Source organism: Vicugna pacos, chromosome 16 (assembly GCF_048564905.1).
Source record: "Vicugna pacos chromosome 16, VicPac4, whole genome shotgun sequence".
Classification (NCBI taxonomy): Eukaryota; Metazoa; Chordata; class Mammalia; order Artiodactyla; family Camelidae; genus Vicugna; species Vicugna pacos.
In genome coordinates, this window is record NC_133002.1 from 238,694 (window position 1) to 310,782 (window position 72,089).

General features: G+C 40.9%; 1 long non-coding RNA gene and 1 other non-coding gene across 3 annotated transcripts; one reads left to right on the top strand and one right to left on the bottom strand.

Annotated features, from left to right (window-relative positions):
- Positions 1 to 7,588: 7,588 nt before the first annotated feature.
- Positions 7,589 to 37,271, bottom strand: LOC140686267 (uncharacterized). 2 transcript variants are annotated; one of them, XR_012059972.1, is made up of 6 exons: positions 37,139 to 37,271; positions 34,729 to 35,036; positions 32,803 to 32,923; positions 17,392 to 17,495; positions 14,082 to 14,151; positions 7,589 to 7,837 (listed from the first exon to the last, which is right to left on the bottom strand). It is a non-coding gene; the product is annotated as an uncharacterized lncRNA (long non-coding RNA). The 2 variants fall into 2 exon arrangements; XR_012059971.1 differs by lacking the exon at positions 34,729 to 35,036.
- A 13,405-nt stretch (positions 37,272 to 50,676) lies between these two features.
- TRNAA-GGC (transfer RNA alanine (anticodon GGC)) lies at positions 50,677 to 50,749 on the top strand. Its single transcript has one exon. It is a non-coding gene; the product is annotated as a tRNA-Ala (tRNA).
- Positions 50,750 to 72,089: the final 21,340 nt, after the last annotated feature.

A 72,089-nucleotide genomic window follows, 5' to 3' on the forward strand; every position in this document is an offset into this window, starting at 1 on the left:
ATCCACAGAAGTGGAGATGTTGTAAAGAATTGGACTCACATCAGTTGACACCATTTTGGTGCATTTGGCATTATAGTACCGGATCTGAAAAGCTTTGGAGTTTCAATTTTTGAAGAAGGGGTGTGTTTTGCAGCTCTCTGGAAGTAGTCAACAAATGGCAGCCAAGGTATTGCAGTGGCCGTTTGAGTCATCTGTTACTAGGAATATTTTGCCATTGTTTTCAGAAAAGAAGTAATTATTATGTATTAACCTGTGACTGATTCAGGAATGCCATTGGTCATTACAATAAAAAGTTCCACTGCTATGACCCTTTGTTAACCTTAGAAGTGTGGTTTATCATTCTTGTTATATAATTAAGCTTAAACTTTATAGAACAGAGAATGGCATGGAAAAGAAGACAAAATTTCTAAATGTGCAATCATCTTTAATAATCTGGGGCTCTCTGACACCAAGCCACTTTCTGTCTGAGCAAATGACAAGTTAATTTAGAAAAATATAGAGCCATCAAAAAGATCTTCTCATGACAAATTTTCAGTTCAGTTGAAAAAAAAGTCAATTTAACAGTAGCAAATTTTTTTTGTTCTTAATAATAGAAATTGGTTCCTGTTAGCCTAAGCAAGAAGGAAGAATTTAATATGATGGTAGAGGAGGGTGACCTGGGAGCCAATGGCAAAAATGCAGCTGTGACTCAAAAGGGACTAAGAAGGCCAAGGGAAGCCCAGAAAACAGGCTTTCTCTCTGTTTTGTTTCCATGTCTTTCAGCAAATTCTTTTCATTTGGCTGTCTTTGCAAGCCATCGCTGCTATTTCTACTCATAAGCTAATGGCTGTGCCCCAGTTCTCATGTTTATGTAGTTTTCACATAGGGGAACCCAGACCCACATTGAGAGTTCATTCTTAGTCACAGAGCTCTGATTGGCTGAGTTTGGTTCTGATGCTCAGCCACTGCCAATCAAATGAGTCCCAAGCAGTGGTGCTATGTAACTAAAACATGGCTTAGCAAATCAGAGTGGAGAGCAGGGTACACACCACAAAGGTCTCTCCTGTTACCATGTAAACTAGGTCTCTGCGTGAACCAGCCCTTAGGAATTCAAGGACTATGTCGAATTCAAAGCAGTGACTTTTCTATCCAGTGAGGAATAATTTTAGACTAGATCGTTGAGTGTGTCATTTAGTCAACAAATTTAAAAAATCAGCCTGAATGAACCAAAATGTTCATGTGAGTTTTCTGTAAACCAAAGAATATGATGGATTCCAAAGCTAAGTGAAAGTGTTTTGGATTATTCTTGATACCACACCCTTAATTTGTAGGGATAATTGAGATGCAACCAAGCTTTCAGTCTTGCTGACGATGCCTAAGATCTAGCTTAAATTAAACTACCACATTTCCTGCTGTAATTGATGGTCAGATCTTTGGAGACGGTAGGGTTTTCAAATGCCTGCATATAATTATATAAATCAACCTAAGGGATGCATGAGTAGAGAAAGAGGAAATCCTTGTCATGTCTTTTGTATTCCTCTAAGACCTGAAAAACTTGCAAGATCATCCAGTTAACGATCCCCTTATTTTACAGACAAAGTGAAGCACAGAGAGGGGAACTGACTGGCCTATTATCCAATGACATTTGAGGGGCAGATCCAGTATTAAAATCCTAGTTTCCAGTCTACTTTTTATTATGTCTTACTATTAATTGTAGGACTCAAAAACATTTGATAGCACTGCTAGGGTGATATACTTTCACCAGTTTTTAAGTTAATTTTTCCAACATCTGGATTTTACTTATTCAGCCTAATCATTTTTTCAGACCTTGAGTATAAATGCTCTGGATAATTTTCTGGCTAATTCCATTAACTTGTAACAATAACTCAGCAGCACAGATGATTAAATAGTAGAGAAAAATTTTTTTTTTTAAATTTTTGCTGTCCATTATTTCAATAGAGAATTACGTTTTCTTAATTGCAGAAGGAATACGAGCAAACATACACTTTGTAAATTGGAGCAAATTTGCTTTTTACTACAAATTGTTAAGAAATCTGTAAGGACAAATGTCCATAATTATATGTTTGTGTTTTGGAACCATGAGAATTCATGACCCATGATGTCTTTTGTCTTTGTTTACTCTACTCCATGAAGACAGGCTCAAGAACTGGGATTTAGATTAAAAAATTAAGGACTGGTTCATCTATTTACCTGTGCACAATGTTCTTTCTCCTTTTATTGTTCACCGTGAACAAAGAGGAAATATGACTAAAGAGATTTTACTGATCCAGAGACGGCCATGTTAAATTCTAATATGCATTCTCAAGTCCAAATAATTTGAGGAATGAAGCATGATGATAAACAGGAAATTGAAAAAAAAAAAAAAAGGTAAGTGCAATGTGCCAATCTCTCTTGGCCAAGTGGCATGGGGTTGGAGTTCTGAATTCCTGGATTGTAATTTTTTTTCCTAAAAATAAAAGGGTTTCCTGGGAAGAATAAACACGTTGATCATCATAATTTTTTTAAAACATTTTAATTAAAATTATTATCAAAGAAAAGCTAAGAAGCATAGTATAAAAAATCAAATAGAACTGCAGTGGTCCTGCTCCCTAACACTGAGTCATGTTCCTCAGGAGCAGAAACTTTCAACTCTTAGCTGATTCATCTGAATTTTATCTCCATATTACTAAATATGTTGGAAAAATATCAATTTTTTTTTTCAATTTTAGGTATAATTTTACCAATGGACTCTGTGCACAGCTTTCCCAACCCCTGTCCTCCAGAGTTACAGCTGTGACAGTGTTTGCATAGTCATCATATTATTAGCATGGAATTTTGGCTTATCCAGAAATTACAACACTAGGAAGGTGGAGGTAATAGTCTATGCATGTGTATAAGTGAGGGATGTTATACATACACCTTTCTTTCACCTTTTCTTTCATCATCAGCAAATGAAATAATATGAAATTAAAAAAAAACCTAAAAAAAAAAAAGGAAAGGAACAGGGCTGCTGGCCAGCCTCTGCTCTTTGGTGGATAAATTTTTTTTAAATTAAAATGTATATTGTTTATCAAAGAAATACACAATTACATGTTTTTTTTTTTGAATAAGAGTTTGTTTTTCCCAGCATTAATCATTGCCTTAAATTTTTTTTTTGGTTCATCAAAGTATTTTTATTTATTTATTTTTTAAATTTATGTTTGTTTGTTTGTTTGTTTGTTTTTGAGTTATAGCATTGTCTTATTTTTGATTTGCCTGTTTTCCACGTATCTATCACTAACTCATTCTAAAATGCTCTACTGGAGTTGTGTGCAACTCCTCAGTACAGTCAACATTTTAGTTAGCCTATCAGCTCTATTTTTTTCTTGAAGTCGCCCGTGTTGGAAGTTTCTAACTTCTTGTGCCAATCTTGATATATCTCTGGGCTCAATGAACAGCTAACATCCTGGGATTTCCCTTTACCTTCATTCTGGAAACTTCTCCTTGTGACAGATCCTCTGTTTCCTGGATCCTTTTTCGTGGGCTACTTTCTCATTTTGTAGGGTCTGTTCTCTAGGTGCTTGTTGAGAAAGTGCACTTGACAGTTAAGTTTCTTGAGACAGTGTTTCACGTTTGAAAACATTTTTATTCAACCCTCTTGTGTGATTAGTTGTGTGTGTGTGTAAAATTCTATGTGGAAATTCATTCATTTGAATTTTGAAGACATTACTTCCTTGTTTTCTAGCTTCAAGTGTTTCTGTAGAGAACACTAACTATATGATTCACAATCTTTTACTTATACTCTATTTTTTACTATCTGAACTTGGATTTTACATTGATGTGTGTTAGTGTGAATCTTTAAAAAAATTCATTGTGCTGAACACTCACTGAGATATTTTAAGCTGGAGATTTATATCCTTCGGCACCAGGGCTTTCTTCCTCCTACTTGTTTCTCTGATAAATTTCTATCCTCCAAGGTAATTTAGACCTCAGTGGATGGAGGTATGGCTTGTTGGCTTCATTTGAGGGAGACTGGGCATTAACCTGGCTGATTCGTTAGGAGAATTCCCAAAAAGTCTTGTTCCTCTCAGTTTCTCCAGACAGGGATCCTCTAATCTCCTGCTTGGTTGTTATAAGACTGGCTGCCAATATTGGGGACTGTGGGGAATTTATAACAAGAAATACATATTTGGTCTTCATAGTCTGTTCCTGGCAAAGAGCTCCTAAAACCCTTGGAATTTCCTAAGTGATGAGAGTAATAATGATGTCTTGTTTTATGTTAATGAAGTGACTTTCAGAAAGTACTTAAGGATGAGGGCTGATGCCAGGAGAAGCAACAATGTCGTTAGAGGATTGGCACTTTCAGTCTACCGACCTCTAGGGAGGGAAGAGGGGTTGGAGGTTGAATTTTATGACCAATGGCCAAGGATTTAATCAACTATACTCATGTAATGAAGACTCCATTAAAACCCTTAAAGATCAGATGCTTCCAGGTTGGTGAACGTGTGGAGATTTGGGGAGAGTGCCATGCTCCCAGAGGGCATAGAAGTTCTGCATCCCTTCCCCATACCTTCCCTATGCATCTCTTCCATCTGGCTGTTCCCAAGTATATCATTTTATAATAAACTAGTAATCTAAAAAGTAAAATGTTTCCCTGAGTTCTGTGAGTCACTCTAGCAAACTGATCAAACCCAAGGAGGGGTTCATTGGAACCTCCAATTTATAGCCAACTGATCAGAAGCAGCGGTGACAACCTGGATTTGAAATTGGCATCTAAAATTGCTGTGGGGGTGGCAGGGGCGGGGGGCAGTAGGAATGAGCCCTTAACCCTTGGGATCTTAGGCAATCTTCAAGTAGATGGTGTCAGAATTGAGCTGACTTGTAGGACACCCAGCCGGTGGCACAGAATTGCTTGGTGGTGAGGGAAACCCCTTTGCCATCAGAATTGCTCTCAGAGTCTTAGGAGATGAGTGGAAGAAGAGAATAAGAAAATTTGGTTAAGTTTCTGGTTAAATTCTCTGGTTAAATTTCTTCAGACAATAAACTTCCTGTCTTTCACTAGAATGAAAGAGGGCTCGTTAACTGGATTGCTGAATGGTGGAGGGGTTTAAGGAGTATTATGCCTCCTTCAGTCCTAACACTTGCCTTGACTTTCTGAGAAACCTGATGTTACAATTTTCTGAGTCTATCTGGGGTTCTGTAGAAAGAGTGGCTTGCATCTTGTTGGCATCCTGTTTTGTAACCTACACTGCTATTATTCTTATCTATATTCCTTTCTATGGAATGTGTCTTTTTTTCCCCTTCTTGCTGTGTTTGTGACTTTCTCTTATCACTGTTTCTAAGCATTTTGATTATGATATACCTTGGCCTCTTTTTCTTTATATTTCTTGTGCTTTGGGTTCATTAATTTCCTTGAATCTGTGGGTTTATAGTGATCATCACATTTGGAAAACTTTCTGGCTATTTTTTCTTTCAAATATTTTTTTCTATTTCTCTCCCTCTCTCTTCCCTTCAGAGACTCCAATTACATGTTGTTAGGCCTCTCAAAGTTGTCCACAATTCACTAATGCCCTGTTTATTTTTCTTTTTTGTCTGTCTTTTTTCTTTGTGCTCTGTTTTGAATCGTTTCTATTGTTTTATCTTCAAGTTCACTATTATTTTCTTTTGCAATGTACACTCTGTTATTAATCCCATGCAGTATGCTTTTAATCTCAGACATGATAGTTTTTATCTATAGAAGATCAACTATGTCTTTCAGAAATATCTCCCATCTCTTCACATGGTTTATCTTACTTCTATTATCTTGAACATATGGATATATTAACAATAACTTTTAATGTCATTGTCTACTTTTTACCATCTTTGTCTTTTCTGGGTCTGTTTCTATTGATTCATTTTTCTCCTCTGTATGGGTTGTATTTTCCTGCTGCTTCTTTGTGTGCCTGGTAATTTTTGACTGGGTACCAGACATTGTAAAATTGTTGGGTACTGGATGTTTTTATATTCTAATAAATATTCCTTAGCTTTGCTCTGGGAAGCAGTTACATTGCTTGCAAGTAATTTGATCCTTTTGAGGCTTACTTTGAAGCTTTTGGAGGTAGGAGTGGAGCAGCCTGTGACCTAGGGCTAATTCTTCTCCATGACTGAGATATTATCTTTGTGAATGTTCTACCTGATTGACCATGAATGATGAGGTTTTCCATTCTGACTAGTGAGAACACAAAGTGCTCTTGGATATGTGAATCCAGTGATTGTTACCTCTGCTTCTCTGGATTGTTCCTTCCACAGCCTCATGTGGTTTCTTCACATGCATGTGCTGGTCGGTACTCAGCTGGAAATTTACAAAGGAGCTTTTGAACATTTCTGGAATTCAATCTATCAGTGCAGATATTGTCTCTCAAGGAATTTGCCTTATAAACTCTGGGAATCTTTATGCCCTTGGACACACAGCTCTTTCTCCTCAATTCAGGAAGATGCCTGAGCTCAACTTGGGTTTCATCTCCCTGCACTGGTACCTGGAAGATCTCTCTAGATAGTAAACCAGGACAGTTGCACTTACCTTGATAGTTTGCTGTCTTTAAAGGAATCTCTGTCCGGTATTGCGTGATGTCTAGTGCCTGAAAACCATCATATATATGAAATTGTCCCAGTTTACTATCTAGAGATGAATGGATAAAGAAACTGTGGTATATTTATACAATGGAATACTATTCAGCCATAAAAAGAATAAAATGATGCCATTTGTAGCTACATGGGTGGACCTAGAGATCATCACTCTAAGTAAGACAGAAAGAGAAAGAAAAATGACATATGATGTCACTCACATGTGGAATCTAAAAAAAGAAAAAAAGAGGACACTAATGAACTCATCTACAAAACAGAAACAGACTTGCAGACATTGTAAACAATCTTATGGCTATGGGGGAATGGAGCGGGGAAGGGATAAATTTGGGATTTCGAGATTTGCAAATAGTAACTACTACAGTTTGTCAAATAAGTGAGTGTTGAATGAAAGAGCTAAAAAGAGGAAGGCAATGGTGTAATGAAATTCTATAACCTGGACCACCTCTCAGGATGTAGTCCTTGGAACCTCCTACATCAGAAACATTTCAGGGGATTTTTTAACATGTTGATTTTAATCCCTTCCCCAGATCCACTGATATTGAATTTCTGAGGGTGAGGCCTGGCAATTAAAAAATTTAAAAACCTCCCCATATAATTTATACACACCCTGGATTTAGGTACAGTAAAGATTGAAGAGAATTAGTCATGTAAATGAAACTGAATGATGGGTGTGTGTGAGTGTGTGAGTGTGTGTGTGAGAGTGTGTGTATGTGTGTACAAACTCTAGGTGGGAAGGAGCTATTTTAAGATGTGTTTTTAGCCTGGGAGTGACATGATTAGGTCTATGTTTTTAAAAAGATCGCTTTGGCTCTAAGTGAGGTAGTTTTACTTCAAAAGTTCTGCCTTATAGCTGAGAGTTTCCATATATAGAGAAGAGATCACAGGCTTTGCAATCAAATGGATGAGACACAGCCCCTTATTAGTTGTACGACAGAGAAAAAGTACATAACTCTCTTAACCTTACTTCCCTCATGTAAAAATGTGGATAACAATACTTTTTGCATGGAGTTTTCTGAAGAACTGACTGGAATTCTTGTAAAGTACCTGGTGTATAATGTACCTGGGAATAACACTGGTTTCTTACAACCCTCATCCTCAAAATAGTTTTGCCCTTTGAAAGAAAATCAGGGAAAGACATCACATGCTGGCATCCTCAGGGCTGATGTTGACGGGTTGTGAAATTGCCTTCAGACTTGAGACGTTCTGCACAATGTTGAGGGAGACTGTGGGTAGGCGCCAGCTCCTAGAGACAGCACTAGGAAAAAGAAGAAAGTAGTATGATCAGTTCTTGCTGGAAAAGACATGAATAATTTATGCACAGACAGCCTGTCGTCAGGGACTGGAACTGGAAGCCAACTATTCAACAAGATCTTTGTCAAAGACCAGCCCAAATCACTTTAGTTCCAGTAATAAAGTTTTCCAAGTATTTCGTTAGACTTCTCTCTTCCCTGGTGATTTTTGCTCTTGATTACATAGGATTAAAAATGTCAAGAACATTTTGTACCTTGTTTTTCTTCCTCCCTCCCTTCCTTCCTTTCTTCTTTTTTTTTCCTTTCTTCCTAACTTACATCTTAAACAATTAGCCTCTAATAAGGGTTGGATGTGTTTTACATTTTCCTATTATTTGAACTGAGTGACGGTTTGAGCAGAATCTGTGTTCCCAAGCCAGCCAGCATCGTGTTCCTCCCTCCCACACACACCCTTCTCTGCGTCCAATCATCTCTCATTAAGTGTCTCATTAAGTTTCACATTGCCTGAGTGTAACCCCTTTCCCTTTGGAAGCTGTCCTTAATGTTCATAGCAACCTACGTTCAGCTGGTTAGAATCACTGGGGAGACACACAGGGTAAACCTTCATTTGCTGAGACATTCTTTCATCCTATTAAATGGAAATAAACAGAGCACATACACACATGCATTCACACTCACACAATCTTGAGCGCCTACTATGTGCCTGGCAATACTGATAGTGAGCACACATCAGTGAATAAAACAACCAGAATCCCTGCAGTCATGGGGGAGATAAACACACACACCCAAGTGTGTGTATAATAATAAATAGTGATAAGTTCTATAAAGGAAATAAACAGGACACATTCATAGAGAGTAACTTCCTTCATAAAAGGAAGAAGCTTATTTAGCATGAGCCTCGAAGCATCTCTGAAGATACGAGTTTGCAGGTGAAGACAGGTTGGCCATGCAAAGAGCAAAGGGCCATGCAATCAGGACAGATGGAACAGCATGAGGGAAGGTCCTGAGACGAGAGCATTTTTGTGTGTGTTAGGAGTTGAAAGGAGATCAATGTGCTTGGCATCAAGCATCAGAGGAAAGACTGGTCCCAGATGATGTGGCAAAGTAATGAGAATCAGGACTGGATCTGAGGGCTTTGGGTAAGAAGTGTGAGTTCTATTTTGAGTGTGATGGGAAGACATTGGGATGGTTTGTGAAAAGACATGAAACAAACTGATTTTTATTTTAGAAAGATTTACTCTGGCTTAACTGTGGAACACAGATTGGAGATCAAGAGAGGATGTTGGAAGCCCGGGATGGAGGCTGTCACTATGACCAAGTAAGAGATGGTAGTGGCTTGAAAAGGATGGTGGAATTGCAACCAAAAAAACAAAAAAAAAGTGGATGTAGGATTAATATGCCAAGTTGCATTTCTATAAACTAACAACAAAAGAGCATAAGAGAGGATTAGGGAAGCAACCTCACTGACCATCACATTGAAGAGAATAGAATGTCTAGGAATGAACCTACCTAAGGAGGCAAAGGACCTATACTCTGAAGTTTATAGGACACTGATGAGGGGGGTTGAATATGATTCAAACAGATGGAGAGATGTACTATGTAGTTGGGTAGGAAAACTCAATATTGTTAAAATGGCCATATTACTCAAGGGAATGTACAAATTCAATGCAATCCCTATCAAATTACTGATGGCATTTTTCACAGAACTGGAACAAAATTTTTTAAATTTGTATGTAAACACAGAGAACCCCAAATAGCCACAGTAGTCTTGAGAAAGAATGAAGCTGGAGGAATCACACTCTATGACTTCAGACTATATGACAAAGCTGCAGTAGTCAAAAGAGTGTGGTACTGGCACAAAACCTAGATAAGGTAAGGACCTGGAAAGTCGTAAAACTGATACATGAACCAGTTGCCAAAACACAGCCTCCTTACTAAGCTTACTGAATTGAGACTGGAGGACAGAGTTTTGGATGAAGTAGAAGAGGCAGCTTTATTTCTTTGCTGGACAAAGGAGGTCAAGTGGGCTAATACTTCCAAGACTAGGAGCCTGCTGAGGAGGGGAGGTGTGGGCAGGGGGTGGTTTATAGCAAAAGTTCAAGGAACAGGCCTAGTTTCCATAGAGATCACAGACAGGGCAACATATTGTTGCACCTACACCTCCACCTCCTCCTCCTCCACCTCCTCCTTCTCCTCCTCCTCCACCTCCTCCTTCTCCTCCTCCTCCACCTACTCCTCCTCCACCTCCTCCTCCTCCAACTCCTCCTCCTCCAAGTCCTCTTCCAACTCCTCCTCCACATCCTCCTCCTTCACCTCCTCCACTTCCTACTCCCCCTCCTGCTCCAAGTCCTCTTCCAACTCCTGCTCCACCTCCTCCTCCACCTCCTCCTCCTCCACCTCCTCCACCGCCTCCACCTCGTCCACCGCCTCCTCCTCCACCTCCTAAACCTCCTCCACCTCCACCTCCTCCAAGTCCTCTTCCAACTCCTCCTCCTCCTCCTCCACCTTCTCCTCCTCCTCCTCCACCTCCTCCTCCTCCACCTCCTCCTCCACCTCCTCCTCCTCCTCCTCTTCCTCCTCCTCAACCTCCTCCAACTCCTCCTCCTCCAAGTCCCCTTCCAACTCCTCCTCCACCTCCACCTCCTCCTCCTCCTCCTCTTCCTCCTCCTCCTGAACCTCCTCCACTTCCACCTCCTTCAAGTCCACTTCCACCTCCTTCAAGTCCTCTTCCACCTCCACCTCCTCCTCCTCCTCATCCACCTCCTCCACCTCCTCCTCCACCTCCTCCTCCACCTCCTCCTCCTCCTCCTCGTCCTCCAACTCCACCTCCTCTTCCTCCTCCTCCACCTCCTCTTCCTCCTCCTCCACCTCCTCTTCCTCCTACTCCTCCTCCACCTCCTCCTCCTCCACCTCCTCCTCCTCCTCCTCCTCCTCCTCCTCCACCTCCTCCTCCTCCACCTCCTCCACCTCCTCCTCCTCCACCTCCTCCTCCTCCACCTCCTCCTCCTCCACCTCCTCCTCCTCCTCCACCTCCTCCTCCAACTCCTCGTCCTCCAACTCCACCTCCTCTTCCTCCTCCTCCACCTCCTACTCCTCCTCCACCTCCTCCTCCTCCACCTCCTCCTCCTCCACTTCCTCCTCCTCCTCCACTTCCTCCTCCTCCTCCAGCTCCTCCTCCTCCTCCACCTCCTCGTCCTCCACCTCTTTCTCCTCCTCCTCCACCTCCTCCTCCTCCAACTCCTCCTCCAACTCCTCCTCCTCCAACTCCTCCTCCTCCTCCACCTCCTCCTCCACCTCCTCCTCCACCTCCTCTTCCACCTCCTCTTCCACCTCCTCCTCCACCTCTACATTTCCTCCTCCCTTGCCACCTCCGCTTCCTCCTCCTCCTCCACCTCCTCCTCCACCTCCTCCACCTCCTCCACCTCCTCCTCCTCCTCCTCATCCTCCACCTCCTCCACATCCTCCACCTCCACATCCTCCACCTCCACATCCTCCTCCTCCTCCTCCTCCAACTCCTCCTCTACATTTCCTCCTCCCTTGCCACCTCCGCCTCCTCCTCCACTTCCTCCTCCTCCTCCACCTCCTCCACCTCATCCTCCTCCACCTCCTCCTCCTCCACCTCCTCCTCCACTTCCTCCATCTCCTCCTCCTCCTCCACCTCCTCCTACTTCTCCACCTCCTCCTCCTCCACCTCCTCCTCTACATTTCCTCCTCCACCTCCTCCTCTACATTTCCTCCTCCCTTGCCACCTCCACCTCCTCCTCCTCCTCCTCCTCCTCCTCCACCTCCTCCTCCTCCACTCCCTCCTCCTCCTCCACTCCCTCCTCCTCCTCCACCTCCTCCTCTACATTTCCTCCTCCCTTGACACCTCCACCTCCTCCTCCACCTCCTCCTCCACCTCCTCCTCCTCCTCCACCTCCTCCTCTACATTTCCTCCTTCCTTGCCACCTCTGCTTCCTCCTCCTCCTCCACCTCCTCCTCCTCCACCTCCTCCTCCACATCCTCCACCTCCACATCCTCCTCCTCCTCCACCTCCGCCTCTACCTCCTCCTCCTCCAAGTCCTCCTCTACATTTCCTCCTCCCTTGCCACCTCCGCCTCCTCCTCCACCTCCTCCTCCACCTCCTCCTCCTCCGCCTCCTCCTCCACCTCCTCCTCCACCTCCTCCTCCTCCTGCTCCTCCTTCACCTCCTCTTCCACCTCCTCCTCCTCCAACTCCTCCACCTCGTCCTCTACATTTCCTCCTCCCTTGCCACCTCCTCCTCCTCCTCCACCTCCACCTCCTCCACCTCCTCCTCCTCCTCCACCTCCTCCTCCAGATGCTTATGAGGTTGTTTCTGATCTCTCTCTGCCTAGCTCACTGGCTTTATCACAAGACTTGCTCTACCTGCAAAATTACACTGCCTCACGCACATGTGCTGATTCACACACGTACTCTTATCAGTGCTTCAGAGACGCTCGTGCGTTCCCCGTCGCTGGGGCTTCATTCGTGCTGGATTCTCTACCTGTACCACGTGCATCACCCTTTCCATCTCTTGGCTCCTACCTGCCTTTCCGAAGCAGCTTAAATAGTGTTTCCTCTGGTTCTTGTGTCATGAGCTCCCACAGCGGGCTGCACTTTCCCCAATCAAAGACATTATAAAATTTCGCAGTAGTTTCTTATTTTACATGAACCGTATTTTCCTGCTTGAGTCTAAGTTCTATCCGGGCAAGTGTGGGGCTTCTCCTGTTTGAGGATCATTGACATTAGTCACCTGCTATTGTACCGCTTGTGAAAACGTCAATGAAAGATTTAGGCTGGTACAAATACTGGATAAACTTGCTTTTATCATACCCAGAGGGAATGTACTTGAAGTTCCACTCTAACAATTAGTAACCTGGCCACAAAGACCTTGCTGACATAGCTTTGGGTGTCCTCTGTTACCCTCTAACGATATGGCCTTCAAGGCAGACTTTTTCATTCCGTCACTCACCTCCCTGCCCTCACCATGCCTTGTTGCCTTTACCAACTACACTATATACGTATAAATGTATTTTTGGTGACAGGTAATTATTGAAGCCATCATAAACCTCAATGAACATACCTTGTTACATGCTCATACGACAATACCCTCTGAAAAAAACACAAGCAAACCTATAAATCCTAAACCTGGCACAGGTGTTTTCTGTGACCAGGGCAAGAACTACGCACAGCAAAATCACATCCTCATAACAGGCCTGTGGGCACAGGATTGAATTACAGGAACAATTTAGACTGTTGCAGGCTGAGAAGAGAGTTCAAACTGAATACACTGTGAGTCCCTTAATGAACATACTGGCTATTGCCCAAGAATGCAGCCTAGGACATGGGAACACATAAACTAAAGGCACAAGTGACCAGTGGACGGGCTCGTGAAGCTGTTATGTTATGTTACTGTTTCAAATTGACAGCACTGATTTCTCAACAGTAGTCCGTCTGAATGGGAGAACAAAACACATACATCCAACTGCTACTACAGGAAATGCCATGCTTTCACCCGAAGTCCACAAAAGAAATTTTCAAGCAAAGTTAAAAAAAAAAAAAGGCACTGTCCTGAGAAAGAGAAATAAGATGACTTAAAAGCAAGGGAAGGGGGAGGGTATAGCTCAGTGGTAGAACGTGTGCTTAGCATGCACGAGGTCCTGGGCTTAATGCCCAGTACTTCCATTAAATAATAAATACATAAATAAACCTAACTACCCCCCCAAAAAAACACAAGTTAAAGGGAAAGTAAGAGTGAAGGGATCTGAGAAATATCCAATAAAGCATTGAACCAAATGAACTTACGAGGCCCTTTTAATTCTTAAGTTCTAGAAGTCACTAATTTATATTTTCTCTTTAAGAAACCACAAATTCACCCTTGTCCAGGGATTTAGGGTTAAGATATAAGTAATTCAAGTAGAAATGCCCATCTTCACATCATTTCACACCTCTCTGGGAAAAGGGTGGGGGTGGGTGAACAGAAAGATTATCCAGAAGAAGAAATACAGCAGAAGCCACATGGAAGGACACAGTTAAATGTGCAGCTTTTCCACAATGGAGAGAGTAGCCAGTACAAGTTGTGGCATGTTGTAATTCATGTATTTTTTTCTTTTGAGTCTCTCTTTAATGGACATGTCATAACTTCAGAAAGAAAAGCTACATCTCATCTCTACAGACAAAATATTAACAGTCACAGAGATTTAAAAGGAAATAAGGTGAAGTAACTAAAATTATGAAGCCATTTCTTACCATTGATGTCACCACCAAGGCTGGAGAAAACCCCATCGTAAGATAGAAAAAGAGCTCAACCACCTTGTACCTGCAGAACAGAAACACCATTAATTTAACTTCTCTATTCCCTACAGACCATTTCCTTACCAGTTGTTCCCTTTTTTCTTTTGGAAAGACAAATGTAAACTCTTAACTATTCAAAGAAAATGTATTTTTCCAGTAGGAGACCATTAGGCTTCCTAACTGAAATACTGTCACTGAGTAACAATGAACTAGCAGGGATGGTTGACTGTATTAAAATGCTAGTCTGGAGTCAACTGAGATGGGAACAAAACTGAGTTCATTGAGTTTGGCACCATGGAGATGACTGGTAACACAGACCAGAAAATTGTGCTGCGTAGGCTGGAGATGAAACTCAGATTGCAGTGAGGGAAGAGTGAGTCAGAAATGAATACATGAACACTAAATGTCTAGCTAGACAGCTCTTAAAGAAATGAAAAAGTACAGAAAAATTGAGCAGCAGCTGGAAGGTAATGAGAGTTCAAGGGAGTGTTGTTTTTTTAATGGGAGGTGCTAGAGATTGTTTAGTATAAGTTGAAGGAAATAATTTAATATAAAGAGAGTGACTTATGATCTGAGAGAGGGGAAAATACCACATGATCAAGTGTTTGAGGGGGAGACCCAGTGCTTGTTGGGAAATCAGCCTTTGGGATGAGGAGGGGTACCAGGGTGGTAACTGACAGAAGGAGATGAGGATGCAGCCGGATCTGTGGATTTTCTGGTGGGAATATGAGGGAGTTCCCATAGGATGGGGTCTTTCAGTGAAACTGGATACAGGCTCCTGAGCTGGGAGTGACGGAATCTCAAGGCTCAGGGATAACATCTGAAGGCAGGCATGAAAGCAGGAGAGCTGTACAGTGTCTGTTTAAGATTTGAGGTCAGGTTTCTAGAGCAAAAGCAGTCTTCCTGATCATGTGGACACAAGAACAGGGGTGGGCTTGCTAAGAATTCCAAAGTGAAGTAGGCAACGGTGTGCACCAAGAATATGTCCAAAATGACTACCTTGGAGTCACCTCCCTCCCTAGTCTGAGAAAAGCAGTTCTCTTCTCTGCTCCAGTTTCTGGGAAGGGGCCTTGAAAGAGCAAGAAGGGCAAAAGTCTCATGCAGTGCACTTAATCCTGGTGACCTAAAGTGAGAGCTTGTGAACAGCTCGTATGGAGAGCTTGTGGGCAGTTGGACTTGACCGTGAGTGGAGGATACAGAATAGGTCTTTTTACATAGGTCTCCAGCACTTTCTAAAACTGATCTGAATAACATAAAATAGAAGATTTAAAAAACAAGCTGGGACTAGATATGTATCATTCTGAAAGTGAATTACTGAGGATAACTAAACTTAACTGCAGCAGTGATTAAACTAATGCATCTAACAGAAAACTGATTTCCTGAATGTTCGCCAGTGGCTCAAGTCTATAGCAAGAATCTTCAACCCTGCCTGCACAGTTTTATGCCTATTTTTCAGACAAGAGCGTCAAGATTTAAATAAGTTAAATCATTTGCTTTAGATCACACAGTAAATAAGTTACGATTGTGCCCCAGGTCTACGTGGCTGCAGCTGCTAAGCACTGTGTTCTGAGATTTATGATAGTCAAGAAATATTTCTTGAGCACATTGGCAATGTAATATGCTAAACACTGAGGGTAAGAGACGTCTCAGTCAGACATAATATGTACCCTTGAAGACTTTGAGGTTTACTAGGAAAACTAATCCTCTATGATGCGTGGCAGATAATGGACTCAAGAATGGGGAAGGCACCTTTTGGAAGATTCCCTGGAGGGTGCCGCAGCGAAAGTGGGCTTTGGAAAACGGGGAAGATGTGGCCACACTCAAGCCAAGAGGATCCAAATAGAGAAGAAAGAGGCAAGTATTCCAGTTGGCAGACAGAATAGGAACAAAAACAAAGAGGCGGCAAAGACAAGGAATTTTTTTCAAAAAGTTAAAAAGCCAATTTGATTGGATAGAGAGTGTCTGTATGGATGTAGAGAGAAACCATGTTGACAAAATACAATGAAGATGTTAAGTGGTATGAATAATAATTACAGTTAGTATTTGTCAGGCACTTAATATGTCCCAAGCACTGTCCTTGGGGCTTAAATTCATTACCTCACTGAAAACTTCTAACTAAACTTTGAGATTAATATTATCTTTACCCGCCATGTTACAGATGGATAAACTGAGGTTTAGACAAGTAATTTGTCTAAGGTCACATGGGCAGTCGTGATGAAGCTGAGATTCAAAGCCAAACTTATCCTATTCATGGAACCCATGTTCTTATTCATGGAACTTTACAGTCACCCAGCAAACACTGCAATTAACACCAAATGGACTCTGCTTCAGAGCCACAGTTTTAAATCTCTGGTAACATTGCCTTTCTCCCCTGATTTATATTGGCCTGTTGTCATTTGCTACAAGCTTTCAGAAGACTATGGGGGAGGAGATGGCCCTAATTTCATTCCAGTGGAGAAAGAAAAAAAAAAGAAAAGTGAATCAACTTACTCTCTACTGAAAGTTACCTCGATTTCCCAAACACAACTATAAGAAGTTTAGATCTTCACATTCTGGTGCAAGAGGATGGACTCATCATCCATCCTTAAACTTACACTGGTAGGGTGGTTAAGGAGGTTGTTCCCTGAGGCTCTGGATAATATATCACTTGAGGTGCCTTCCATGCTGGCTTTTATACAGGGTTTCTGACTTACGGTGACCATACATTCATATATGTCAATTATATGGCCAACCTACTGAAGTTGGAGGTTGGAACAGCTCCCAGCAACATCACTCTGGGTGAGGTTCTGTCTTACAAGGAGTTGCAAGTGCGAGTCCAGATCACTGAACTCCAGTTCTGCTCCTTTACAGTCTGGCAGAATTAATAATGTCTCAGGGATGCGGACGCTACCCATTAAGCCAAGGGACTGCTGGGGTTCTCAGCTACTCCACAGACAATGACATCAGGTGCTCTTCTTGGCATTTGAGGGGATGAGCTCAGGGTGAGAGAAGAGGAGAGGCTGTCCTCATCCATGAAGTCAACAGTTTTGGGAATGGGAGGATGCGGGCTAAGAACTTTTAGTCTCAGGAGATCCCACTGAGATCAGTCATAGTGAGTCATGTGCAGGGAGACACAGATTGTGCCCTGGGGTTGGGAGGCTCTTTAATGAAGCATCACGAAGCCTCCTTCCTCCATGTATCTCGTTGGAAGAGTTATTTGTACCCACTGGAGTTTTCCACTAACAAAAAGTGTATAAAATATCACCTACCTTGGGTGACTGCTTACCTTGGCACACTTTGATTACTGGTGGCTTGGAGGCTATTACTTTCTCACAGAATTTATTCACATTTGTTGAGTACATGGTAGTGGCTGAGCCACTGGGCTCAGGACTGAGTGGGAAAAACAGAATCCAGAGTAAGATAACGCTGTTCTGTCTCGTAAAGCTCATTCTCCATCTCACCATCCAGTACAATACACCACTTAAGCAAATATTTTTAAATACCCTAAACAATACTGTATATTGTTTGTAGAAACGTTGCTATACAATAAAGGCACAAAAATATGCATGGGAATGATGCAACAACTCTTGAATACCGGTTAAACTTCAGGAGGGTGGGAGGGAAGGAAAGGGTTGGGCCTGGCTTTTAGCTGTATCGGGAGCTTTTTATTTAAGCGAGAGAGAAAGAGAACGGGCTGAAACAAAAGTGGCAACATTTCAACATCTAAGTCTAAAAATGTTATCACTGATATTATTTTCTGTATCAGTGATTTTTTTTTTCAGGGAGTAAAAGAAAAATCTCCAAGTACGGTCTGACTGTTTCACCTAAACGGAACCCTCTGTATAATTTGAAGTTGCCTATGTTGCTCTAATACAAACCTCTCCATCCACTGACACACATGCTCCTGGTGAGAGCTGTTGTTTTTGTAAACCAAGGAAGGTACCAGATTCTTATCTGGGTGACTCTGGCATAGAAATAAATAGCATGGCCAAAGCAGGACCAACCACCACATGGCTGTTGCTCAGGGGAAGCAGGATTTGAGAGCCAGGTTGATTTGAAGGACCTACTTCTTGAGAAATGCATAGAAAATTGAGGAGGACTTTGGGATTCCACTGGACAGGGCATACGAGAGAGTGGAGTTGAGGTGATCTTCTCTAAAGTTTAAGGGCAGGAAGGTGTCAGAGGACTCTGCGTGAAAGCAGTTCTCACCCTGGTGAGGGAGGAATTCATAAGCCTTTCAATCGCAGTCATCATGATGACTCTAGGGAAAAACGGGGGGAAATGGAGAAGTGTGTGTGGGGAGAGGAAACTCAAGGGAGACAGAAAAAAGGATACAAGTAGAAGAAAGTGCATGTGAGAGGAACTTGAAGAAGGCATGGTGGTGGGGGCTCCCTGGCTCTCACTGAGTGACACCTGAGCAAGAAGCAGGTCACCCAGTCTGTCCTTACTGGCTGAGAACAGTCCCCGGTCCTGGTGTACCTTGTGGGTCAGTAGAGGACGCTCAGTATTCTGAGTCCTGAGGGGGAAGGTGCTGGAGTGTGGCTGCTGGGCTCATCCACATGTCCTGCTTTATCCTGCCTTTCAAACTGTGGCCTGCCAGGACCCTCACAAGGAATCCTACTTGCAAACACAGTGGCCACTTCTGCCAAGTTGCTGACTTTTGGCTGCAAAATGGACTGAGGCCTGCTGTCCCTTGAACAATGCAGGCAGAAGGCGGTAATCCAGAAAAGGCAGAGTTAGTGGAGTAATATTTCGCCATCTGCTGCAGGCACTGACTGAACTTTCATCTTTTTGTTTTCTAGGTCTGGTCTGAGCTAGGGTCAGTCATGTAGCAGCTTATTTTCTTGACAGCCGAAGAACTGAGGCAGCAGTAGATGGGGTGAAGGGTGAAATGTTGAGGGAGGGGGCGGGGCCAGGGAGGAGAAGCAAAACAGGTTTCTTGGAAGTGAAACTGCTTCTAATAAAGAACAGCCTGATGTGATAAGAGCAAAGCAATAAAAAACAGACTGCTCACATTTCCCTGCAAGTGGACAGCCAAACAGCAACTGGATTTTGACTGTTTCCAGATCATTGACTTGACCCAAGTCCTTCCCCAGGCCCTGGGTGGGGAATAGGGTGGGGGAAATCTTTCTTCAAAGGCTCCCCACTGACTCTAACGTGAAGGGTGGGCAGCCTTGGAAACAGGGAACCCCCCTTCTTCCTCCACCTCCCAACCCTGATGGTTCACATCAACACTACAATTAAACGGGTGCCAAGTCCCCTCACTCAGCCCCCTCCTCCTTCCAAAAATCCCCCTCACCTGCCCGCCCCACTCCAGATGCTTCACTAAGTCATCCACATACTTGCCGTCCCTGCCCTCGCTGTGTGGAGGTCTGGTCTAATTCTAAGAGGCAGCAGGTAAGTGGAATCCAATCCGCTCAGCGCACGAGGAGAGGACTTCATTTGATGGCCCTTGGTCAGAGGAGTCCATGGTGGGGATTGCTATTGGATCAAACAGGCTCTCACTCCCTCCTAACCCTTTGTTTTGGCTGGTCTTCTCCTAAGCAGGATCCCCAGAGCTTTCTGAAGCTTGTACCAAAACACAGTCGGACTTTTTTGCACCGTCCAAAGACTGCAGTTTCTGAAACCTGGCAGGAGCCGTCTGTTTCTTTGGCAGCTGGACAAGGGAAAAGGCAAGTCTCTAAGAAGAAAAAGTGGGACCTTGACACTAAGCTCAGTGGATCTGGAGGAATAGGCCCAGTGTCAGCCCAGAGTCTTCATTTCCTCCTGAGTCTCACAGGGGCAATGCCCAGGCGGAGATCTCTGTGCAAAGGCAAGGCTGAGCATCCGACATCCCAGCCAAAACTGGGCTGGGGGGTGGGGAATAAGAAATAAGAAAGGGCAGTTATGTAACTTTCCCACATATTGGCTGGAGCCGGCTCTGGGCACTGGTCCCACCATGAGCTCCCCTCTCTTGATCCAAATGGGCTCTGGGTTTCCGGGTCCTGGAGGCAACTTGGTAGAACCCGATCTCTCCTTTGCTTTTAGTTGTTGTGGAGCCCAGCACAACGGCATTGATTGAGTTCAGACTATGGGGAAAGGGGTGCCTGCCTAAGAGGAGCTGAGTGCTGTGACTGGCTGTTGCAAGAACTGAAGACATGACTTTCAAGGTGTAGAGACAACTGCAAATGAACAGTGAAAGCAGGGTACAAAGTAGTCTATTTATCTGACACTTTAGAGAAATGTTATACAAAATGCTATATCCGTTGAAATTTAAGCTCTGTTAGGGCAGGGATTTTGCTCTGTCTTATTTCCTGTTGCATCATACATGCAGAATACTGCCTAAGCATACTGCCCATATGAGATACTCAACAAAATTCTGTTGAATCAATACATCTATTCAAAAGGCACCAAACCTTTTATTTCCAGTACCAGTTAGAGATCTTTGCTAAATTCTTAACAATTTTTACTGGTACCCTAAAGATCAGAGACAAAACTTAAATTTTGCTTGGTGACTCAGGACAGATTCCAACCCAATTACACCCTTATGAGAAGAGACAAGCTTTCATCAGGTCCAGTTGGGATATGTGTCTGCTGCTGTTTGCCCCTTCTGCTAAGTGGGCCACAGATTACTTTGAATTCTATTACCATATTTGTATTGTTTTTCTCTAATCTCCTTGAAGGGTAAATTGTGGTTTTAATATTCTTTTTTTTAATTCTTTGGGGATCTACCTATTGCCTTCTGAGTTTTTTTAGGGGGAGGAAGTTGGGGTAGGAAGGTAATTAGGTTTATTTATTTTTCATGGCAGTACTAGGGATTGGACCCAGGACCTCAAGCATGCTAGTCAGACAGTCTATCACTGAGCTTTACCCTCCCCCACCCCCTGAGTTCTAATTTGCTGCTTTGAAACTGTGACTGGAATGGCCTGCTCTAGTGGGAGAAAATACAGGTCTTGAAAGTCTGGGTTTGGTGTCACCTCTTAACTCTGTATGTGCAACTGGACAAGCTGATTAACCCCTGTGTGGCTCAGTGTCCTCCTCTTTAAAATCGGAATCAAAATACTTCCTGGTTATTGTGAGAACTCAACAAAATAACACATATCAGTCGGATGCCAAGGAACTCACAAGCCTATGAAAACAAAGTATGATTTTTAATGACCATATCTCTCCATGTCCCACCCCAGGACTCAGCACATCTTAACGGAACCCCAGTTCTGCTATAGAGTTCCCAAAGGAGTGTCACTCCTGTGTGTTTTTGTCCTCTGCTCCCACCCTTGCCTGGTATGTGTGCTTATCTCAGAATGAAGCGTCAACATTGCTGTGGCTGCTCAGGAGAGGTCCAGAGTGCACACCTGCCTTCTTAGGGGTGGGGGGTGCTGGTGCACTGCTCCGGTCTGCGTAGAAGGAAGCTGGGCGGGACTACAGCCCCCGGGGTGCAAAGTAGCCCTACCTGTGTTCAGAGTCTCACAAGGATTACCCAGCATGCTTCAGGCAGATTCTGGGCATCATATCTTGTCTAGAATGTCACTGTCAGGAAAGCACAACTGCATCAACATCTGGCCCTCTTGTCCCCATCCCGGGTGCCGTCCTCCCAGCCAGCGGGGCTGGGTGGGAACTGCACCATCCTGCCAACTCCACTCACATCCACTCTCTCCCTGGGTCCTCCTGCCTGGAACCAAACTTTTTTTTTTTTTAATCTGAGTTCCAAAACCCGATGCCTGGGGTAGAAGGAGAGAACTGTGAGTGAGACCAGAGTAGTCAGTTCTGATGCAAAATAAATATCTGAACTGATAATGTGTCTTCTCGTTCTCTTAGTGACAATCTTATAAGAAAACTGTAGAGAGGCGTTATGTACAAACGTATAAGTAGCTTTTATTTTTAACAGCTGCAAAAAGAAATCTGATGAAAAACTCCTAACAGGCATTATTGTTACCCTATCTTGGTAGTGTGATTAGCATTATAGTACCTCAGGTAACTCACTCGGAGCGCCGTTTGCCCTGCCCTCGCTTCTTTTCTCCTCATAATTAGAGTTGATAACTTTGCCTCCAAATCCGAGGTACTGTATATAGCTCTTGCTATTGGATATTTAGTGTTTGGTAGAATTTGGGATGGAAACGCAGAAGAAGGCTGTTTATTCCTGTCCAGGAGTCCCAAGTTCCCTGACTTTATGAATTTTCCACTTAGGAGGAAACAGGCTTTTTCCCACGTGGGTTCTTAGACAGCTGGTATCAGTTTTAAGGGCTCAGCTTCATGACTGCTGGGTTGTGTTTTTCCCCTCCAGACAGTGGCTGTGGTGGGCTTGAACAAACACCAAATGAACTTAAAATCCCATGAGATAAGAGGGACTTAGGCACTTCAAACCGTCAGCACAAAGAGCTTAATCTCAAGAGCTGGAAGCCTGGGTTTGGGGGCTTGAGGCTGGAGAATGACTTAAGCTGAGATGCGTGACAGTCATGGTTTTTCTCAAGTGAGCCTCTTATGAAACCATGAATGTGAGATGAAGATAAAGAACAGATTCAGACATCACAGGCTGGAGTAATTCAACAGGCTTACGAGGACATGGGAAATGAAGGGATTGATAGGGTACATTTTGTTGTTGTTCGTGTCAGCTAACTTGACTTAAGGTTAAATGATCAGACCTTCAGTGGTTTTGAACACCAACATACTGCCTTACACTGCTGAGATATTTTGGTTTTCATTATTTTGCATTGGATCCACCCTGTAAATATTCCTAAACATACATTTCAATCACTGTTTTTTTCTACTCTCTTCGCTGCTCAGTACAATCTTTCAAATTGCTGCCAGGACCATAAGTAAACAACTTTTTAATAAATTGAAGCTGGTGTTTTTTTTTTTTAACAAAAAGCCATAGAACTTGGTCGTGTTTTCCATAATAAAATGATTTGCTGAAACAAAGTAATTCCAAAAACAAAAACAAAAACAAAAAACAACTCACAGGCACCAAAAAAGCTGCTTAAAATGGTCTGTTAAAGACTTTTTTTTTGTAATGGAAGATAATTAAGAAAAGTTTTGCACACCTGTAAATTAAGGGGTAAACAATGTCAGCCTTGAGTAGCAGACAGGATTCATTTCAGTATTCGTGTAATGATGATTTGAGGAAGAGCAATTAGTGGCATGCTGTTAAAGGAACTACAGTGTCAGACCTTTTCACTGTGTCATGTTGCAGGGGGTCCCCATTGCTCTGCAACTTCCAAATCAGTTTGAGTCATACAAATGTTTTCTAAACTTTTATTGTATTATTGCAATAAATCTTTTAACAACAAAGTATATATATATACCTGAGCTGAAAATTCCAAAAGGGACAAGTGGTAGCAGTGGACACCACACAAAAGGTAACTAGTCAGACAGGAGTCCAGGGAATATTTACCCCACGTTTGGCAGGGCCAGACACAGTATTGCCAGTTTCATCACAGCATGGGAATGTTATTTTTTTCCCCACATTTAAAAAAATTGTAGTTGAATTACAATGTTGTATTAGTTTCTGGTGTATAGCATAGTGAGTCAGTGTTTTATATATATATATATACACACACACATATATATACACACACATGCATACATACATACATATTCTTTTTCGTTATAGGTTACTACAAGCCATTGAGTGTATTTCCCTGTGCTATACAGTAGGACCTTGTTGTTTATCTATTCTGTACATAGTAGTTTGTATCTGCCAATCCCAAACCCCTAATTTATGCCCTCCCTTCCCCTTCTCCCCACTGGTAACTATAAGTTTGTTTTCTATGTCTGTGAATTTCTTTCTTTTTCATAAGTAAGTTCTTTTGTGTCATTTTTTTGACTCGATGTGTAAGTGATATATGATATTTGCCTTCCTCTTGTCTGACTTACGTTACTTAGTATGATAATCTCTAGGTCAATCCATGTTGCTGCAAATGACATTATTTCATTCCTTTTCATGGTTGAGTAGTAGTCCATATATATATATATATATATATATATATATATATATATATACCACAACTTCTTTATCCAGTCATCTGTCAATGGACATTTAGGTTGTTCCCATATCTTGGCTATTGTAAGTAGTGCTGCTATGGACATTAAGGTGCATGTGTCTTTTTGAATTAGAGTTTCCTCCAGATGTATGCCCAGGAGTGGGATTGCTGGATCATATGGTAAGTCTATTTTTAGTTTTTTTAAGGAGCCTCCATGCTGTTCTCTGTAGTGGCTGCACCAATTTGCATGGGAATGTTATTCGTAGCTAACATTTACTAAACATGTAACTGCACACCAGAGATTGTACTGACTATTTCACCTGTATCATTAACACACTTAAAAGTGCATTGAAGTAGGGGCTATCATTATTCCCATTTTATGAGTGATAAAACTGAGGTTCAAGAAGGTTGTATAATTTGCCTAAGCTCATGGCACTACTAAGTAGAAAAATCTGAGATGCCAGCCAGGCAATCTAACAGTCTCCATTTTCCACTATACTGTGGTTATTGCTATGAAAGGAAATAAATAAGGACATATATAATAGTTGACCATGACATAGTATGGAGAGGTGGGGTCAAAGAAGGCCTCCCTGGGAAATGGTGTTTGAGCTGAGATGTAAAGGGAAAGAAAGAGTTAATGAGGCAAGTGGGTTGGGAATTGGAAGAGCTTTGCTTGCAGAGGAAACAGCATGTGGGGTGGGGCTGCCTAGGAAAGCAGAGATGCACTTCAAAAAGTAAAGGGAAGTTCACTTTAGAGGCTGTTGCACATTTCATGGTTACGAGATTGGAACAAATGATGCCTGTGCATGCAGGTGTCTTGGGGAGGGAAGTAAACTGATGTGGGTCAGTGGATTTCTGCTCAGGTTGTACCAGGGTGAGCTTGTCTCTAAAGCAGTGGCATTATTTTTTCCTATAGAGTTTCTGTCAGTTTGAGTGCAAGATCACTAGAATATCACCTTTTCCCATCCCTCTGCCTAAAAGATCTGTCAATATCTTCTCATTTCTCTTCGGATGAAGACAAAACTCCTCAGAATCCCTCCAGGTGCCATGCTGTGTGGCTTGGCTGCTTCTTGCTCTCCAGCTGTCCTGCTCCCCTGCCCCTCCTGCTCTATGCCCTAAGCTTCCCACCACACTGGGTTTCATCCCCTACTTCTCATGCTCTTTCCAGCTCTTTTTGCCTTAACAATTATCCTTTCTCTCTTTACCGTGTTCCTGTATTCAAAACCATCTTCCAGCACCTACTGTATGTTGGGCACTGTTTAAGCACTGGAGTTACAACTACAAATCAAGACAAGTGTAGAGGTTGAGGGTGGGGATGCAGACAGGAAAAAAAAAAGTAAACAAGAAAAAATACCAGCTTATGGTAACAGTCATGCCGAGAATTAAAGTCAGAGGATCGAATGTAGAGAAACTGGGTGTACTTGATTTAGATCAGGTGGTTAAGGACGATCTTTCTAAAGTCATGATATTACGGTAAAATTTGAATGATGAAAGGAACCAGACAGCTGAAAGGCCATAATCTGGGAATAAGCATGGCATGTTTGAACATCTGGAAAGACTGTGTGACTGAAGCAGAGTTAGCGATGGGGAGGGAGTAGAAAGAGTAACAGATGATGTCAGAAGATTCCAAAGACAGGTCTGATAGGGCTGTGTAAGCCCGTGGGAGAAGTTTGGATTTTATGCTGACTTCCATTGGAGGAATTTTAGGAGATGGACATGATGTACCTTTTGGATGTTTGTCACTGGTTGCTAAGTGGCGAATGGACTGTAGGGGCAAGAGTGAAGATAGAATGGTGGTGTCTTGGTCCTGGGTAGTGGTGGAAAAATGGTGGAAAATGGTGAATTGGGCACATTATGAGAGCATAACTGGCAACGTTAATTGATAACTGCATTGGGGAGGTGGGGAGTGAGAGAAAGAGAAGAATCAGAGATAATTCTGAAACTTTTGATTTGATCAGTTGATACCACGTATGAACCCAGGAAACGCTGGGGGAGATGCTTGGTGAGGGAGGGACTGAGTACTCTGCTTTGTGCATGAGAAGCCTGTGACACAGGAAAAATGAGGTGCAAGAGGATATGTCCCAGGTGAATCCCTGGGGTGGGGCCCATCAAGTGAGGGTCCCTGGCTTCATGCAGGAAAGAATTCAAGAGCAAGTCAGTAGATTTTGTAGATCTGTTCAGATAGATGCACACTCCATAGATAGAGTGCAGGCTGTCTCAAAAGTCAAGAGATAAGCTGGCTAGGTGATACAGATTCCATAGGCAGAATGTGGGCCATCTTACTTAGAAGGGAGAGGGGCAGCCTCAGAGCATGGATGGGGTCGGCTAGGAAAATGAGATTGGCCAAAAAGTGTGTGGGTTGTTAGTTTTTATGAGCTCGGAAACTTCATCTGCTAACAAGTGGAAGGATCATTCCAACTATTTTGGGGAAGGGGCTAGGATTCCCGGGAACTGGGCCATCACCCACTTTTTGACCCTTTATTGTCAGCCTTGAAACTGTCCTGGCACCTGTGGGAGTGCCATTAGCACGCTATTCTGTTTCAATTCATGTATATTGAAGTTCAAGATCTACTGGGATTTGTTATCTTCCATCATCTTGGTGCTAATTATTGTGTCATTTTTTTAAATGGTTGTGCTCTGCCCTCTTCCCTCCTGTCTCACCTGTATGCCATCAAAGTGGACTCCCAGGGCTGAGTTTTTGAGAAAGGGAAGGTCTGGATATGTTCATTTAGAAGAAATAGGCATATATACATGATGTTCAAAGATGTGGGATATGTATGGGTGGGGAAGAGATGAGGATCTGACTGGTTAATTTCTGATCATTATTCATATTTCCCCCTCACCCAGCATCTCCTTCACAGACATCTTGCTGATCTCCTGACTAGATAAATCCCTGTTGGAATCCCTGAAGTCACAGCCATCACACACCTTTCCTTCAGAACACTCAACACAATTGATATCTAAGTTTACTTGGATCATTGTTTGATGTGACTGTGTAACTATGATAGCTCCCTGAGGGTGCCTGCTTTTGTTTACCATGTTAAGAAAGATCACCCACAACTGGGAAATAAGGCGTAAACATGACCACATGTTTTTTCAATTATAGGCGGAGAATTGTGTAATAAGCCTGTCCATGGGAACCTGGTTATCATTTGGCATACTATTTGCCATTAATCAGGGCCCAGACTTTGTAAAATTAGGACTGAACTTGTATAAAACAGATATATACTACAAATGATTGTGTCCAGTAGACAGGATTATTACCACAAAGGTTATGGTTTTATTATGCTGTAGGAATTAATGGGCTTTGTATCCAACTTTTTAGTCTTATTCCAGCATTCTTTTTCTTTTTCTTTTTCATTGTGGTCAAATACACATAACACAAAATTTACCATCTTTAACTGTATAGTTCAATGGTATTAAATACATTCATAGTGCTGTGCAACCACCACCACAACCACCATCCATCTTCAGAACATTTCTTCTTGTGATACTAAAATTCTATCTCATTAAACAATTCCCCCTCCTCTAGCGCCTGTCAACCACCACTCTACTTTCTGTTTCTATGAATTTGACTATACTTAGTACCTCACATAAGTGGAATCATACAGTATTTGTCTTTGTATGACTGGTTTATTTCACTTAGCATAATGTCTAGGTTCACCCATGATGTAGCATCTGTCAGAATTTTCTCCTTTATAATGTTGAATAATAATCCATTTTATGTATGCACCACATTTAGATTATCCATTTATCTCTTGATGGACCCCGGGTTGCTTCCCTGTTTTAGCTATTGTGAATAATACCACTATGAATATGGGTGTACAAATATCTCTTTGAGAACCTGCTTTTGATTCTTTGGGTATACAGACAGAAGTGGAAATGTTGCAATATAAGTTTTTAAAATTTAACTTTAGTTTCTTCCATCAATGTTTTGTAGTTTTCATTGTATAAGTCTTTTACCTCCCTAGTTAAGTTTATTCCTACGTATTTTATTCTTTTTGATGCTTTTGTAAATAGAATTGTTTTCTTAATTTCTAATGCAGGTAGTTTGTTAGTGTGTAGAAATGCAACTAACTTTCATTTGTTGACTTTGTATTCTGCTACTTTGCTGATCTCATTTATTAGTTCTAACAGATTTTATTTGTGTGTGTGTGTGAGTGTGTGTGTGTGCAGGTGTGTGTAATCTATAGAGTTTTCTATGTACACATTCATATTATCTGCAGAGATAATTCCTTTTCAATTTAGATGTGTTTTACTTATTTTTCTTGTCTTATTGCTCTGGCTAGAACTTCTTGTACTATGTTAAATAAAAGTGGTGAGAGTGAGCATCCTTGCTTTGGTTCCAGATCTGACAGGAAAAGCTTTCAGTTTTTTACCACTGAGTATGATGTTTGCAGTAGCTTTCTCACATATGGCTTTTATTATATTGAGATAGTGTCTTTCTATTACTAGTTTTTTAGTGTTTTTACCATGAAAGAGTGTTAAATTTTGTCAAATGTTTTTTTCGCATTTGTCGCTTTTTCCCCTTTATTCAGTTAATGTGGTATATTACTTTGATTGATTTTTGAATATTGAACCATCCTTGTATTCCAGGAATAAATACCACTTGGTTATGGTGTATAATCCTTTCAATATACTGCTGAATTTGGTTTGTTAGTATTTGTTGAGAATTTTTCACCAATGTCCATAAGGGTTATTGATCTATAATTTTCTTTTCCTGTAGTGTCTGGTATCAGGTCATTCTGACAACATAGAATGAGTTAGAAAGTGTTGCTTCCTTTAAATTTTGGGGGAAAATTTTGAGAAGGATTGGTGTTAGTTCTTATTTAATATTTGGTAGAATTCAGCAGTGACATCATCAGTCTGGGGTTTTTCTTTGTTGAGAGATGTTTGATTACTGATTGAGTCTCTTTACTAGTTATAAATCTATTCAGAGTTTTTATTTCTTTGTGATTGAGTCTTGGTAGGTTCTGTGTTTACAGGTATTTGTCTAATTCATCTGGTTATCCAATTTGCTGGTATATAATTGTTCATAGTACTCTCATGATCCTTCTTATTTCTGTGCAGTTCATAGTAATGTCCCCACTTTCATTTCTGATATCAGTTATTTGAACCTCCTTCTTTTTTTTTTTTCTTAGTCCATCTAGCTAAAGTTTTGTCAATTTTGTTGTTCTTTTCAAAGAACCAACTTTGGTTTTTAAATTTTCTCTATTCTATTCTCTGTTTTGTTTATGTCTGCTCTAATCTTTACTATTTTCTTCCTTCTGCTAGCTTTGGGTTTAGTTTGTTCTTTTTCTAGTTTCCTAAGTTGTAAAGTTAGGTTGTGGATTTGAGGCCTTTCTTGTTTTTCAATGTAAGCATTTATAGCCATACATTTCCCCCTTGGAACGACTTTCAGTGCATCCCATAAGCATTGGTATGTTGTGTTTTTTGTTTTGTTTTGTTTTGTTTTGTTTTTTGTCTAAATTTGTTAGTATTTTCTAATTTTCCTGGTGGTTTATTATTTGATCCATTGGTTATTTAAGAGTATATTGCTTAATTTCCACCAATTTTTGAATTTTCCAGTTTTCCTTCTGTTTTTGATTTCTAACTTTATCCTGTTGTGGTCAGAAAAGATACTTTCATGATAGGTATCTTTTTAAATTTCAGACTTAATTTGTGGCTTATCCTATGTCTATCCTGGAAAATGTCCCATGTGCACTTAGAAAGAATGTTTGTTGTTTAGAGTGTTCTGTATATGTCTGCTAGGTTGATTTGGTTTGTTGTGTTATTTAAGTCCTCTATTTTATTGCTTCTCTTCTGTGTAATTGTTCTTTCAGTAATTTTCTGTTGTTGTTGTTGTTGTTGTTAAATGGATACTCTTCCCTACACCTCTCTCTTCCTCTCTTTACATATATATGATATTGTAAGATATTACATATAATATATTATAAGGTATATTATATTATATATATAATGAGACATATAATATTTATCTATATCTTCCTTTGAATCAGCTTTGTCATCTTGATGAATCCCTCATTAGTGAATCAAATGCAGCCTTGACATGTGCTCACTATATATTTTTATGAGAATTATGTCTTTAACATTTTGAAAATTGTACATTGACAACCATTTGCAATCTCTAAAACAGTTTATAGCATCCCTGTCACAGTACATATTTGTTAAATGAAAGAATAAGCTGGCTTAGGGCTGACTTACTATTAGGATTTCTGAGGCCACCTACTATCTCGACCAAGTGTTTGGAAAAATATATGGTAACCAGGCTTTGAGGGAGGGCCCAAGGAGTTCACCAGTCAAGTGTATTTGCAATGTTTCACATCCCAAGAGCCATTATCCTTGACAAAACCATAGTCAAGGAGGTGGTATAACCAGAATTCTCAGCGCAATTTTTTGTTAAGATACATATTGCAAACAAATGTGGATTTAATCTGGGACTCCGTAAAGACCACAAAATTTGTTAGTGCTTTATGGAATAAATATTTACACTTTGCTAAGCTGTTAACTCACTCATAACTATATACATAAAATATAAAAGGAACACATAGGGTTGTTTCAGTATTAATTTTCATTCTCTCCTCGTTAAGGAATTGGTGAAACTCTTACTCAATTTTAGATCAGGGAAACACCTCTGTCCTGATCTATTCAAGAGTCTAGACTCTCTCTGGCCTTGTTCAAGTTTTGAATCGTCCATTGATCTTGTTCTTTGCTTAATTATCGATCTGCATTAAATAACTCTACCTACTTCTATCAGTAACTTTACACAGAATGCAGAAAATTCTCAATCTATCTGTATACAGTTGTTAAAAGTACAGATTTTAGGTGTATTAACATTATTTCTGTAGTTTCAATTACTACTTTGACACTATAATCTAGAATTCTAGAAGAGCTCATCTTTAAAATACCCAGTAAAATGCTAACTGCAGCTGTTTTTTTTTAACAGCTGGAAGACATGCCTATCTTCTTTTAGCGTCCATCTACCCCTATTTATCACCCATAAATCACTTCAAAAACAACATGTCCCTAGTGTTTCCTTTCTGCTGAAACTGCTCCCTCTCCATCGTATTCTTCTCTTTAGAAAGAAAGGGTTGTTGGGTACCTCTGTGGCATTTGTTGGGAGAGAGAGGCATTCAGGATGAATCTGTCTTGAAAATGTCTCTCCCATTGTGTAGATATTCTTACTGCAAACCTATTTAACATTTGTGTGGTGATACACAGTCCAGAGACTTGCTGTTTGATCATCTGCACTCATGTGAGATGTCCTTAGACATATTCATTCTTTTGTATGGAAGCCTCTTGCATTCATCTCGATATCCCTGGCCATTTTACCAGCTCATTTACCTCTGTAAAACTGAAGCATACGTCATATATTTCTGGGTGAAATGGCATAATGGCATAGACAAGAGAGTAGAAAAAATGAGCTTATATACAGAGTTTTAAATAAAGATGATATGAAGAGGCATGCTGGTGAAGCAGAAAGAGGAGGCATTTAGAGAATCTGAGTCTAAGCAAGGACAGAAAAACAATGTGTCTTCATTCTTGTATTCATTTGTTCAACAGGTGTTTATTGAGCTTTGCTATGTGCTCAACGTCTGTTCAAGATAACGGGGAACAAAGATCAATAGGACACTATTCTAGTCAAGTCTACAGAGATAGAAAATAGATTAGAGATTATCAGGGGCTGGAAGCAAGGGAAAACACTGCTTAATGATTGCAGAGTTTATGTGTGGGCTGATGAAAAAGTTTTGCAAATACCTAGTGGTGATGGTTGCACAGCCAGGTGAGTGTCATCAATGCCACTTAAAATGAACAAAATGGCAAATTTTCTTTACGTAACCACAATTTTTAAAAAGATAGTAGTGTATTATACCCAAGCCATTGAATCATGCATTTTAAATGAGTGAGCTGTGTGGTATATGTGACTCGGTGCTTAGTAAAGCTGTTAAAGAAAATGAAGGCACCAATCTTGCTTTATGGGAGTTCAATGTCCAGTGGAGGAAATCACTCTATACACGAATGATTACAAAAAGCAAAGGAATCAAAACTGACATCTTATCTGTGCATGGCCTTCTGCATTATCATACTACCCTCTAAATCAAAAGTGTACATCTATCCCTATACTTGTGTTTAATGCAGAAAAATGCACCATTGCATACCTTGTCAAAACTGCCCTTTCTTCTATTTTACATATTATTCCTCAATGATGAGAAGTTCTCTTCAGATAAGTACAAACTGAACAACTATAATCCATAATGGATACATTCCTTAAAATTCACACTTGATGTTTTGAAACACAGATTCCCAAATCTAGCATTGTAGTCCATATATATGACTGTCAAACTCAGATTAGAACTCTGACCCTTTTTAAGCCTCATCTTTATTTTTCTGTAAATATGAGATGATTGCACCAAGCAATCTCTGATGCTCTGATAATTAGGTCATTCTTAGATTGAGTTTCTCATCTTATTTAATCAAGCTTTTCCATGGACTACAGACATATCTCCACTGGACAATCACATCCATGAGGGTTGAATTTTATCTATTTTCTTTGCATTTATTCCTTAGCATGTAGCATGGAGCCTTTTTCGCATTAGGTACCCAATAAATAAGTATAAGATTAATATTTATTGAATCTCATTAATATACTCTCAGACATCGTATTTCTTTTGCTTCAATTCACCAACCATACAAGTTTAGTGACATCATTCTTCCACTGCACAATCTCTGAATGGACTCACCTTGTCTAGTTAGAGAATGAACTCTAAACCCCTTTCTATGGCATTTAAGGACATGCACAATCTGGTTCCATCTACACGATAGTGTAGACATTCATGCACAGATAAGATGTCAGCCAGGAAGCTTAGGAAGAGAAGAAAAACAGAAAGTATTAGTCCCATTTCCTGCCCCTCTGGCTCCTGTGCAACAGTCACATTAAACTACTCATTGCTATCTCACTGCTCCATCCATCAATTTTGAACGTTCTGGCTGAAAATTAGTGATATATTTTTACAAATTTGATTTGCATCTCCAAATCAGTATGGAGAGATGAGATTTTTCCCTAGTATTTTAAGTAAGTTATTTTCTTTGCTTCAATTGTGAATGTTACGGGGTTCTTCCTTTCCCCTTTTTTAATGTAGGCATTCTAACAATTTGAGACTTATGTTTGATTCTTGGTATCTGACTATGAATAACTGCAAAATCCTTCTCATAACCTTATCCTTCCATTCATTTTTTGAACCACTGTCTCGTAATTATTTTTAGTCTTAAATATTTTAGTCTGTGTAATCTAAATGTTTTCCGGAACCACACAAAAAATTTATTTTCTCTAAACAACCAAAATATATACTTCGGTTATGTTTGTTCTATGTTAATTATTCATCTTTTCCTAAATATGTCTATGCAACCTATACCTTGTTATACTTATATGCATTTAACAAAATTAATCCTTGAATTTATTGAAAGTTGTCCAATTGAGCATTTCAATTTCTTTCACTTGTTCTTGTTTTTTACTTCATCTATTGCTAAACTTAGTTCCTGTAGCTCACAGTGGAATGTTTGAAAACCCGTCCTTTTATGTCCACTTGGAATGTTCAATTTATCTTGTCATTTTGTAAACTAACACAAAAAACTAGCTGCTGAATTTTTTAACTCCTAAAAAAAGCTTTTTGGACTTTAAGGGGAAACTAAAAAGATACAGAGATTTCTAGGCAATGGAATGTTTTATTTTCCTTATTATGAAAGTCATTTTTATACCTCCATTAAATTAGATAACTTCTAATATTAATAATTTCAATTTCATTTAGGTCACTTTAAAAGTACTAATTTTATGCCAGGTGTAGAGATAGACCCCGGGGAAGAGAGGTACATAGTTGTGTTCCTTCTCTTCAAGGAATTCTCCATTAGGCTAGGGAAGAAAACAGGGGACAGACAATGCATTAGCACTCGGCAGAGAAACACAACCAATAGGATGTGTGTATGTAAAATATATAAAAAATATATATATAACATCTACTATATGCATATATCCGTATAACCATAAAAATAAACAAATGTTCATATATATATATATAGAGAGAGAGAGAGAGAGAGAGAGAGAGATAGGAATTGAGACAGAGACAAAGACAGAGGCTGGCTGATTTTGAGAAGCGGCTCATGTGATCGTGGAAGCTGGGCAATCCTAGATCTGTTGGGCAGGAAGGCAAGCGGGAGACCCAGGCAGATGGCCGATAGAAATCCTTCTTGCTCCGGGGAAGTCAGTTTTTGTTCTATTAAGGTATTCAGTTGACTGGATGAAGCCCACCCATCCAATCACAGTCCATCTGTTGTGGAGGGTCACCTGGTTTACTCAGAGTCCACTGATTTCTATGTTAATCTCACCCCCAAACAATCTTCACAGAAACATCCAGAATAATGTGTGACCAACTATCTGGGCACCACGGCCCAACCAAGTTGACACATAAAATGAACCATCACAGATAGTGATACCACAGTGTGTGTCGGGCCATGCCAGTCGCATGGACAATAAGCTACATTGTGGCAGGGAGGAAAGGGGATGTGTAATATTTCTAAAGTGCAGAGTTCTATTCTGGCTTCATAAGAGAAGTTACTCTTCCAGACTTTTGCTAATAAGAAGTAATAAGACCAGTCATAAGAGGCTCTTTTACCTAGATCATCCTGATGGCAGTATGGCTTTGAGGATTTCATTTCTGATTGCTTTGAATGACTGTATTTCCTTTCTACGTATCCCACGTTTGTGGAACTATGGTGCTTTGATTTTTCTCAATGCCGTTTTCACCTAGCCACACTCCTGAGCCTGAGCAAGTCTCTTGTCTAAGGGTTTGGTTGTCAGATGTAGTGCTCCATCGCCACAAAGCTGTTTCCTTTTGAAAATTTTCTTATTTTTATTCTTTCTGGCAGAATTTACCCAATATTTTCTAAAGTGTGTTCCATGGCACACTGGGCCTGAAAGATACTGTGGGGAATAAAAAGTCAATATATTTGCAAATAGCTGCATGCAGTTCCTCTCTCAGCAATTAACAGGGCACATGCATATTAATTAGGATGATGATAAAATGAGGTAAAAAAGTCTTATCAGTAGACACTGGATTAATTTTTTTAAAGAGTACTATATTTGCTTAGTAAAACACCTAAGCTGCTAATAACTAATAAAAATAATAAAATAGAATATAAAATATGTAAAATAAATAAAATATCTAAAATATAAATAATAAAATACCTAAGGTGAGGTCACAAGGACTTGGATTAGCAAGATACAAAGTTACAAGAAAGACAGCTGAATCACTATGCGTTAGAAGTGCACAGAGACTTGGGGGTGGAAGGAAGCCTATTCTATTTTGGGGGGGTAGGTCATTAAGTCTATTTGTTTATTTCATTATTAGTTTTTTTTTAATGGAGGTACTGGGTATTGAACCCAAAACCCCGTGCATGCTAAGCATGTGCTCTACCACTAAACTATACCTAGTTCCCCCATTTTTGTTTTTAATGAAGTACTGGGGATTGAACCCAGGACCTCGTGCATACTAGGCATGTGCTACACCATTGGGGGTGGAAGGAGACTAGAGAAGAGAGAAAGGAGGGAGTAGGAGAAAGGGGAAACCAGAGTAACTGAGTAATGGAGTAGATTTTGTTATTTGCCTTGTTGTCACGTAACTCCCATTTATTGCAGTTTGTTTCACAGCGGAGAAGTTGCGTGAGAAGAATGTGAATGATTTCTTCATTTGGGTCAACACCAGGCTGGAGTTAGAGGGAAAGCTGTAAGGCACAGCAGAGAACCAATTCAGGGAACATGGGATGTCAGAGCTAGCGGCCATCGTGAGCTTGTAAGCCCTGGAATGTATCAAAGAAATCATGCGAGAGGTCATGGATTCTCCCTCAAGGTAAAGAGAAGGGGTTCGTGACCATCTTTTTTCAGTCTTAAAGTACAGAAGACCCCAGGTGGCATCTTGATGGTGTATATGTACGTGTTTTCACATACTAAACTGCACTAAAATGTTAACAATTGTCCTTTCTGGGTGATTGACTCCCAAGCAGCCTCCTATGATTTCTCCTTTATACTTTTCTGTATTTGAATTTTCTCCACTAAGTATACACCGTTTTTATAATCAGGTTAATTAAAAATTTCATTTTCACTCCTAAAAATCATTCTCAAATACTGTTTCACTCAGGCAGGCTTTTGGTAGACATTTGGCAACAGTGTGCTCCCCTAGACTGCCTACTCAGAGATTACAAACCCCAGGAAGAGCTTGGAACGTGGCTGATTAAAGTTCCCCATTACAAATCCACATGTCTTAATAGATAGTCTATCTGGGTTATGGTGGATATTCCATCACGGAAATAAGTCTGAGAGCACAGGTCGCTGACTGAAGGCCGTCCCACTGAGGGCCTATAATTTTGAGTCTCACAGCAATCAACACATTGGTTTTGGCTTAGATAATTCTTTAGTTTATTACTGGTCTTCTCTTGTTTGGGAGAAACAAGTAGCTGCTTCTTCATCTAACTCTAACTTTTAAGGTTGTTACTCTTTCTTGAAAATATATTCATATTATTTCAGTTCTATTTTCAACAACTCTGATCTCTGAGAAAATGGGCTTTTTCTCTTTGGTCCCTAGCCCCTATCCCAGCTTTAGGTCATGACCACGGGGACACAAATGTAACATCCATGTAGCAGGTTAGACTTGAACCGTGCTTAGTTCTGGTGCCTCACACAGCATCCCAGGGCTTTTCCTTGGCTTTGCTTCTGCCCAGGTGATTTCTTTCTTCCTGCCTATTCCTCAAGAGTCAGTGCAGCATGGCAGCTATGAGCATGTAGTTGGGAGCCAAATGGTTGACTTCTAATCTTGGCTTGGCCAGTTAATGACTGTGAGATCTTGTGTAAGCTACTTGACCTTTCTAAGTCTCAGTGACGCATCCATAATGTGCAAATAAAAATAGCTCCTCTTCAGAGGCTGTTGTGAGGATTAATTAGATGATACATGAAAAATCCTTAGTAGATTCTAGCACATCCTGAGGGCTCAAATAAACATAAGCTGTTATTTTAAAAAAATATTAGCTCACTTTCTATTTTCCTTCTGCCTTCCGTGATATTCTTGTAAGGCTGATGTCAGAGCCTACCGAATCTCCAACCATCTCTGCACCTTCACCTCTTTTCAGCAGGATGTAGTAAAAAGAGCATGGACTTTGTCGTCAGGGAGACCTGGCTTAGAACTGTGGCAACACAACTTACTGAGGATTCTTAACCACTTGTGGCCCTCAATGTTCCAAAGTCTCCGTGTTCTCAGTTATAAAGTAGAGACAATAAAACCAACTTAAACAGCATGTTGTGAAGACGAATAAGTGTCTTTGATACCAGTTATCAGGGTCCTCTGCCCATCACAGATGATCAGTGAAAGTAAGCACCACACTGTTTCCTTGTATCTGAATTTCTTTAAAACTTCACTTCCCAGGTCATCCAAACATCCAGCTGGGATCAACACTACCCTCCTCTCTCCCCTCCCTCACCAGAAAAGACATATTTTAAAGTCTCATCCAAGGATAGACTAGTATTTATTTATTTATATATAATTTATATTTATATTTTATATATAATACAGTCATATAGCTTGAGAATTAACATCTGGATTTGGCTCATACTTTTCCCATGTTTATACTGGGTAACTTTGGGCAAATTTAAAACTTCTGACACTCTATTTTTCTTATTCTTTGAAGTGAGAGAGAATGATAATGATAGAGATAATGGTAGAGATAGTGATATCTACTTTAAAATGTAGGCCAAATTAAATTTACTTACTCAGTATATTTTGAGCATCTGCTATATGCCAGCCATTGTGTTAGGTAGTGGGATCCAACAGTGAGCCAGACAGATAGCATGTCTGTGTGGTGCTTAGCACAGTGTCTGGTATCCAGGAAGCTTCAATATATAACATCATCATCATCATCATATCTGTGTTTTGCTGCACAAGCATAGAATCATTCAATTACATTTTAAACCTTCTAGTTTCAATCAAAATAAATAAATCATTTTATCTTCTAAGAAAGTCTGGAGAGATATGTCTTTCTACAGAGGTATCCATGATCTCTGAGATGTCATGCTACAATAAAAAGCCACAAGTAAGGTAAAAATTTATTTTAGTCATTCTAACATGCAACAAAGGTTGCAAATCATTGGTGCAGACTGTACTGTCGTGTGGTTAGTACCTGATTAAAGGGAAAGAGTAGTCTGTATAATCCTAAAAGACAAATAATGTTTTAAAAATTAAGTGATTGAACAATAGAATGGATAAATTATGGTATGTTCATACAATGGAATGTTACACAGCACTGAAAAAGAATGACTGCATCTTGTTAAATGTAACAAAGTGGAAATCTCACAAACATTATAAGCAAAAGAGGTCAGATAGAAAAGAATACAGTACTACATGGTTCAATTCATATGATGAGCAAGACAGACAAAATTTATCTACAGTGGTAGAAGTCAGATAGTGGTTAACTCTAGGGGATACGTATTGACTATGCAGGGCACAAAGAAAACTTTTAGGCACTGGAAATGTCCTATACCTTGATCTAGGTGATAATTACCTAGATAAAAGGATCTTTCTCTCTTTTGCTCTGACTCTGGCTCTCTCCCTGTCAGCAGTTCATACATTTTACAAATGTGTTAAAATGTATCAAGGTGAGTAATGAAAATGCGTGTATATTATTAAGCATAATGTTATATATAATATGTAACATTTAATATTAATTTAAATTTGTAACAATAAATGCTACAATTAATATTACATCAATACCAAGTAAATCTATGTATACATCTCTCTAGTCCCATTAAAATTAATTATATATAAAGCTAAATTATAAACATAATATAACTTTGTAAACTTTATATAAAATATAAATTTAAATTATATAAAACTTACATATAAATTATTATACTATAAATTATAATCATCAATTTTATAAAATTTATTATAATATAAATTATTTATAATAATAATCACAGAAATAAATTATATATAAATTTATTATTAAATTATAATGAATAATTAATTTATATATAATTACATATGTATGTATGTATTTTTTCTCTTGCCTATTTACCTTTCGGTTCACATGCAGTTGAGGCTGGTATGAGTTTGGGTTTTCCAAGTGGATTCTGGGCTCTTCTCTTCCTCCCTGCTTCTTAGCAGTACTTACGAGGGAGGAGGCTGATCAGTGGGTGGTAGAGGAAAGTCTTGGCACAAATACAAAAGGAGTCTTGGGCTTAAAGTGTGCTGTCACTCATTCTTAAAGTAAATCGTATGTGGGTAACAGCTCATTGTCTGAGGCCGTTAGGGTTTTTTAACCTGGCATTGGCAATGGAGCACTGGGGTGCCTCGCCTTGGCCTAGGATTAAGTAGGCTAACGGTAATTACCAGCAGGTCTCTAGTTCTCCAAGTTACTATGTTGGGTGGATGAGAATGGCTTGGGCAGATGTGATGGATGTGACGGCGGTGAGAGTGTGAAATTCCAGGCGTTGAGCGCTTTCCTACTTACACATTTTAGCCTCTGCCAGCTTTCTCTAGATTTGACTGATGCCCGAGGGAATAGGGGTTCCATTCCCATCTCCTTCTGATTCTGGGGACAGGCGTGATGGTTCCTGTGCAGAGTGCAGCTTGCTCCCTGAAGTCTGAAAGAGAAATGTTGATAGTCCAAACACTAAGTTACAGGGGGTGACCTTGTGCTTTCAGAATTCATTTTCCAGCGGGGCCCACCTCCATGGAGGGTGGTGGGGAGGAGGGCGGACATGGAGCAGCAGAACGAGATATAAGATAGAAGGAGGAAGCAAGGCAGAGAAGGAACAGAAGGAAATAGAGTTTTTATTTGTTTGTTTGTTTGTTTGTTTTGTTTTTAATAAAAGAGAGAAGGAGCAAGAGAAAAAGGAGAGAGAGAGACTGGGCTACACAAGGGAAACTAGGAAGCCAGTGGAGCTGGGAAAGTGGGAAAGACAGAAACCAACCGCTAGAGAACTCAGCAACCTCCAAATCATAATTAGGAGCAACTTCCTGGCCTCACATTTTCCACATAAACACTCAGGCGCTGGGCAGAGTTAATGGGCCCCTGACTTCTGCACAAGAGCAGCTCTGTCCAAGCCCGGCAGCGATTGACGTCACCGGCGCAGCGTCTCAGAGGAATGCGCCCGCTCCCCGCGTTTCGGTGCCTGACCCTAACCTTTCCCAGATGTGCAACTGTTCTTCCTTCCAAACAGGGAGTTTCAACACTGGCCATTGTGTGCTCTCTGAGTCCCGTCCTGCGGCAAAAACAAAAGTCCCGGTTCCTGCGTTTCGGAGCTGGATGGTGCGCCCGCCGGGCGGGCTGGCGGCGGGTACCGCGCGGGTCTGTCGCGACCGCGCTCCTTATCTCGCGCCGCAGGCTGCTCGCAGCCCGGGGCGGGCCGCCTGTCTTTGGCCGCGGGGAGGTGGGAGTACGACCGGGCAGCAAGGCTCTTTAGGATCGGGCTCCAGCCTGCTCCTCCCTCCTCCTGCCTGACTCCCTGCCGTCCTGGCTCCAGGCACGCGCGCTGTTTGCAGTGGTACTAACACTTCTCGGTGACTCATGGCCCTGTGGCCTTGCCCACCCTGTTCAGGCTGCTGGCATGTCCCCCTTTCCCTTTTTGACTTGGTGCCCAAGGCAATCTACAAATTTCATGCAATCTCTATCAAATTACTCAGGACATATTTCACAGAACTAGAACAAATCATAATAAAAGTTATATGGAATCACAAAAGACCTAGAATTGCCAAGGCATTACTGAAGAGAAAGAAAGAGGCTGGAGGAATAACTCTTCCAGACTTCAGACAATACTATAGAGCTACAGTCATCAAGACAGCATGATATTGGTACAAAAACAGACATATAGACCAATGGAACAGAACAGAGAGCCCAGAAATGAACCCACAAACGTTTGGTCAACTAATCTTTGACAAAGGAGGCAAGAATATACAATGGAATAAAGACAATCTCTTCAGCAAATGATGTTGGGAAAACTGGACAGCAGCATGCAAAGCAATGAAGCTAGAACACTCCCTTACACCATACACAAAAACAAACTCAGAATGTATCAAAGACTTAAACATAAGACAAGTTACAATAAACCCCCTAGAGGAAAATATAGGCAAAACATTATCTGACATACATCTCAAAAATGTTCTCCTAAGGCAGTCTACCCAAGCAATAGAAATAAAAGCAAGAATAAACAAATGGGACCTAATGAAACTTACAAGCTTCTGCACAGCAAAGGAAACCATAAGTAAAACAAAAAGACAACCTACAGAATGGGAGAAAATTTTTGCAAATGAAACCAACAAAGGCTTGATCTCCAGCATATATAAGCAGCTCATATGACTTAATAAGAAACATCCAAACAACACAATCCAAAAATGGGCAAAAGACGTAAACAAGCAATTCTCCAAGAAGAAATACAAATGATCAATAGGCACATGAAAAAATGCTCAGTAACACTAATTATCAGAGAAATGCAAATCAAAACTACAATGAGGTATCACCTCACACCAGTCAGAATGGCCATCATTCAAAAATCCACAAATGACAAATGCTGGAGAGGCTGTGGAGAAAGGGGAACCCTCCTACACTGCTGGTGGGAATGCAGTTTGGTGCAGCCACTGTGGAAAACAGTATGGAGATTCTTCAAAAGACTAGGGTATGACTTACCATATGACCCAAGAATCCTGCTCCTGGGCATATAACCAGAAGGAACCCTACTTCAGGATGACACCTGCACCCCAATGTTCATAGCAGCACTATTTACAATAGCCAAGACATGGAGACAGCCTAAATGTCCATCAACAGGTGACTAGATAAAGGAGAGGTAGTATATTTATACAATGGAATACTACTCACCCATAAAAACCAACAACATAATGCCATTTGCAGCAACATAGATGCTTCTGGAGAATGTCATTCTAAGTGAAGTAAGCCAGAAAGAGAAAGAAAAATACCATATGAGATCGCTCATATGTGGAATCTAACAAACAAACAAACAGAGTATAAATACAAAACAGAAATAGACTCATAGACATAGAATACAAACTTGTGGTTGCCAAGGGGGTGGAGAGTGGGAAGAGATAGACGGGATTTCAAAATTGTAGAATAGATAAACAAGATTATACTGTATAGCACAGGGAAATATACACAAGATCTTAGGGTAGCTTACAGAGAAAATAATGTGACAATGAATATATATATATATATATATATATGTTCATGTTGTGCTGTACACTGGAATTTGACACAACATTGTAAAATGATTATAAATCAATAAAAAATGTTAAAAAAAAGAGTGACATTGCTTTACATTTGGCCAATCTCTTTTATCTGTCTTAGATTCTCAATTTGTTACTACATTTAAAAAACTTGATAAATCCTATAGCCTCTGAAAAACTCCTTTATACACGCATGGGAGAAAGTGAAAAGGCAATAACATTTTAGAATTATGATGAAAATTGTCTTGCCCCTGTGGATTCCCTGAAAGAGTCTTGGATTTTCAAGGGTCCACAAACCACACTTTTGAGACCAGTGTGATTCTCAAACTTTAATGGTGTATCCAAATCACTGGGAGACTTGTTAAATCACAGACTGCTGGGCCTGTGATTTGGCAGGGTCTGATTTGGTAGGTTTTCATCTGTCACAAATTCTGAGGCAATGCTGCTGCTGCTGGTCCAGGCATCACACTTTTAAGAACCACTGATCTGGCTTTTAATTCTGGGTCACTAGGCTTGTAATTTCTCTTTGTCTTTGCTTGCAACTACTGTGCAAGGCAACATCAAATCCTTCTAAGCTTCATACACATCTTACATTATCTTTTCTATATTTTCTCTTCTTGAAATACTTAACACAGAACTGATTTCAGTGTGAGACTTCTTGTGGTAGTGTGAGGGGTTTGATGCCTGAAACTATTTTTATCTCCCCTTCATATTTAAATAGCAACTTGGTAAATGAAGTTTCTTGGTTTTATGGTTCTAATACTTTCCCTCAATGCTTTGAAAACATTACACTATTATTTAATTTCTTTTTTTTTTTTGGCTATGGGTAATTCCAGTGTTGCTATTGAAACATCTGAAATTAATCTAACCCTTGTTTATTAATGCAGGACCTTGTTTTCTAGGAGCTTTCATAATTTTCTCCTTATTTTGAATATTTTTATATTTTCTTATTAATGCCCAGTGTGGGTTTCTTTCTTATGTCTCCTCTTTGGGACTCTCTGGCTCTTTCAATCTGAAGCCGCCGCCTCCTCCTCCACTTCCTCCTCCTTCTCTTTCACGCAGGGAAAAAGAGAAGAATTCTCTCCACTAATTCTTCAAATATTTCCTTCTCTCCATTATTGTTTCCTCTTTCTAGAAGTCCTGCTATTTGGTGTTACTACTTCTATTTCCCTGGCTCATCACCTCTTCCATTTTATCTTACATTTTGTATTTCTTTGCCTTTCCCTTCTTCCCTCTGGGATTTTTTCCCCCTCAATTCAGTCTTTCCATTGTTAACCCATTCCTTAGCTAATTCTTTCTGCTATCTCTTTCGTTTATAATTTTTAAATTTTAACTAGTATCTTCTCATGTTTGGTATTTTTTTCCTGGCCCTTTTTATACTTTCTTGTTCTTGTTTCAAATTGCTAACGACTTCTATTATCTCTTTTCATATTAGTATTAGGCAAACTTTTTGTGTGTATGTGCTAGTATTTCTGCTTTTGGTGGAATATGTCCTGCTAAGTTATTTTCATTTCACGTAGCTCCTCAAATGTCTTGTTATTTTGGTTTGTGAGCTTATTTCCCGTGGGATATTGGCTATTTTGTCAGACAAGGGTAAACTTAGTTTGAAATAGCCCTAATTATTAGACAGGTTAGGGAGCTGAGCCTTGCACAGGAGAAAGCCAGGCATGGGATGGCTAGTCAGGCACTCCTGGCCCTGAGATCAAGGCCTCATCCTCTGCCCATCAGGAAGAAGCATCTTTAGATTGTAAGCATTGTCCATGGTCATACCACCCTGAATCTTGTCTGATCGCGCGAGCTAAGCAGCGTCAGGCCGGGGGAGTAACTGAATGGGAGACTTTAAAAATTAATTAGCCCAAGGGATTTGTAAGGGGGGTTTCTGCTCAGTGTTAGTCTTCACTTGTTTTTCTTAGTCCCTCACAGCTACATATTTTACATGCCTTGTTTGCTACCTAGAACTTGGCCAGAGCTGAGAGCCACCAGTAGGAGGGCAGACTGTTTACCTGAGGCAGTAGCAGAGGGGAGCAGGAGAAGAAGGCGGAGTCCCTGTGTCCTAGTCTCCAAGGCCTGCAGTTGTGCCTCCTAGTAAAGCCCCATCCATACACCATTCAAAATAGCATAACTCAAACCTGGAAATTTCTTGGTGTTTTCCCCTTGTAGTTCCTTGCGGGAAGTGAGTCAGCCTTCATACTGGTTCTGTGTCTTGGAGTATCTTGAACCGAATCCTATTTTGTTTTTAATTTTATTTTATTGAGTTACAGTCAGTTTACAATGTTGTGTCAATTTCCAGTGTAGAGCACAGTTTTTCAGTTATACATGAGCATACATGTATTCATTGTCGCATTCTTTTTCACTGTGAGTTACCCCAAGATCTTGTATATATTTCCTTGTGCTATACAGTAGAATCTTGTTTATCTATTTTACATATGCCTGTCAGTATCTACAAATTTCGATCTCCCAGTCTGCCCCTTCCCACCCTCTCCCCTGACAACCACAAGTTTGTATTCTATGAGTCTGTTTTTGTTTTGTATTTATTTTCATTTGTTTTTTTCTTCTTTCTTCTTTCTTTTTTTCTTTTTTTTTTTTTTAGATTCCACATGTGAGCGATCTCATATGGTATTTTTCCTTCTCTTTCTGGCTTCCTTCACTTAGAATGACATTCTCCAGGGACATCCATGTTGCTGCAAATGGCATTACGTTGTCATTTCTTATGGCTGAATGGTACTTTGAACCGAATCCTATTTCTAAATTTTCCAAGTGTTTGACCCTTGGACAAGTTACTTTATTTCTTCTTAAGTTTTCCTATCCATAAAATGGAACTACTATCTAACAAGCTCAATGGCCACATAAAGATTGGAAATAATGTATATAAAGTGGTAGCCTTAGTACTGCAATAGCGTGGTATTGCATAAACCATGGCTGTTGCTGTAATTATTGCTGTTGTTACTGCTGCCGTAACTGCGGACTCGAGCTTCTTTTCCTGTTCTGCAATGGGATGTTCTGCCTAAAAAGGTGCAGTATAGCTGGGCGTGTAATGCAAAAATTTGGTCTTTCTATATTGAGTTTGGGATCACATCCCTGAGATTATGTTTCTTTTGGGGGGGGCGGTCATATATATGTGGCTAGTCAGGATTTGGGAGCCTGGGCTCCAAGAAAGGGAGATGTGACTCAGAAGTCTCACCGAGGGGAAGTAACTGACCCCTGCCACATGCTGAAGAGCCAGGGGTTGGGGGGTGGGGAATGGATGACTATCATGGAGACTGGGAATAGCCATACCCGTGATCTAGCATTTACTTTGCTGTTTACATGTTGCAGAGTCCTTCGTGAGAGGCCAGTGCCTTCCACAAAGTGATACTGTATATTGCAGAGTGGCCCTGCTTGTGCTTGGGTAATTAAGGGCTCGAATTGTGTCCATTCTTAGGGTGACAAGTCTCGAGAAACTGATCATGAGATGTTAAGAAGAATCTTCTACAAAAAGCAGATCCAGCCTCAAATGGTTGACTGAGGCAACAAGGGACAGATGGGTTGGACCTGTGAGAGACCCCATCAAGCCTCAGGGATTCTCAGAAATACTGGGAATGAGGAATCTGGTCAAAGACTGGGCCTCCTACAACAGCAGGGTAGGAGACAGACAGATTATGACTTGACATTAAAGGGACAGTGTAGGATGGAGAACCAGGAGCTCTGTGTTGCAGCCCCAGTTCTGAACCCTCCATGCTGACATCATGGCACTCCAGCACCCTGTACCTGCCAGTGACAGAACAAAGGTCCATTGCCTCCCCTCCTGCTTGGAGGGCTTCTGGGGGCAGATCTCTCCACCTTAAGGCACTTGATTTATTAGCCCATTTCCCTGGGCTCTCCGCCATCACCTCAGACAGCTGTGCTGACTTCTTAAGTGGACCTGGCCATGTCATAGCCACGCCTACCTCCGGGCCCTTCAGCCACTCGTGTCCTCCAGTTATCTCTTCCCTGGTGGCTTTGGGGTGGGAAGCAAAGAAAACAAGTCTGCTGATTTCTTAAACTCAGACCTATTCATTCTTGGCTCATGTATTCCTTTTCCCCTTAGGGCTAATGAAATCTGCTTGGAGCTTTCATTTTCATATCTAAGACGATGTGACTCATTTCTTATCCTCCACCAAGGAGCAGCCAATTGCTAGTGGGTCACTGAACTCCCAAAGGGGACAAAATGGAGGCAAAGTTGTTTTAAAATTGCCAGGAAATCTTCCACTACATCTAAGTACAGCCACAGGAGACCTGGGTTCTTTAGTTGCTTTCTCCCAAGTTCAATAACTACTTAAGTAAGCCACTCGGAGTGAAGGCTGGCTGAGCAATTCCATGGGGCTTTGCCTGCCTCCTGGGCCATGTCCACAAACTCCGCTCTGCAGAGCTCATAAATTCCAATGAGGCTGGACAAAGCCAGCCCCTCTTCCTTGGGGACAGGCCCAATGCTCTTCTACCCTGAGCAGTGACTCTCCCAGCCTTTGTTATGGCCTCTTTGGAACTCTGTACATAGCAACCAGGGCATGAGGTGAGCTGGTCCCTTCCCGTTAAATATGATGCCACCAAGCTGTTACTGTCAGTTACTGCCATTAAAATGACAGCTGCCGATCCGCCTTTGGTGGAAAGAGGCATCCTCCTCTTCTTGCTTCTCAAAAATAACGAACTTTTCCCTCCATCCTGACTAGAACAGGCACATTTCGACCCAGAGGTCTGAGAATTCTCCCAGGCACGATCCACCCCACAGACTCAAGAGTTCTGAACTTAAGGACATACACTCACCAGGGTCTCAGGGATTCGCCTTGAGGCCTCCACCCTTCCCACCCTTCCCCTGAGCTGCCCCAGTGGTCGGGCTCTGCCACAAGACCTGTTCTTCCTTCAGAGAAATGAAATTCGTCAGGAACCCTTCTCCCTGCCCCCAACCAAGCTAGGGAGTTGTTCTGGAGGAAAGAAACAGATTTGTGTGAGTGTGTGTGTGAGTGCACATAGACACGTGCTCCCGGGCATGCATGTGCATGAGGGGGGTCTTACATGTGCGTGTAATGGGCACACGTGAACTTTGTGTGCACATGCACCGTGTGTGTGATACGCTTACAGTCTAAGAACATCAGGCCCCTTTCCCCTCATTCTCCATCCACAGCCTGCTTCTCCTCACCCCAAGGTGATCTCTTATCATTTATTTGGTTAATTTTATCTATCTTTGTGTGTATGTGTGCAGCAGAAAAGAACTGACCAGAATCTTGGCAAAGGGGATTATTTGCAGATGTGAACAGTTTCTCTTGGTTTGGTGGAGGTCTTATTCTGGATCCCAGTTTCCGGGGCCCATGTAGGAGGAAGACACTTTTCTTTGTTGACATTGTAACCCAGCCCCCCTGCCCCACCTGCCCAGCCTTGGTTGGGAGGCTGGCTGTGTGCGACTTGAGGCAGCCTGTTATTCCTGCCTGGTCAGCACAGAACAGTTAAGTGGGAAAAGGCAATGGCTTCTGATTGGTTTTCAGTCAAGCCCAAGTGCCTATGTTTGTTCCAAAGCTTTCTCCACTTAATAACATGTCCTAAAAACATCTTTCAAGTTAATATCTCATGCTTCTTCTTCAGAGACTCACGGACACAGTTCTATTAACCCAGCTCCCATCTCTGTATATGCCCAGAAGTAGAAGATGAGATTTAAAGTCAGATAGGCTCAGATCTTGGATTGGGCTTCAAGCCATGTAACCTTGAACAAGTTAATGAATACTCAGCTACTTCATCTAGAAAAAGGCGGAGATAACCGTGCCTACAGAATAGGGCTATTGCTCAGATTAAATGAAGCTAACCTGCAAAGATCTTAACGCGATGCTTCACAAACAGGAAGAGCTCTGTTAGCCATTTTCCCTTCCCACGTTTCTCGCTATTGCTGGTGCCAACTCCCTCACACCTATCCCTTCCTCTTGCCTCCCTACTTGCACACACACACACACACACACACACACACACACACACACACACACACACAAATACATACTCCCTCCTGGGTTTCCTGGGGCTACCATAGGAAGTACCACTAATTGGATGGCTTAATACAACAGAAATGTATTATTTCACAATTCTTGAGCCCAGAAGTTTGAAATCAAGTTGTCAGAAAGGTGATACTCCATTGGAAGACTAAGAATCCTTCCTTGCTTCTGGCTTCTGGTGGCTCCAGGCATTCCTTGGTGGCCACAGAACTCCATCTCTGCCCTCATCTTCATGTGGCATTCTTCTGTCTCTTTATCCTCTTCTGCTCCTACAAGAACCAGTCATTGGATTTAAGGTCCACCCCAAACCCAGTGTAATATTGTCTTGAGACTCTAACTACACCTGCAAAGATCCTATTTCCGAATAAGGTCACATTCCCTGAGGTTTTGGATAGACATGAATTGGTGGGGGGGGGACACTATAAAACCTACTACACCTACCAACCTAGGCTCCTTTTTTAAAAATCATCTCAAGACTAGTATTTCTCAAATTCACTTCACTTACTCTGTTAGGTTTTGCTCACTTTTCTCCACCCTCCCTGCTGTGACCTATGGCAACATTTGCCTGTGTAACTCTACTACCCTGAGTATGGATCTTGCTTTTTCTCTGGTCTCATGTGTATCCATTCTCCACAGTGCCTCCGGGTGGTCTTTCAAGAGTATAGGCAGATTTGATCAAAGGTTCTTTCTTCCCCCCAAATCTCTCAGTTTTCTTTAGGATGAAATTCACATCTTAGCATCTCAGGTTCTGCACAGATCACCCTCAACCATCCCAGCCATTTCAAGTAAGTCTAAGGGAGAAGGACCTCCTTCTCCAGTCCAGCACTGTTCAGTGGGACAGGCTTATTCCAGGGCGTGGGCCTGGTGACCAGGCTCATTTAAGTGGCAAGTTTATTGAGGGTTCCTTGGAACAGGCATTAACTCAGGCGTGAGTGTGAGGAGTGAAGCTGGAGACCAAAATCTGGAGAATCTGGGTCAAATGACAGGCTTGAGGGATACATTTGGTTCCATAAGCAGAGATTAGGAGCTTTGGAGCCAAGGAGATCAGTACCAAGTTTGGAAAGGGAAGACAAGTTGGTGAAATGGTTGAGGTTCTAGTGTTCGACTGAGTGAGTGTGAAGAAGCCATGCACGTATTAGGGGCTCGTCAAGTGGCCTGGGCTGGGCTGGCTTAATTAACATCACTAGGGCAGGATGAGAAGTGCATGTTATGGTCAGTCTCCACAAATCTCTCTGGTCATTAGGGAGGGATGCATGGACCACAGAGCCCGGTGACCCAACCCTGTGGCCCCCTGTTCTCTTTCTTTGTTTATTCTGTGGGATCTAAGGCACTGTCAACTCCAGGTCATCGCTTGTGTTTATAGCTGCTGGCCGTTGTGGTTTTTGAAACAGCTGGGTAGCTGGAAGAACTGAGCTTTCACTGATTTTGAAAACATCAGACACTATTTGTCTTGATTCTTGTTCTACAGTGTTTCTAGTTTTCAAGTCACTTTGAACTCAGGCTGAGCACGAATCAGGAGACGGAGGTTGACTTGGTGGCGACTAAAGAGCTCCCTCTCTGATATGTTATGGCTCTGAATCCAACAAATTAGCTGAAGGAGGCGGTATTTTCTCTTCCTCCCAGATTTGGCCAATATTCTCAACACAGGAGTCTTGCTGGAAGCTGACATCCTGTAATCCTTTGGCACAGGCCGCAGCATAAGGAAGCAATGAGGAACTTAAGCTGCTTCAGAAGTGATTTACAAGGCTCACAAGATATAACCACTTCTCAAACCCATGTCTTAGTTTATTACAAAACCCTTTTATTTTTCCCTAGCAATGCTTTCCTTGACCATAAGTCATTTCAGAAAATTAAGGCTCAGAGATTTTCATGTTGGCTGGGGCCTTGGGGATAACTATTCTGTCTTAGATCAGGCTGCTATAACTAAAATGCATAGACTGGGTGGCTTTAATGGTATTTATTTATCATAATTCTGGAGGCTGGGAAATCCAAGATCAAAATGCTGGCAGATCAGGTGTTTGGTGATTCAGACACCGAAGGAGATTCAAGTGCACCACAAATGTGAAGATAAACCGCGTGATTTCCCAACTCAACAAAGTAAACACACTGATTGAAGGAGAGGATGGTCACTGTGCAGACAAGTGGGAGATATATCTCAAAGTCCAGAGCAAGGATTTAAAGAAGGAAGCTATGAAGAGAGAGAAATTTGGGGAGAAAGAAGTATTTCAAAGATTCAACATGTGGAAAACAGTGGTTCAAAGACGATAATGAACACCTTAACAAGGATTCGGGAGAGAGAGTGTCCTGAGTTGAAGACAGATCTGAATTTGCAGATTAAAAAGGTTCATCGGGATGGTATAGCTCCGTGGTAGAGCGCATGCCTGGCATGCATGAGGCTCTGGGTTCAATCCCCAGTACCTCCATTAAAAAAAGGAAAGGTTCATCAAGTTAAAAGCAGGACTGGTGAGCAGTGATGTTCGCCAGGCAATATTTCAGTAAAATTCCTGAACTCCTAAGATGATGTGACTATATTACAGTCTTCCAGATAAAAAGAACTAGTTCCCTACAATAGAAAAACCAATCAAGGAACATCGAACTTCTAGTCTGTAACATTAAAGGCTGAAAGATAATGGAATGGCATTTCCAGGCTACAAGGGAAAAGGCAGCTATGTAAATCTTGTATAAAACAATATAAACTTTATTATTTGCTAAGCACATTAAAAATATTTGTTGGTATTCAAGTCCAGAAGGTAGGAGTCCTTCCCCTGAGGTTAAAACCTCCCCCGGAGGTTCCCATTGGTTAAAACTCAGTCACTGGCTTCGTTTAAGCACGGGGACAGCCTGGAGGAGGTGAGTTTTGCCATAAAACAGGATAGTGCTAAAGCAAGGAACACAGTAAAGGCCTGATCACTGTCTCCTTACTTGGTGTTTCTGATTTTCACCTAATTCTTGTGATGAAATAAGTCAGATCCATTATTCAGCCTATTAAACCCATGTGCCTCTCACTCACTCAATAGCTCATTCTTGTGAGCCTCCTCCCCTCCAGAGCCCGATGTGCAGCAGAGACAGAGAGAAAGGTCCTAGGGTCATCCTTGTGGATCTGGCGGATGCTGATGCACTTATCAGTCATGAGAAGTTGGAGGCCAGTGTCCAGGGCTGTGCAGCGGGCTTGGAGCCAAACGGATCCCAATTCAGACTCAAGTCCTGGGCATGACAGAGTCACTCTATGAGCTTGAGAGAGTTGCTTAATCTCCTCAAAGCACATTTCCTCACCTGTAAAGTGGGTGTCATAATATCCCACCTTGTTCCCTTTATAAGAATTAAATAATCAACAAATAATGCACAGGGTACAAATATCCTGGATCTCAGGAACTCATGACTACAAGAAAATAAGTCCCAAATATTTATTATAAAAATTAGTTTTTTAAATAAAAAAAAAGATCATGATCACCATTAATCTCTATATAGTAGAGAAGGGTATAAAATGAAAGAAGACAGTGCCCACCATTTGCCCCTAGTCCTGCTTCGCCCAGGAAATCAGGTTTACCGTTCTTGCCTGTCCTTTCAGAGACTTTTGGGTGTAGGCAACCACCTGCACACATGCATGTATGCTTTAAAAATTACACATGGGCTTATGCTAAGCAGTTTTCTGTATCTTACTTGCTTTATCATATAATAAGCCTTGGACATTATCCCGTATCACTATATATAGACCGAGCTTACTCTTTTTAATAGCTGAGTAATACTTCACAGTATATGCATATATAATCATGGTCTAAGTGTTCCCTACTGATGGATATTTGACTTATTTTCCAACTTTTGCTACACCTACAATGCTTTTGCAATGGCCACAAATACATACGTTTGTATTTTCATACGTAGGAGAGCGTATCTGCAGGGTGAATTCCTGAAAATTCAGTAACAGACACAAGGAGTATGTGCATTTTATATTTTGAGAGAGATTGCCCTTCCAAGTGGGTTGTACCAAATTTTATTCCTACCAACCAATTTATGAGACAGATTCCCCACCGCCTGCCATATTCATCACGAAATTACTTTTAAGATAAAAATGGTATCCCGTTGTTGTTTAATATGCATTTCTTTAATGACTAGTGAGGTGGAGCATCTTCTCATATTTATTATCATTTAAATGTCTCTTTATTCCCAGATCTATATCCTTTGCCATTTTTTTAAATTTAGGATTGCTTCTCTTTTTAATAAATGCTTTTTAAGAGTTCTTATCATAAGGATATTAGCATTTTGGTGTCAAATGTATTGTAAATATTTTCCAATGTGCTATTATTTTAAATCTTTACTCATGGTACTTTTTGCTATTCAAAAGTACTTTTTATTGCCATGCTTATAATTCTTTTAACTGTATGGTCTCTAGTTTTTATATCATCGTTAGAAGGGACTCTCTCAGTATAAGATTAATTTGAGAAAGTACCTGTTTCTCTTGGTACATTCAGGGTATTTTCAAAAATGTTTAATCTTTTTTGCACCTGGAATTTATTTTTGAGTAAGAATTAGGGTAGGCTTTATTATTTTTTTCTAAATAGGTTGATATTTATACTAATATTGCATAATGAACATTTGATATGTTTTCCACTATAATCATTTGTACATGTTTCCTACTATGTATCCATCAGTATTTTTGGTGTATTTTTGGAGTCTCTGGCCTCTTCCATTGATACCCCTGTCTTTTCAGCACCAACACTAAATAGTTTAAATTAATGTAGCTGTTTAATTAAAAAAAATATCTGACTAATGCTCACTTACTGTTCTTCTGTTTCAGAAGATCTCTGACTATCCCCATGTTCTTATGTTATAAGATCATTTTTGTGACATTATTGGATTTGATTGAATTACCAGGAGTATATAGATCATTTTAGTGAAATTGGTTTCTTTTCAACGTGGAGACTTTCAGTCTTCTCTGTCCTTTAGATGAACTGTAACATTTAGAAATAAAGGTCCTGAGATTAACAATCAGGTCCTACTCTAATAGCACAGGGAACAATATTCCATAGCTTATAATAACCTATAATTAAAAAGAATGTGAAAAAGAACATATATGTATAACTGAATCACTAAGCTGTACGCCAGAAACTAACACACACTGTAACTCAACTATACTTCAATATAAATAAATAAATACAAATATATGTATATTTATGTATGACTGAAGCATTGTGCTGTACACCAGAAATTGGCACAACATTGTAAATTGACTATACCTCAATAATAAATAATAAATAAATAAATAAATAAAAATAAAGGTCCTGCACATTTCTTATTTAGTATATTCCTGAGTATTTTAATCTTTTTCATTTACTGTTGTAAGATTTAAAATTTTCCATTATGTTTGCTGATGATTTCTTATCAACCACCTACTGAATTCTTTTATTTCTTAAAAATGTTTTCAATTGATTGTTTAGAGTTCCCACATACAAATCACATTGTTTATAAATAATGATAATTTTTCTTCTTAGTTTTTTTTTAACTTGTAAATTATATTTTGTGCCTGACTTCCCTGGGAAGTGTTTCCAGAAAGCAGTTGCAGAAAGGTGGTGATAATAGCCTTCCTTGCTTTGTTTTTTTTTTCTTTAATGGGAATGTTTATAACAGTTTATCACTAAGCAGGTGGCATAGTTTAAGATCGTATGTTAAAGTAGTATCCGTTAGCATCTGTTGAAATTAGTGTATGCTTTTCGACCTTTCACCTGTTAACATGGTGACTGGTAAGAACATTTTCTTAACATTGAACTGTCCCTGAATTTCTGAGCAAGACTCAGATAGTCCTGCTAAATTCTAATAATGTACTGCTAAATTGTCTTTGTAATATTTACTTTATAATTTTTACATTAATATACATTAGTGAGATTGGGTCTTAAGTGCTCACTTTGTCAAACATTTGTGTTATTATGATGATGGCTGGAGAATAATAATACGGACTTTTACTTCTCATGATTTAAAAAACACTGGTGTTCTTTGACAACTTTCACAATTGGTCTGTTTTACATTTTTCACTCTTGAGTCAATTTTGGCAGTTTCTAGTTTCCATGAAAAGAGTCTATTTCTTCCAGGTTTTAAAGTGTGCTTGTATAGACCTTCACAAATATTTCTCATAATTATTTTCATTTCTAAAGACCCGGATCATACATGCATCTTATTCTCTTTTTATTTATGATTAATTAATTTATGCCTTTACTTTTATTGATTCCTATATTTTACTTTGCTTAGTATTTTTGTTTTATTCTTTTTCTATTTCTTTGTGTCAAATGCTTAATCAATGTACTTATTTACTCATTTAGCTATTAATTTTGATCTAGTTCTAAATACAGCTTCATTTAAATTATATAGTTTTTTTCTGTTTTTCATATTTGTATTTTTAAAAATTTATCAAAATTATGCAGTTCTATTATTTACAGGGTCAAGTAGTTATGTAACATTTTATTATTGACACAGGATCTCCCTGTTCTTGGCATTCAGTGGGAGGTAGATATGGAAATAGACAATAAGATACACTTTAATACTTACAGTGTACCTTCATCTATTTATTATCTACTTGATCTGCCATATGATACAGAGACCTATGCTCAGGAGACACCATGGAACCCTCAGTGGACCTTTCTTTGCAGAAAGGGCTCTATTCCTGCTTCAACCAGCACGATTCCTTGTATTTTCATGGTATATATATATATATATATATATATATATATATATATATATATATTGTGCTTCATTTGAAGCTTTCATAGGAAGGCAAGTTTTGACACCTTCTGTTTTAAAACTCATTAAACTTACATACAAGTACAATGTTCATACGGGAGCCAGCGGTAAAAGCTCAATATATTATTTGACTCCAGGAAGCCAAAAATGATGAAATACAGCATTACTCAATGTGACACTAAGAAAGAAAAACAAAAACATGGCCTACTAGGTTATGATTCATTATCGATTTTAAGAGACATAGCGATATCAGACGCTGAAATGTGAAAAAAAATTATATATCTTAACGTAGACTAAATACGGTATATGCTTTTTAGATGTGGATTAGAACTAAAGTTAGGTGACATTTCAAACTCTCCTCAGTGTCCTCATTCCAATTGGCCCGGACACGACCAGCTTTGCTCAGTCTCCTTGGCAAGACCGCACATCCCTGGGCTAAGCCTGCTGCTCAGTCAGGAAGGAGAGATGTCCCAGGTTCAGGGTTTGGAAACTTCTTCTTGGGCAAGTTTAAACTGCTAAGCTTCTGCTGTGTTGTTGTTCCTTGTTGTTCCACGTTCATCACAGCTGTAGCCTCTTCCACAGCGATCCCACAGTCTGGAGGGCGATGCATCCTTGGCCTCCTTCTCACTCCTGGCGTGCGTCTGCTGCTTTCTTGACAGTAGTCCAGAACTCCTCAAATGTTTCCATTCAGTGACTCTGATGACCCCAGTGCGTGAGAGTACAGAACCTAGAAGCCTGGGGGTCCAGCCCAGGGCAACCAGCCCTAAATCTGAAAACATTTTATGTCTCTCTTTATCCTAAATGTTTATACAAATTAAGTATTTAATTTTGTGGTTTTTGAATATAAGTGTAAGTATTTTCCCCCAAATATTTAAGTAAAATGGCCTCAGGAAGATGCGCCATGTGTATGCATTCCTGCTTTGTGTAACCCACACACCACTTAACTGTGAGATTTCTCATCCTCCACTTGCAGAAGCATAGAAAAAGGAGCCCTGGAGAATCAGTTCAAGCCCTGGCTTTGTCACTTAGGAATTATGTGGTCTTGGAAAGTTAATTGAACTCTCCAGTTTTCAGTTTCTTCATCTGTAACAGAGGGAGTAAAACCACCAAACTCATGAGATTATTGTGAAGACAAAACCATGAATTTAGATTGCCTGTTGCAGTCCTGGGGGTGTGGTAGGTGGCCAACAACAGTTACTTTTCTTTCTGTTTTCTCCTTCCAGCTGTTAAGCCTAGGGAAAAAGGACCACATGGGGGCAGGTACCATCTAGTCCAGCCCCTGCCTCTGCCAAGTCTGCAATTTCAAAGCACCCTAAAAGAAGAGCTGTCCGACCTTATCTTTAAAATCCCCAGACAAGCCAACTGCGATCATTTGGAAACTCATTTCAGCTCACAGAATTTGTTCTTTTGCCCCTTCGTCTATTCCCAATAAACATGCATTCGACCAGTCTATGCCAGGCACTATGCTAGGTCTCACATACGTAAAATAATACTTGACATAATTCCCTTCCTTAAGATGCTCATAGTATAATAGGAAAAGTCAGCAAATAAGCAACTGTAATGCCAAGAAATCAGTGTTCCGATCAATATCCACAGATCACACAAGATGGGCATCTTTCAGGAGCTGGGAGCTGATGGATGACACAGAAAGAGTATTAGAAGTGCTTCCCAAAGGAGAAGGTGCCTGACCTAAGACCTGACAAGCAAAGGTGAGAGGGGTTCTCAAGGTTCCTTTCAGGCAAAATCTCAGAGGTAAAGAGCATAATTCAGTAAGACTCAGCACAGATATCATGAGGAATGGTGGAGAGGGTGATGTGGTAGACAGTAAACCTACTGCCCAATTTGCTCCTGTGAAAATGAAGCAAATCTGAAGCCAGAAGAAACAGAAAGATTACTGTGTGTAATCCAGGTAAGTCATGTTGAAAATCCAAACCAATGACGGGGGCAGAATGAATGAGAAGTCGGGACTAGGAGACGTGAAGGAGGTAGGACCTTCAAAAGGGTGAAGTACAACTCTGAGTCACGCAGAATCTCTCTCTCTCGTTCTTCATTTCCACTGCCCATAGAGTGTTCGGGGCACTTGGTATTGTAACACCAATACAAGGCTGCTGAAAGAAGAGGCAATGGAAACATCGGTTGAGAATTTTGATATTTTAAATCTGACAATAGCAAGAAAAACAATGACAACACAGTTTTTTTTCATTTTCAGTTTTGTTAGGCAGAATTGTTACAATTTGACGGCACATATACAATATACTGCATATAAATACATATACAAAGTATACTGCACATTTTTAAAAACGTACATATATGTACTGTTTATTGTTTCCAAGAACATTTAGAGCTTTAGCTTTTTAAACTTACATAGTTATCAAAGGAATAAAGCCAACCACAAAATAAGAATTAATTCAAAGAGATACATATACCCTGTTATTAACAGCAGCAGTATTTATAACTGGATAGGCATTTTTATTGATAAACATTTTTTTATTTTTTTAAGATAAACTTTCACTTCATGATAGATTTATATTTATAGAAGAGTTACAAAGACAGTACAGAGTGTTCCTGTACACCCCTCACCTAGTTACCCCTAGTATCATTTTTATAAAACAACAGTTTGTTTCTATTGTATAGCAAATATACTATCTGCTGCTGAGTTAAATGGTAAAAATTAATATTTCCAATCATTTTTTCAATTGTTAATTAATTTTATGGTGTCAACATATCTGCAGGTTGATGGGGGAAACATGCATAATAATAATGTGGGTTAAAGGTCGTTATAAATTACAGGGTGCTTTTACATACATTTGCTCATTGGTTGTCCCAATGGCCCTATAGATAAACATTTACCTTCATTTTACAGGCATGGAAACTGAGGCACAGATTTACTTGAGGTCATCCAATAGCTAAGCCAGAAATTGGTCTCCGATCGGTATGGTTCCAATGCCACGCTGCATCCTTCTATGATACCAATGGCAAGCTCAAGAGTCCTTCTCCTTTTGGGGAAATTCTCAGGGACTGTGGGTTATAGCAGGAACCTACAGGAGATGAGAATACGTCTTTGTGCATGGAACTCTCTCTCTGACCTTCTCTTGACAAATCACTTGGCATGCTATTGGAGGGGTGGGGGTTTATTTAGTTTTTCTGGATGTTTCTCTAAGGATGTTGAGAGGAACCAGCCAATACTAATCTCAAACAGGATATCCTTTAGGGAAAACACTCTGCACTAAATACAAACAAGGGATTTCAGACTGAAGAATGGCAGACACTGAAGAATCCCTTTAATTTAGTTCTTGGGGGGTGTGTGTGTGTGTGTGAGTGTAGTTCGTTTCAGAGAATCTCTTGGACTTTCCGTGAACCACCTCCTAGGGATGTGTGTGACTCCTTCTGGCACTCTGCCTTAAGTCTTGGTGAATGTTTCTTCAGGATTCCCTCTCCTTCTTCATGGTTGCTTGTGCACATGTTTCTTCCCTGTATATTTCTTTATGTGCTGTCGTCTCTTTCTCTCTCTCTTCTTTTTTTATTTTCCAATGACCTTGTTCCTGGAGTGGTCAGGTCCATTAGGACCTTTAAAAAAAAAAAAAGGATCAGTGAGCGCATTCTTCCTTAAGCGCAGCCAGGACCACCCACACTGAATCTTGTGGACCAGGACTAAGTTTTCACTGGGGACAAGTCTTCAGCAGATTTTGCTGCCCTCCAGCTTTCGAGTTTGGTTTCCACTATCTCTTGGGTTGCGGGAAGTAGGGGTCTACTTCTGCAGTCTTCTCGCTGATGTTTAATCAGCGTCCCTGGGAGAAGAGGGAGTGACACTTTGGTCCCCTAAGTCTCTGTTGCGTTTGTGTTTGAACATCCCTTTCCTGCCAACCAAGTGCTCTTCTGAATACCCCATTGTTATCGCCCTACTCACCACCCTTTCGAGGGATTTAATGGCTAAATCAGATCTTTTTTCATGGCATGTCTCAAGGCGGACCCCCACCCTTATCTCAGCAGCTGATCTTTCCCACTGCAAACCTGGTGCCAGTGTGTCCCAGAACCCTCTCGGCCCCTGGGAGAACACTTCAGAGTAAACAAGTTGAAATACCAAGAGGATATTTACAGCCACTGACCAAGCTCCCGATTTCCTCGGCTGGCCCTGTAGACAATGTACTCATGCCTCAGTCTTCAATTGTACTGTCAGAAGTTGATACAGGACCAAGATTGAGAAAATATTATGCTAAGCCAGTCAATAGGCAAACAAAACACTGTCCACCATTCCTTTAGAGGATCTGGGGCTACACGTTTTGTTTGCTTTCAGGGGATATCTCGGCCATCACAGACTCTGGGCCTCTCTTGCTTAAACTTCCTGATCTATTTCCCAGGGACTCAAGGGAACCTGGCTTTGTGGGGGGTGAGGCTCAGGATGCCTAACAGCTTATGTTTCCCTCACATCAGGGGACAAAGCTCTCCTCGGCAGGCGTCCACCCAGCTGGCCCCACCGTGCAAACTCCTAAAACTCCTATTAAAGCAGCTCTGAATGGAAGCGTCTCCAGTGCCCATCTAACACCCTTGATGCCAAGGCCTCCTGTGGGCCAATGCTATCAACTAATTGATGCTGACAAGTTGAAGCCTCGAGATTCTGTTTTGAGGCCCTGAAGAGAAAGGCAATCAACTCTAGGGTGTTCTTAAATCAGTTTCTGCTGTTTTAGAAGCCAATTCCATTTCAGAAATCTAACCACACATTAAGAATCCAAACCAGTGTTTCAGCAAAGGAAGTATAGTTTTATTAAAAGAAGAAAAATAATATTTCATCGAACTTTCTCTCTGCTTTATTGAAGACCTCACTTTTGAATAGCAATAGATTGATCATTAAAAAAAAGAATCCAACCCAGTGTTTTCGAATCTGTGATCCTTAATGAGGCCCCACTAAATTCTGCTTGTCCCTCTCCTCCATGACGTCATATTCATTTCTTCCCATGTCCCACACCTGCCTTTGTTCCTCTGCATTTGTTCAATGCACCTAGAATGCCTTTCTTCTCTCCATTTTGCAAAAGCCTTCTCATCTGTTCAGGTTTGATTTAAAGCTACCCTGTCCAATCCATCCTTCAGGATGTGATGTACACTGAGTCTCCTCCCTGCCCCCTATATTTCCTCATCATTTCTACCAATTGCTCTTTCTACCACTTTTATAATATACAGAGCTTGCTCTCCCTTATGGTCGGGACGAGGGTGAGATGTGAGGGGTCTAGGGCATGAAAAGTAAGGAGGTCCTCACTCTAGGGGCTGTGCACTTCAATTTTGAGCCCAAGTCATCCCATTAGCCTCTCTTCCTGCTTTCCGTGAACAAATCCTCTCTCAGGAAAGACTGGTACAAGTCATAGAAGCCCAAACGGAAAGGTATTGCCTTATATTCATACAATATGCTTGAGCTGCTTTCTCTTGATTTTTCAATTTAAGATCTTAGCTAACAATTTCTTACCACGTGGAAGATGATTCAGTGTTCTTAAACTGCTCCCCTGCTCCTGACACAGACGCTTTCCCTCCCACGTTCTTACAACATAACCACATGACACAGTTTCACAACGATGGGTTCAATAGCCCGTGTTTATATGATTATGACCATTGAACATCATCAGAGCTGAGTCTGTAGAATATAGAACTTATATTTCCCTTCCCTATAATATTTTGCTTTCCTTAAAATTGATGGTTTCTTTAACAAATTTTTTTCTTTTTTTTTGCTTAATTATTTATTTACCTTTTACTCACTGAAGCCTAAATCATTTCCCAAACTACAAAACTCCTTTCAATATGGTTACACCACCAGGGAACTTACTGATTCCATCTTCCTCTGTCCCCCCCAGAATCCTCCATTCTCCAAACTGGACTATTCCCCTCCCGTCCCGCTGCTGCTTAGCTGGGGGTGCGGAGGGGGGTCAGGAGGTGGTGAGTGCCAGTCACCTTCTTCTGGGAATTCCTTCAGCTCTCTGTCCTGGAGCCCAGGACGTTTTTTATTCTTGGCTCATTCTCTTCTGGCAGAACAAATCTTCAAGACCTTGCATGTAAAAAGGAATAAATATTCTCACACTTAATTATTAGTTTGACAGAATAGAATTCTGAGTTAACATTTTTTTTCTAATTTCTTTTTTTCTTTTCTTTTTTTAATTGAAGTATAGTCAGTTACACTGTGTCAGTTTCTGGTGTACAGAACAATGTTTCAGTCATCTGTATACATACATAGATTGGTTTTCATATTCTTTTTCATTATAGGTTACTACAAGATATTGAATATAGTTCCCTGGGCTATACAGAAGAAACTTGTTGTTTGTCTATTTTATATACTGTAGTTAATATTTGCAAATCTTGCACTCCCAATTTACCCCTTCCCACCCCCTAAATTTTTTTTCCCCGATAGCTTTGAAACATTGCTTCATTGTCTTCTAGCTGCCAGCACTGCTGTTAAGAATCATTCGATTTCAGATATATGCATGTGGCCCCCTTATTCCCCTCCTCTTCCTCTCTTTGGAATTTTTTAAGGATTTTCTCTTTATCCCTACTATTCTGAAATTGTATGATGATGTATCTTGGAGTAGGTATTTTTTAGTGCATTGTGTTGGCCACTCAGTATTTTATTTTTCTTTTGGTTTAAATCTGGAGATTTACTTCTGGGAATTTTTCTTGTATTATTATTTTGAAAGTTTCCTTCCTTCTATTGTTTTCTCTTATTTTTCTCATCACTCTTTCTAAAACTCTTATCAGTTAAATGTTGGCCCTTTTTCCAGTTATCTATTGGTATGTAGAAAATCATCTCAAAATGAAGCAGCTCAAAACAAAAGTCATCATTTATTTTTCTCACAAGTCTGTAATTTGGGCGAAGCTTGGTGGGGATGGCTTCCTCTCTGCTTTGTGCAGCATCACTAAGGCACCTCCAATGGGACTCGAGAGCTTACTTCCAAGATGGCTCAGCCACAGGGCTGGCAAGTTGTTGATGGGGCCTTGGTACCTTTCCACACAGGACTCTCCACAGAGCTGCTTGAGCCTCCTCTGTGTATGGTGGTGGGCTCCAGAGTAGTATTATAGGAGGATTGGATGGGAGTTGCAAGAGTCCTTATTGCCCAGCCTTGGAAGTCCCAGAACACCATTTCTACCACAGTCTACAGGTCAAGCAAGTTACCACCACCAGTTTCTTTTAAGAGGAGGGGATTTAGACCCTACCTCTCAGTGAGAGGAATAACAAAGAATTTTTAGTCATCTTTAACCTGCCATAACACTCCCTTGTCTAATTTTCATATATTTCTCTCTTATTTTTTCATTTCTGACTTTTTACCCTAGATTTTAGAAGATTTCCTCTACTTTCTTTTCCAGACCTTCAATTGACTTTTAACAACAATAAATTTTTTTCTTGTATTGATCCATTTCCACAAACTCTTCTCTCAGTTTCTCAGTTCTTGTACTGTGGATTCAATATTTTTTCTTATATTCTGAGGATGGAAATTATAGTTTGTTAGTTGCAATTTTCTTCTGCTCCATATAAGTTCCTCCTTTCCCTCTTCCTCCTCCTCCCTCTTCTTCTCCTTCCCTTCCCACCCCTCCTCCTCCCCCTCCCCTTCTTCTTTAGTTTATTTGTTTTGATCTCTGTCTTTCATGCTAGGGACTTTTCTCAAACATCTGGCATTCTTCGGCTAAGTAAAGCATTTAGAAGCTGAACTCTGGGTGCAAAGAGAGTGTATTGAATGTTAAGTATCATCACAGAGTGATCACACCTGGGCCAGCTTTTTCAGCACATGAAAGGCCAGTATCTGTAGTTTTTTTTTTTTATTCCCCTTGGAGCCAGCCTGCTTCTATGAAGAAGAAATCCAAATCTTTCCCAGGGTGTATAATAAAACCATCCGACAAAAGGCTGGGAGCCACACAGTAAAGGAGAGCTAAGGGTCTTAGCACTCAGAGTGTAAACATTCATTTTAATAACCCTGTTTTTAGTACAGCACTTCACTCTGTTCCTGTCTGCACCTGGCGGCCCTAGTTCAGAGCCTCTGTAGTTCACTTCTGCAGAGATCAAGTCTTTCATTTTCAATCTGTTTGCTCAGAAGGAAAGAAGGGATGAAAGAAACCAACTGTTCCATATACAGACCGTCTGCCCACCCTGTTTGTCTTGCCTGTCAGCTCTCGGAGATATCTACTATCTCAAATCCCTGAGCTTTTTGGAACGTCATGACCCTAAATCAGCTTCATTTGATCTCCTTTAGTAGTCTCTGGTTTCAGCATTTCTTCCCTAGTAAGTCTGTCATGCAATTATCCTTTCTCATCTTCAAAAATATTAACAGTTTAAAATTTATTATTGTCTTTTTTTCCTGTTCTTTGTCTTTGTGAGTTTCTATGTTTTTCCCCCTTTACTATCATTTTATTTTGATAGTAAAGTTTTGAGGGGAGTGGAAATATGTGTTGAGTCTTCTATGTTTAACCTGAAATCTACCTGTGTTTTTTCCTTTACTAGGGAACATTCAAATGTTTCTTTCGTGATAAGAACAACTTCCTTCCAGATGACCTGAGGAGATCCACGGGGTAGACCAAGGACTCTCTCTGATTTGCAGGACAAAAAGCATGCTTAGTGGGGCTGATCCAGACAGTGAGGGAGCAACAAAGCCATGGCTGCCACTGCGATCTTGTAGGCACACATCTCACACAGAGATGGGCAGAGCCAACTACTGTCCAAGCCCCTGCCCACTTCCACATTCACGAACCTAAGAAAAACCGCATTTATTGGATTTGTCAGCCACTAGGCTAAGCACTTAGACGTGGTATATCTCATCGAATTCCTACAACAACCTTGAGAGGTATGTATTGCTGTTACCTCCATCTTAGTGAAAAAGCATCTGAACCACCGAGAGCTGGTGGTTTCCAGGGCCACACAGCTGGTACATGGCAGAGCTAACCCAGGAGGTCTGCTTTGGAGACTGGTCTGGATTTCACTTTGCCTCCCAATTAGAAACCATCTGAATGATATGAGGACCCAATTATCCCTTTTTCCCAGGGACCATCACATCTGGACCAGGGATATTTTTGTCCCTGGTCCGAGTTTTGAGGGGAGGAGAGACGCATTGAGTTTTAAAATATAAAATCAGATGTAAAGGAAGATGTTATGTTGGGTCGTTGTAAGTTGGTTGAGGAGGGTGGAGGATGGAACATGAGAATGAATAATAAAAAAAAAAAGAAAGAAAAAATAAGACACTAATGAAGTAATCTATAAAACAGAAACAGACTCAACAGACATAGTAAAGAAACTTATGGTTACTGGGGGGAAAGTGGGTGGGAAGGGATAAATTGGGAGTTCAAGATGTGCAAATATTAACTACTACATAAACAGTATATTAAATGGTAAATTTCTTCCATATAGCACAGGGAATTATATTTAATATCTTATAACAATTTAAAATGAAAAAGAATATGAAAACAAGTATATGTATGTATGTATGACTGAAACATTACGTACACCAGAAATTGGCACAATGTAACTGACTATACTTCAATTAAAAAAAGAAAAAAGAAAAAAGAAACATACCCCAATACATGTATAATCTATGTGGATTAGGTTTTAATGAATAAGTGCCTTTTATGAACCAGGCAGTGTGACAGATGAATGCAGACTTAGTGCTCTGTTTAAGCTTTAAAAACATCCTTCAGAGAAAGGTGATACTCTTTCAACTGCTCAGATGAAGTAGCTCATAATCAGATTGGTTAAGAAATCTGTCAAGGTCACATGGGTCAAAAAGCACAGAGCTGGGACTCGAACCCAGACTTCTTGACCCTAATCAAATCTATTTCCCTTTCCAAGGGAGGATGTCATTGTTTTCAGGAAAAATAAGATCTACTATGAAAATCTTTTATCACAGTGCTTGGTATGTTATCAGGCTTTAGAAAGGTCTAAGAGGTCAAATTAATCTGATCAAGATTCTATTAACTGTTGGCATTAGCTATACATTTCGGGCAAATGACTTCCCTGCAGGTTTTTCACCTGTTAAATGGAAGTAATAACACCTTCCACGTGGAGATAACAAACAGAAAATACCCCACACAGGGGTGGCACATGGACCATAAGTTTCAGAAAATGGTAAGTATTTTTACAGCAGCCCTGTGATCATACTGCATCTTTGGCTACTTTCTCTCTTTCCCTTAGCTCCTGTACCCTAGGTGGAAAGCCAGCTGTTTTGTCACCAGGAGACTCAAGCAAGCCCTTGGGATGTGGGGAGGAGCGGAGGCCTCTCCTCAACAGCCCAACAGCCACTGCTGAAGAATGAGCCACTTTGGGAATGGATTCTCCAGCCCAGACAAGCCTTCAGATGACGGCAGGGCCCACTGACATCTTGGTTGCAAGTCACATCTCTTAGATGAGAGACCCTGAGCCAATTCAGCTGCTCACAGATTCCTGGCCCAGAAAAACTGTGAGAGTGATTTTTAAAAAAAAATTATTGTTTATTGTCCCAGGGCAACTCCCTGGGTGGGGTGCTTCACTTCCAGTGACTCAAATACAGTTCCCCTTGACTGTAGACCAGCAAACTTTAGAGATACCCCGCCTTCTCTGCCACTGTCACTGCTTCACACCCAACATCCAACAGTGGTGTGAGCTACGATAACGCACAAAACTTTGGAGTAATCTGTTATGCAGTTATAGGCAACTAATACTGATTTGATACTTGGAAATAGGATCTCAGCAAAATAAAAATCTAAAACGCGAGAAGGGCTGTATAACCAGGCAGTAAGCAGGAGCTGGGAGGGCCTTACAGAAAGTGTCAGAGAAACCCTAGAGCTTTGTAGAGACTGTTAACAGAAGTCTGATGGCCTTCAAGGAGGCTGATAGGAGGGGTGAGAGGAAAGGGAAGAAATGCTGTTTTTAAACTGGAGGAAAGGGATGCTCTTCTGGGGGCAGGAGCTTTAGCAACAGTGTTACCTGTGTTAACCTGAAAAGTAGAAAACATACTTTATGAACTGGGTGATCCATTTCAGGACGCTTATGGGCAGAGTGTTGAAGATTCTGGTGGGTTTTCGTTTGCTGCTTTTAGTAAAGTGCTATAAAGAGCTATGACAATTATTTATAATTGTAAAGAGAGACTCTAAGGAAAGGATGATCAATCAAAAGGGAAAGAACTTGCAGGTTTTGAAAATTCTCAGCCCTTCAGATCATCATAATACTAAAAGTCAAAATGTGGGTTCTGGCAAAGATCAAATCCAGAGCATTGTCAGAAAATCAGTGTCTAAATACGAAGCTGAGGCTAGGACTGTAAAATTTTTTAAGGTCTCAAAGGTCAGAAAACCCTTTAGTCAAACAATAAAGTTTCTAAGTTTGCTGCCTCTCAAGTCCTTCACCAGAAGCCAAACACACTGCAGTCTGAGTGTTTCTGTTCCTCTTTGCCTCGAATTCCAACGTTAAAATCTTAACCCCAAAGGTGATGGTGATGGGAGGTGGGGCCTCTGGGAGGTGATCTTTGGAATTAGTAGAGCCCCCACAGAGCTCCTTAGCCCCTTCCACCAAGTGAGGATACAGCAAGATGTGAGCCATTTGCAGCCCAGAAACAGGCGCTCACCAGAACCCAACCATGCTGGCACCCAGATCTTGGACTTTCAGACCCCAGATCTGTGAGAAATGACCCATCCAATTATGGTATGTTACTACAGCAGCTCAAGTGTCTGAGACAGGCACTTATTTTGAAGAGATTTGTGGGTATGGCTTTTGTCTAACTCTAATACTATTCATAGAAGACCCGCAGCCTTCTTAAAAAGAATTTTGTTGTCAGAAACATGACCAGCTTGGAGTAAACGGGACGTAGATAACACAAAATCAAAACATGTCCTCTGGACCCCCCCCCCCCCAACCTCTACAAGCAGAAAACAGGCTGAGGAAAGTGGAAACCTGAGCTGGTTTTCAAGGGAGGAGAAGAATGACTCAGAGGTCAGAATCAAGGGTCCAAAAGGCAGAGTCAAGAGCCATGGAGTGTTGTTCCCAGGCCTAGAGTCTAATCAGGGAATTCTACCAGTAGCCCTGATCAGTTTCAGAATTGCTGCAATTTCAGAATGGCTGTGGATCAGATACTTCTGTGAGTCTCTCTCCTTTCTTTTTTGAGTGGGAAGATCTACAGGTGTATTATAATTATCGTAGCTCACACCACTGTTGTATGTTGGGTATGAAGCAGTGACCGTGGCAGAGAAGGGTGGGGGGCAGTGTCCTGGGCTGGGTACAACCAGCACCAACTTTCTGGCCATGCGAGTAAGGCACCTTGGAAGTGAATCCTCCAGTCATGTCCCTGCATGACATTGGTGCCTCTAAAAACCATGCTGCTCTCAGAGTCGAAGATTCGCTGCTATTGAGGAAAAGAAACGTGTAGCAGGTGGTAGAAGTAAGAGAACGAGGGACAGGAGGGAGGAATGTAGGAGTAGGGTGGAGGGAGGTCTGGAGGAGCAGCCAGCCAACTACAGCCAGGGCCAAGTCTGTCCCAGAGCCAGCTTCAGAATTTTTTTTAAATAATTTTATAGGGTTGTTAACATCAAAAGAAGACTGCAATAAGGCATTTATGTGATCCTTTTCAGGAAACGTTTGCTGAGCCCCGGTCTAGAGCACTGGAGAAGGGTTTGGACTAACGGTAAAGATGTTGGAGTCAAGAGCATCTAAGTAATATTTGAAGTTATGGGAAGAGATGGTTTGACGTGTGTACAGAGGGCCTGGTCCCCAGGTCTGTCACCCTGTGGAGGAGATAAGTCCTAGGCTTCACCAGGCAAGGTATCAGAGATACAAGTGTCATTTGAGTCTGCCCCTACCCAGCCCGGGAACAAGGGGATTCACAGTTGCCTATATTCCCTCCTAGTAGGCTGGGTGTTCTGTCGCCACCTGTTCCCCTCCAGGCCTTGGTTGTTGGGTGCAGGAATGAGATGTGGGCTCTCCCAGCGAAAGCTCCTGTAAGTCTTCAGGTGTGGAGGCCTGTACCTAACAAACCTGGGGCAAAGTGAAGACTTCCAAGTGATGCCCCTTCCTAGGTGGCTGTCAGCTGTCTCCCTGTCCTCCCACCTTCTCTTCCAAGGCCTGGGTCTTATTGAGGCATCTTTTGAGGAGATGAGGAATGAGAGCCTGTGGTTCTTAAAGGTATTTGGACTTACCCTCCAGAGCCGAAGAGCAAGAGAGGACACACAGTTGGTCCTCTGCACGCTGAAGCTGGCTGCCTGTTCTGCACCAAAATTACTGTAATAATTGAAAGGACCTAAATCACCCTTGCCAAATGTCTGCATGGGTTACTATATCGTCCTCCAGACCTGAAGAGCAAATGTGTTCCATTTTGCCAGCTGCCCCATTCTGTGGACTCAACCTCTGTCCACTCTCTAAAGCTTCGTGCTCTCAGCATGCTGGCTATCCACCACTCAGGCCTCTTTGCCTTGAGGTTTGCAAATCCTTGCAGCTGTAATTCAAATCAATGTTTTCTCTTTCTGCTCTCAGTTAAAAGGAATTCAGCTCTTCAATCTTGTTTAATCTGCATTTAATTCTCAACTGAAGGGACCGAGTTCCACTTGGTATAATATAAATAACAAATGGCCGTGAATAACAACTTTATTCATTGTTTGTGTTCCCAGGGAGAGGGATTGGGGGTGGATTGTAGACATTTCTTCAAATCTCTGGTTTGATAGAAAAAGCTCCTTATTCGGGGTCCAAAGAACTGGGTAGAGCTAAACACAATTCTAATTGTGAGGGAGGATACTGAAAACACAATGTAGTCATATGACTAATATGTCACGATTGAAAGTAGAGCTTATCATGGACTCTTTTTTTTAACATTTTTTATTGATTTATAATCATTTTACAATGTTGTGTCAAATTCCAGTGTTCAGCACAATTTTTCAGTCATTCATGGACATATACACACTCATTGTCACATTTTTTTCTCTGTGATTTATCATAACATTTTGTGTATATTTCCCTGTGCTATACAGTGTAATCTTGTTTATCTATTCTACAATTTTGAAATCCCAGTCTATCCCTTCCCACCCTCTACCCCCCTGGTAACCACAAGTCTGTATTCTCTGTCCATATCATGGACTCTTAATATCATATTCTGCAGTTAAAGGGACTGGATAGAAGTTCTGGCTTTGAGTGACCTTAAACAGTCAGTCAGCCCGATCAAGCTCCAGGTAACTTAATTTGTACCAGCAAGATCACACTGAGGATGGCATGTGATGAAATTTACAAAGGCATTGGTACCCTGCAAATTTCTAAGCCTAGGGAAGGAGATGTTTTTATTTTATTTTCAAAGGTGGGGAAATAGTTCAAATCTTTGTCCACTGGCGATACATAGTCAAGAGTTTCTGTTTATCACAATTTATGTCACTGGTTACCTGTATGGACAATTCCTGAGTTGAGGTTGCTGTGTTTGTCAAGAGAATCCAATTACATCGGTTCATAAACTCCTTTCACAAACAGCTGTCTCTCTGGAACTGACAATAGATGGGGCGAACTTGCTATGCTATTCCTGCTTAAAATGAAAGGCAACTTTATGACTCTTGACTGAAGCAGAAAAGAATCCACCCCAAAGAAATACAATGCACAGTCTGTCCTTCCCACATGCTTTTTTCCCTCTAAAGTTGACTCACCTTTTTTCTGTTGTTGTTTTTTATTTTTGAAGAATTAGCCGTGTGGGAAGAAATAATAAATTCAATCTCTACCAAAGTTTTCAATGGAATAAATTCCAACCACCCCAGCGGTTGAATGGGAATGCAGTGGGAAAGTGAGTTTGCCCTTGTTCATTCATTTCATCGTTCCCCTTAAGAAAGTTGCAGCCTCACTGAAAAGCTATTAAATTGGCAGGACCTGTTGAATTTCTCTCTTGGGCACATGGGGATGGGTAGGTGGTTTTGGCTGAGATTCGGAGAGTCAGGTCTGCAATGATGAGAGGTGGAAAGATCACTGCCGGTTTTATCTACAAGCCTGAATTTTTTTTTCCCCTCCCTTAATTGGATTGGTGTCTAGATTTCAGGCAATCTATTTGTTTCTGACTTGAGTTTCTTCTTGCATGGGGCACTGAGTTGAGCATTCTTGTGCCACAACTGTGAGCAGTAGGTACTGTTCCACTTTCCTGGCCCAAGTTTGTGAGCACCTTCAAAAGCCACTTATCTGTATTTAAAAGTTACTTCCTTTACATTTAGAGTAAGAGCTAAAGCACCTGGTACAGAGTATGCACTGTGTAAGGGGCAGCTTTCTTCTACTGCCTCTCCTTTAATTACTGTAAAGACCACAGCACCATCCACCATCAGGACCAGCCCTTCCTTGCATTCTTCTCCAGGTTTTCGATCCAGTCTTTAGTCTGTTGAAAAAACGGGACTTTAGAATCTGCCCTTGTAAGCTAAAGATCTTGGGTTGCGGAGGGAACTCCAATTTAAAAAGATACATGCACCCCAATGTTCATAGCAGCACTATTTACAATAGCCAAGACATGTAAGCAACCTAAATGTCCATCAACAGATGACTAGGTAAAGAAGTTATGGTATATATACAATGGAATACTACTCAGTGATAAAAAAAGAATAAAATAATGCCATTTGCAGCAACATGGATAGACCTGGAGATCGTCATTCTAAGTGAAGCAAGCTAGAAAAAGAAAGAAAAATACCATATGATATCACTCATATGTGAAATCTAAAGAAAAGAAAAAAGAGGACACTAATGAACCCATGTGCAAAACAGAACCAGACTTGCAGACACAGTAAACAATCTTATGGTTACCAGGGGAAAGGGAGTGGGAAGGGAAAAATTTAGGAGTTTGAGATTTGCAAATGTTAACCACTATAAATAAAAATAGATAAAACCCCCAAATTTCTTCTGTATAGCACAGGTAACTATATTCAATACTTTGTAACCTTTCACGAAAAAGAATATAAAAACAAATATATGTATATATATGCACGACTGGGACATTATGCTGTACACCGGGAAACTGACACACTGTAATTGACTATACTTCATTTAAAAAAAAAAAAAAAGATCTTGGGTTGGAACCCAGATCCATGGGCCACGAGCTCAGTGGTATGAGGCTTAGACAATAAATTGGACATAAAGGAGTTCCCTTGAAATCACTTGTACCAGCTACCTTTCCTTTGCAGTCTTGCTATTGTTTGCAGACAGAATAGCTAAAGGTTATTTCTGATCCCTCGAGGACTCTATCAGGTTTCATATCAGTAATTAAAAGCACGCTGCGTAAGGCGGCTGAATGCATCCAACAGTACAATTTTAGGCAGGAAACAGTGAGTTACTCCCATTCACTCCCAAGCCACAACAGCGCTTATTTGAACACTTTATCTTGGTCCAGCTGCCAGAAAACTTTTCATTCTCCTCCCTTACACACAGGGAGCCGCCTTTCCTTGGATATCTGAACTCGGAAACATTTAACATTCTCCCAGGAAATAACTCCATTCAAGGCCATTGTTTTTAAGTGCTAGAGCGATTGACTTGAAAGTAACTTGCGTAAATCAGCGCTGTTGATTACTAAACACAATGGTAATTACTGGGAGGATGCTGAAAACACAAAATGAATAATACGGCACAATTGAAAGTAGGACCTATAATGGACTTTAAATAATACCATATACTGCAGTTAAAGCAATAGGGCGGGCACACATGTGGTCTCCACACTTACGCAGCTTTCCCTGTTTCCTCACTTGGCAAGCGTTGTTAACACGCTGATCTCCCACGGTGGATCAGGTGCCCCTGAGGAAACACAGCTCTCACCCAGATTTGGGTGACGTGACATTCAACGTATTAAGTGATGATATGTTTTTCCTCCTGCACCTGGAGGCTTCAGAAGCCTTCTCAACTGGTGCTTCAGTGGCCATGATCAACCCACTGGATCTGCACAGGAGATGAAAATGATTTTCATCCTAATGATGGAGTATGTGAGCTGACACTCGACTGTGAGTTCTTTGAAGGCGACGGCAGTCCTCTATTCCTCTCTGCATTCCTAGCAGCTAGACCCAGTGTCTGACACGTAATAAACACTCAGTAAATAAGTATTAAATTGAACATCTGATGATATG